Genomic DNA, 72,089 nt, shown 5'->3' with positions numbered 1-72,089 from the left:
GTCACCTGTAGGCAGTCAGGTCTGAGGGAGAGGCTGTCTCTTTTTTTTTTGGAGCTGAGGATCGAACCCAGGGCCTTGCGCTTGCTAGGCGAGCGCTCTACCAGTGAGCTAAGTCCCCAACCCGAGGCTGTCTTTTTATAAGTGACAGCTGCAGAGCCCTGTGTCATCTTGGTAGGCTAAGGACTGGGACCTTAACAGGTTCCATCCTGGGTACTGCAGAGCGCAGGGGTCGCCGTGCCTGCATCTTATATCCACACATAGGTGACTGCAGACACTCTGTTCATACATAGCTACCAGAAGGGTAAAGGATGGAGTTAGACGCAGTGGGAGGATGGGAATGACACATAGCTAATTAGTAACCAATTAGGTTCTCTAATTGATACCTTACTCCAGAATCCCCATGAAGATGCCAAGATACCTCAGGAATTGCTTCAGTGCCCTTGACATAGGCAAAGGCTCTAATTAAAGTCCAGGGCACAGCATGTGTCTCGGGGAAGAAGGGGTTGCCCATGACCTTTCATTCTGGGCGGAGTCCTGGGCTCATCTGATGTCTGCCTTTGTAGGAAAAGAAAAGGTGAAGCTGTTGTAGGGTTGCTTCCCACCCAAAGAACACCAATTGTAAAATGAGTTCAGTGCTTCATGCTTTCTTTCCCTTCCACAGCTCGCCCTTCTTGATCTTCTGTCCTTGAGACAACTGGCAAGAGGAAGACGAACTAGGTCCTCCGACAGCTAAGTGGCTGGTCCAGGTGAGTTATGCTCACACCTCAGATACCACACCCTTCCTCACACAGCCATTCTCTCTAAGAACACACACACCTATCTGGTGGGTCGTGAAACTGCTAGAATTTCCCCCCCTCTCCCTTAGCCTTACTCTCTCCTTTCCAGTCTCCTTTCTTCCCCCCCGACACTCAGGCACTCCTTCTGGCTTCCTGTTTGCCTTTTGCTGGGTGATTTAAGAAGCAGGCGAAATTCTATTTACCTGCCACCACCCTAGAGTATACTTTGTGCTATGTACGAGGAACCCCATCTCAACTAGGAAAGGAAGTATTTTCATGGCGTATCAATGGGGGAACTAAAAACGTGTAAAATGTGATTGTATAGTTTATGTCCTTGAAAGTACACATTTGTACAGAGAAACTAACTTATCAGGAAGAGGCCAGATGGGGTCTCCCTGAGATACTTAGGAACCTTACTGAGCTCTGAAGATTATAAATGGTATGTTTCGTGGGGGGAATAGACTGATCAGAGGGGTCAAAGATGTTCCTGAGGAACGCAGAGAGGAGCTGAAAACCCAGGATGCCTGGAGCAAGAGAAGAGATGATAACTCACCAAAAAGGTAAGAAAAGGTAAGGTGGAGGGCTTCGTTATGAAAGGCCTTAAAAATCGGTGGTGAGTATTTGGGCTTAACCAGAAATGCAATGGGAAGCACTGAGGTGTCTGAACCACAAGAGTGACATGGAGATCACATGGGACACTTGCAAGGATCATCTGGTGGCAGGTTGCAGAGGGCAGGGTAGCCGTCCTTGGCTGGGAGAACACCTTGAGTGGCTTAGAGCCCCAACACTGGAAGACGAGAAGGGGCATGCTGGAGTGGTGCCGAGAAGGGAGACCTTACAGAACTTGCTCCCTTTTTCACTAGTTTGCTGACTGATTCAGACCAGACATGATGAATCACATGATGAGGAGAAGTGAGCAGACTATCCAAAGGTTGTGCATTTGTTCAATCCATCCGCAAGTGTTGACACTCAGCCTATTTGGGACAGACTCATGCCAGACTCTGGCACTCCAGAAGTGAGTGGTATAACCCCTGCTGAACGAGAACACTCCTTTTACCTGGAAAGTAAGGAAATGTGCTTAGCAAAATAGCCGGCTATGCTTGCAGGGGAGCGCTGCCTGGGGAGGGGCTAACATGCAGAGCGGGCCCCTGGAGCTGGGGCGGTGTTTTCCTGGCCCACATGAAGGCCCCAAGGATCCAGGATGGGGTTCAAGCCTGCAAAGAGCTAGAGATCTTCCTTTACTGAAGGATTCATGTACGTAGACCCACATTTTCAAAGCTCAGGGACTTCGCTTAAAACTATAGTGACATGGGAACTGAAAAAAAAAAAAGTTCCTGTTCCCTCAAATCCAGTTCAGAAATTCATGGTGGGAGAGGAAATAGCAGGGACCCAACTATAGGAAAGTGTGTGATCAGCAAATTCTCTCCCTGTAGGCAAACCTACATGGGAAATGAAAGCATAATGAGGAGGTTGATGGGTGAGTATGAAATCAGAACAAAAGGGGTAAAAGAACCTTGATAGCACTGGCCTTTAAGACAGCCTAATGCGACCTCCTGGTCATTGTGATGCCGGTTGCTATGGCAATCAGAAGACTAGACTCCTTGCTTATTGCCCCTGTTCTCCACCATCTCCATTCAGGCTAGGTCTGATTAGAGAAGATCTCTTGCCTGTAGATGGTTGGATTAGCCATGCATTGTGACTTAAATCCCCACGCCCCTCTCCCCTAAAATAAATAAGATCAGCTGGCCATTCAGATAAAGTCGAACATGTCATGCTGGTCTAGAAGACATTTTGTGTCTTTGAAGTAGCCTTGTCTTAGTGCTGATCATGAAACTTGAACACTTAGCTATTATTTCCTCTCTTTCTGAACTTTGGGGAAACCCCTCAAGAATGGACAACAATAAGGAGATTTGGCTGGAGTGTGGTAAGTGCTAAGCTTATATCGGGTAGAAGAAGCCCAGGATGTTATAGAGATGACCTGAAAGAGCCACTAGACCCGAGGGTAGAGGTCATTCATCCTTGCTCACTTTTCCCATGTAAGATTACTGCTCCTTCCCCCCAAAAATCCCATTGTCCCATATATACTCCTCTCTTATTTTTGATTGGACCAGACTGGACACTTAAGCTTAGAGAGGTAGGACCAGAGTCTAGTTCCTAGAGACCCAGTTACAAAGCCTGTGCCCTAGGGAGTCATCCACTTCTTCAGTTGTCCCACAATGAAGATAGCTGCCTGTGTCCTAAGCATCCCAGCTGACCCTTCAGCCTGTGTGAGTGTAAGACCCACTGGAAGAACTCAGGCTGCAGCGCGCAGTTTCCCAAGTCAGACTTGGGGTGAAGGGACACAGGCCGATGACCCAGTCAGCGTTAGGGAGGGCACTTAACCTGAGAGGTAAGGTTAGGCCTGGGACTGGGACAGCACTGGACTCCACGAACACACTGAAGTAGAGAATGCCGGTCTGCAGACAGAGGCAGGAGACTGGAGCAAAGGAGAAGAGAGGAGGAGAGACGACACACCATGCTGTCCCTGAGAGATGACAAGAGTAACCTCCTCGGTTCCTGACTTTAAAGTTCTCAATTCCAGCCCCCTTTAAAGGAGGTAGGTAGAATGAGTCAGTGGGCTGAATGTAGGTGCGCCATGAGGAGGGCACAGAGTAAGTAAGTAGAAGTGGGGTAGGAGGAGATGGGGTGGAGCTTATCTGTCCTCTGATGGGGTGTGGGAACATGAGAGCAAAGACTGGAAAGTCCTATGATTTTTCTCATCACACACAGTCCCAGACACAGTTAGCCCCTAACATGTGTGTCCCTGTTCATCAGAATGCTCACCCATGGTCTCTTTGAGGGCAAAAAAAGCCACCCCACTCCCCATTTGGGATAAAATACCTAATAAATTCTATCTTTCTTATACATTATGCTAATTTACATGCCCACTCTTCTAATTTTGAAGTGAGATAGAAGTAAAGTCTTATAAAATATCCAAAGATTGACATCAGCATTACCATACATACCACAATGGCAATGCCATTGACCTGTGGTTGTACATATTCCAAGTCATAAGTTGAACTTATTCTCCAAACAAAAGATTATTTCATGCCTCTTCAAAAGTGGTATAATAGCCAGCATCCTTCTCTACCCAGCATGGGAAGGGCAGGTTCATTACTAGCCCACATCACTTGGCTTTTCTCTTAAGCTTCCCTTGGTACTAGCTCCGAGTCAGGCTAGTAGTATCTGTGGGCTACTCAGGTGCCTTTGGCCAGTATCTACTTATGCTAAGGTTCCCGCATGAAGAGAAAGCAGAGGGGTATGGGAGAATCAGAAATGAAAGAAAGAGGTTTTCCATGGGGCCAGGATTCAGTCTTGTCTATAAAGAGGATGAAATGGGAGTAGGGGAGGGAGGAATTCAGTGCCCTCCTTGAGCTTGAGTGCTCCCACTGGGGAAGGAAAGCAAATAGCAGCAGGGTGTCCCAGACAGGCTTTGGGATATGCAGGAGTCAGAGAGGAAGGAGGTCTTGTCATGGGGATCCCAGCAGAGCAGTGGGAAGGCTGGGAAGCCAGAATAAACTAGGTAAAAGAAAGAAAAAAAAAAAAAAGAAAAGAAACATCAGACTTATTTCTAATTTTCAAATAGTTTTTTATTTTAAACTTTATTATAAAAAAGTTGCAAATTAAAAAAAAAAAATCACACACATAGATAAACCACACCCAAAGACTGACTGTGAATTTAAAATAACACCCTAAATCGACATTGGGTTTTGGGGTTGGTTTTTGTTTTTTTGGTTTGGTTTGGTTTGGTTTGGTTTCTTTTTTTGTTGTTGTTGTTTATTTTTGGTTTCTCCATTTCATGAGTAGTAGACATGAATGTATTTGAACATTTTCTTCCAGCTTAGTTTATACATACTTCCATAGATTTAGATAAACACACAGCTGTAGTTTTCATGTGAGATCAGGTCATTCACCAGCCATTTCAAACTCAAGCTCCTCGTCTATGATTTTGTTTCCTTAGGCAGCACCAGCCTCGTTATTACACGCAAATCAGTGTTTTTCAGTAAGAGCAGCCCACGTACAGGCTGAAAAGGCTTTAGTCAGGGTTGCAGAGTGCCTCAGCAGCTATTGTACCGGCTGTGCAAGCTAGAGGCTGTGGGTTCAGATCTCCAGCGCCCATGTAAAAGCTGGGTGTGGCAGCCTATGCATGTAGTCACAGCAATGAGGTCCTGGGCAGGGTGAGTCTACAGGGCTCAGTGGCCAGAGAGTCTTGCCACAACAAAATGGCCAGATCCAACAAAAGACTGTCTCAAGCGATAAAGTGGAGAGTAACAGAAGAAGAAACACAAAGCCAACCTCTGGCCTCTGTATGCACATGCATGGACATACATGCACACACTCATACAGGTACACACACACACACGTACTAATAAAATTTTTAAACTAAACTAAAACTAAAATTAAAAGTGTTAGTAATAATACTGAATTTGATCAGTGGGTGTGGCTTACAGTTCCTACACTGATGATTTTAGAGTACATGAATGTATTGCTGTGTTTTACATTTATATATAGGAAATAAAACCATGGCATTCATTAAGAATGTGACTCGCTGATTAGGTTACAACACATTAAAAGGCTTTGTTCTCACTTTCAGTTATTAATAAACTCAGGAGCCATGTTCTCTTCTGGGTACATTGACTTATTTTAGTTAGATCACAATATGTTTGTCACCAGGCTTTAGTGGCCTTCCAGAGAGGTATAATTGAAATACATCATTTTTTAGGGAGATTTGATTCAGCACTGGGTCTTGCTAAGGTCAAAGACTATCTAATCTTGGAAATAAATGCTTGAGTAACAGATCCAACACTATAAAGTGATGGCTATTGTCTCTTTTGTTGAAATTGACCTTTCATTTACTCCTAAGAATAATTTGCATGTAAATAACCCAACTATTTTTTCCTGATTTAAAAATTCTTCAATATTAGTCAACTAAGCCCCCATATGTGTATATACTTCCACATAAGTGCATATCCGGACTTCCTTATATTCCTCGTGCTGGAAAGAACATGTTTTCATACATCAGGGTCATGTTACAGACAGTCTCCTACCTTTCCTACACCTGCTTTTTTAGGGTGCTCATCATCTCTATACATTGATACTCTAGAAGTTGTCTGTGACTTTGTCAAAGCTCCTCCCAAGAAAGGTGTGTGTGTGTGTGTGTGTGTGTGTGTGAGAGAGAGAGAGAGAGAGAGAGAGAGAGAGAGAGATTTACAGAGAAGAATGTGTGAGTGTGTGAAAGAGACAGAAAGACACACACGTAGAGACAGAGATAGATAGATAGATAGATAGATAGATAGATAGATAGATACATACATACATACATACATACATACATACATACATACATACATACAAGATACATACATAGATACATACATAGATACATAGATACATACATAGATGGATAGATGGATAGATACAGAGAATATGCGAGTGTGTGTGTATGTGAGAGAGACACACATACATACAGAGAGAATAAATATGTGTGAGAGTGTGTGTTTTATGAATGCCTTTATTTAGAATATAAGTTTTCTGTCTTTCTATACATTTTAAAAATTTACCCAGACATGTAGGTACTTTGTAAGCATATTTATGGTAATTTATTTATTTTGCTATTAATGGGATTTTCTATTACTATATTTACCATTTTTCAGTTCAAGGTAATACAGTGTAATATACAGCATAATACAAAATCATTACATTTTGTATATTCAATAATAATCACACTAACGCAATATTTCCACTCTCTCTTCCTTTAGTTGCATTAGCCAGGGCCTCCAGGATAAGGTGGGCTAGTATTTATGGTGGAGGGAATGCCCTCTTCCCACTCCTGGGGACACCTTCAGTGTCTACTACTCTGTTTCCTTGATTTATTTGAGGTAGATCTTTATTGTATGAAAGCTCCTCGAAACATGGAATGGTGCTTCTGGGCTCCCTCTCTCCCCTTTACTTCATTATCTGTAAAGTTCACCCCAGAAGAGCACCATCCTTGGATTGGTAGGACAGTCTTTTGTGGACATGGATAATTTATTTTTTAAATTTTGCTAGATTGTACTTATTAAATATTTTTGCATGTATGGGCAGGACAGATTTGCTAGAAAACACAGCATTGAAAAAAACAAATGAGTCCTTTCCTGGGGGACCTAAGGGAGGAGGGTATACATGTGGATACTTCAGTATTCTGGTGTGTCCATTCATCTTTAGGTGTATCTCTGATCCAGTACCTTTTAAAAGAAGAATACCTTTTATTTGTTCTTGGAAAATTTCATACATGCATATAATAAATCTTTATCTTATCATCCCACATCCAATTACTCATGGGACCACAAACTCAGACCTTTTTATTAGTGGGCTCTCTAAGCTATTCTGGGTAGCATTTCATTTGATGCTAATAAGCATTGTAATGTTTTGACACATCAGTATATTAGAGACCATTTTGCACCCATTTACTTAGACTTGCCTTATTCTTTGGAAGGCTACATAATAATTGACTGTTGACTAGGCTACATCTTGTCTGTTACCAACAACACTGAATGATGACATTCTTGGCCATATTTCTTGAATATCTCAGGTAATTCATAGAAGTGGAGCTGATAGGAGGGAATATACACACTTCTAATTTTGATGAAATCTGGAATTCTGCAAGTGGCATACAAGTGTCCTCTTCTTTCGCAAGCATACAAACAGGAATATTGTCCAACTCTTGTTTTTTTTTTTTTTTTTTTGTTTATAGCCCCTCCCTCCCCTTTTTAAAAATTCACAAATGAGTTTTTTTCTGTTATCATAGGAAAGGGTACTTCTGGTGTGGGTTTGATTGTTTTCTTCTCTCTCTCTCTCTCTCTCTCTCTCTCTCTCTCTCTCTCTATTTGTTTGGGGCTGGAGAGATGGCTCCATTAGGAAAATGCTTGCCTTGCAAGTGTGAGGACTGAGATGATCCCCCAGAACCCATATTAAAAATTAAATTCAGGGAGGGTGTAGTGGTGTATGCCTTAATCCCAGCACTCAGGAGGCAGAGGCAGGCAGATCTCTGAGTTCAATGTTAACTGATCCACCTACTGAGTTCCAGACCTTATCTCACACAGAAAAAAGAATCTGTGGTGTTGATATTTGTAATCCTAGTATTAGTAAGGTGAAGATAGGTGTATCAGTCTATGTGGTGAGTTCCAGGCCAGTGAAAGACTCTACTTCAAAAGAGAAGATAGTGGGCAACTGGGCAACAGCAAGACTAATTGTACATATTTGGACATGTCTTAGAAATGATGCTAACCTCACCCCAAAAGGACCAAGTTTGGGTACTGACACCCCTTAGAAAGGTTGTGTAACAGGGAAGGAAGAGGCTTGGCATCCCTTAGGTGAGCTGATAGAAATAATGGGTAGTTGGGAGCTACCAGCAACTCATACCTACTTGGCACCTGAAATGTACTGGTACAAATGGGAGACTGGGTTTCCTATCTTGGAGTGGAAACAGCACACACAGTCAATGGTGATGTGATAGTCTCCAAGGCCTGAAGATACTAACAAAGAGAAAAATGTAACCCTTTGTCACCACCGTGCTCATCCTTGAGCACCATTAACATATCTGTATGGTCGTCCATTTCTTTGCAGGTTGTATATTATGCTGCAGTAACTGCATCAAAGGCAGAAGTGGCAGGGTCAGGTCCATCTCTGGTGTTCTCCCCTTTAACACTCTGGCTAAAGAGGAACACTGACATCCACTCTTAGTCATGGCTGGGGGCCTTGAGAACATTCCCCATGCTGTGCCTTGGCAAGTTACACTTCTTAGGAATCTTAGCTTATTCAAGATAAGGTATAAAGGAATGTAGGTGCTGCTCCCATTTCACAGATGACAGAGTCCAAGGTACTAGATGAACTGCTCACTGTCACACAGGCTGAGAGCTCCTCAGATGTAGTTCTGGGCAATTCTTATTCCTATGCACTGGGCAGCACATGGTGGTGCCCAGCCTTTGACATAGCTCCTTCCAATGTCCAAGTCCATGCATGCTACCATAGGCTTTCTGTTGACTTGTGTGTTTGGTTCCTCCAAATAAGAGCTTTTTAATTTGAGAAATACTGACTCCAAATCACTTGCCTACCACCACATTCTGTGTGAGCTAGAGAGTAACATGACTAAAGAGTTAGATGCCATCTTAGGAGAAGCCCCAGCTGGTCTGAATTCTTTCAGCAGAGGTTTTGGAACTTACTGTATGTGGAATCTGTTGGGCCTCAGAAAACCCTACTTAGGCTCTGAAAATTCTGCCTCAATTGGTTACAGGCAGACCCTCACAGCAAGAGGAGATCAGCCGGCCATCCCTGAAAAGCTCAAGCCCTTGGGTGTGAGCCAAACAGACAACTGTGAAAAACTCACCACTCCACTGGAGAATTACAAGATGTACCACCAGGAAGGTGAGACAAGACACTGCAGAGGTCAAACTTAATTGGCTTAGACAGAATTCCCTAGGACTGGGTCTGGGTACTACCAATGGCTGTTCTGGTCAAGTCATTCTCTCTTGAGGGGCAAGGAAATAGGGCTACCCACTAGATTTGGCCTCTTAATGTCTCCATATGTGGCCAAATGATTCCTGGGAAACAAACTGTCCCCAGCTAAGAACTACCACTGAGCCAGCAGAAGAAAAGTAGACCATCCTAAGGCAAGAAGTCCATTAGGCAGAGAACCTTCCACTACTGTCATGGTGTACTACCTGAGGAAGTGGCCTGTTGGCTGCTTTTGTGTGGGAGTGAATTAGAGATGGTTGCAGCCATGTTCCCTACCCAGTATTTAGTAGCAGCAGTAGCTAGATGCCACTAATGGCAGATGTGGACGTGAAGATGAAAGATGTGACCACTGAAAGTGCTGGGGAAAGGGTGGCTGTATGCGCGAACACGGGCCAGCTATGCAAAAGCATTGAGTTGCTGTTGGTGTCTTCTCAGACGACACCAGCAGTGACATGACCAGTGACGACGACTTGAGCCACTGTGGGCGGGAAACCCCACCACCTCGATCACCCCCACCACCTCGATCATCCCATTCTTTGAGCAGTGAGTACCCCACCCCACCAGCTGCCAAGGCCCAGAGGTGTCTAGGCCTCTGTGAAGAGCCCAGATGATGCCAGAGTGTTGAGCATCACTCAGCGCTCAGGAGAGCAGTTTCATTGAGACATTTTTATGTGAAAACAGAATGACATGCAGGGGTTTTAAAACAATGAAATATTGATACTATTTAGCATCTACTTAAGGCTGTGCTAGCAGAACTGCTCCTAGGGTAGACGCGTGTTCCACTTTCTCGGCTTCTTTCCAGTAGAACGTTGTATAATTTAAAGTCAGCTAGCCTGAGCTAGACATAGAAGGTCTATGGTCCCTTTCCTGGATTTGGACTTGACCACTTAGAAGCTCAGAGAACAGTTGGGAGGTCTGAAGTGGAGCTAGCTTGCAGGCTTCAGTCCTTGCTGTGAAGCAGGCCCCACTTGGGAGAAGTGTGTAGGATAGCTACCGAGCCTATGAGTCTGGAACCTTCTATGTTGGATCCATCTCCTCAAAGGAGGCATGTGTGTACACATGAAGGAAACACAAATATTTCAAAGCACTTCTGACCACTCAAATACCTGACCTGCCTAGGTGACCGAGACCAGGAGCGCAGGGGCAGAAGCAGAGATGTGGAGCCTCGAGACCGCTGGCCGTACATCAGGAACCCCAGAAGCAGTAAGTTGTCTGCTGGCCAGAGGCTCAGGACCGAGGCCACGGGCACAAGAGCCTCAGAAGGCCCTAGTACTGGATTTGGGTTGTATGTCTGTTACTAAGATGTCCGGTCCCAAGCTCTAGCTCCTGCACTCCTCTCAACAGAGCCGTTTCATGCTGCATACCTGTGTCAGCCTGTGCTGTCGTTCACTCAACGTTTCTCTGAAGCAGACATAGTTTTTAAAAAACTAGATGTTTCTATATAAAATAAAAACCTGTATTGCTACAAAAATGAAAAATAAAGTACTACAGACAGATATGATCATGAAAAGTGAACACATTTTCAGTACAACAATGTTGTAATGAAACCATGCCTCTTATGGTTTCATGCAAGTGTGGGGAGATGCTGCATCAAGTGCCCCGCCAAATTAGAATGCAATGAATAAACACCATGTCAGTGTATTCTTGGTATTCATGCCACCAGAAACTATCTCTTGTCCCTCTTGGACTTGAAAGATGCTGCATTTACCAACAGTGCATCCTCAAATTGTAATCAGGAAGAGATTTGCAAGTCTACCACAAATACCAATAGTTTGGGGGTACCTTGGATGACCCTCTAGGCTTTATCTCTGGTCTCAGATGAGGGAACCCAAGAGAGTCAGTGACTGACAACAAGAATGCAGACACCGTGCCCGGACCTACATAACTGTGGCACGAGTCTGGCTCTAAGATTAGGAAGGAGGGATGAGGCAGGGATGCTGGGATGTTGCAAGGCCCTTCCACAGAAAGCAGAGAAAACATGCACATGTTTTTGCACACCCTCACATCCCAGGCAGGTTCTGTGGTTAGCAGGGATGCTACTGAACCCTGCCATGTTGGAACAGGTCTTGCACCCCTCTGATGCCTCTCTCTTCCTTCTAGGGCTGCCTCAACGGGATCTTTCCCTCCCTGTGATGTCACGACCACATTTTGGACTGGACAGAGATGATGACAGACGTTCCATGGATTACGAGTCTCGATCCCAGGTATGCTCAGGGTTCCTCTCTTTCCAGAAAAACCTATCTTCATTTCACACCAAAGATGCCCGTCTTTTCCCTGACGATGTCTTTCATCCACCCCTAGATGCCCACTCGTGGCTGACAGCCCTCAGTCACTCTAAAGAGGAGGCAGGGACCATCCCAACAGGTGACCAGTTGGCCAAGGTCACTGCTGCCTGTCTTTTAATTGATCTGCACAACCAGAGGAGCGGTTGCCTCCTGGGTGTGTGTGTGTGTCATGTGCTAGGTTAAGCAGCAGAAGGACTCCAAACATCTTCCTGGGCCCCAGGAAGTCAGGAGCATGAAAAGTTGCGAGTCTAGAAAGTGGACTGGGCAGGGAGAATGCAGGCTCTGGAGCTGACGAGAACGGCGCCCCAAACCTGGCTCTGCCACCTACTGCTGTGTGGGACTGGGCTACTCAACTAAGCTGGACCTCAGTTTCCTCATCAGTGAAAATGGATGTAGGAATTGTCTCCCAGCTCCACTGTGAGGAGGCAGGGAGAGTCACACACCCCTGTGTGCTGTGAGTTCCTATGATATTGTCTGGCCCATGGTAGATACATTGTGTTAGCAGTCACAGCAATAATTGGTTCAGGGGCAGTAAGTGGTAGGGTGGTTGGTAAAGGGGAGAGGACATGGGATTTGAGCTAGCTCTTGACACAGGAAGAGAAGGGGGAGACCCTTGACATCAATAGGCCTCAGAAGAGAGGGAGGAGCCAGAGCCTTCATTTCCTTTGCAATTAAGCATCTAAGCCCTGGGAAACATAGCCATGGCCAAGGCAGACAGGATCCCTTTTCCGAGATGCTATTGCCTGTGTCAATGTTCACCAAAATTACAGCATGAGTCTGGACTTGGATCAAAGGAAAATACCTTCAGGGCAGCAACATCTGACCTCTGAGGGGCTGGGAGGAGTGGACCAGGCTGGAGGCCAGGCTCTCCCAGCCTTTAGGAAGAGTACAAGCAAAGGCTTTGTGATCAGATATTCCTTTCCATGGCAGTGTGTGAAGAGTTGCTGACCAAGGGCCATGTCTGCAGAATGCTCAAGTCCAGATGCTGCAGGTTCCCACTCAGAGTAGAAACAGGGGCTAGATGGGACAAATCACATTTTGAGGATGTACAAAACAGAAAGTTCTCTTTCTATCTTTTTCATCCCCAGTGGATCCCTGAATAGTTCATATGTATAGCTCCTGTTGTGAAAACCCCACTGTGCCATGTTAGCCTTGGCTCTCAGGCTACCTCTTGCTCTCAGACTTGTTTGCAGCTCATGAACACTGAGGTACCAAACAAAAAGCCAGCAACTACCTTAAGGCTACTTAAATTAGCCTGTCTTCCTACAAAAGCACCATTTTGTTTTACTGAAGCAGAGTAGTTCAGACTTTGATTTGGGCAAATTAGACAGATAAGTAAATATTACAAATAATACATCTGCCATTGTCCTTGGGATGGTGACCCTTTTGTCTTCCACACTTGATTCTTTCCTTTGCCTCTGGCAGCCTCCATCTTGTGGGCTCTGGTTTCCTGTGTCATCACAGGTACATCTGTGTACCCACTTGCCCTGTCTTTCATTGTAAGTGAATTGAATTCCAATGCCCCCCACAAACCTGGGCAGCACAGAACACTTACCTCCAAGGAACTTACCATATGGAAAGAGGAGAGAGACCCCAAAAAGACTTTCTTTAGCTTTCTGGGGTGGTGGTTTTGTGAAGTTTGCAGTGCTTCCTGAAATTTTCTCTGTAGTATGGTTTTGGTCCGCATTTCCAGCCCTAACCTAGAAAGACTTCCATTTCTGAAGCTCTACTTCATGTCTTTTTCCTAATTTTTATTGTTCTCTGCTGATTAATGACTAGACATGGGCAGTTGCATAGATAAAGTTTCTTCAAATTGGATGCTTGTTTTGTTTTCTTTTTGCTGTATTTCCCATGTTTCTGTTAAAGTCTCAGCCTCTTTCTAGTAACAGAACAATAATAAATTTAACATCAAAATGCTTATTTTTTGCATAATTTCTCTTACTATTTAAACAATAACCACATTGTGGAATCATCACTCACAATGTTGCAATATTGCAAGTTCTCACCATTTTACTATGAAGAATCCGAGGCTCTGAAACTTTTCCATATCTAAGGTCACACAGCTCATAAATGGGGAAGTCAGCTTTTGACCCAACAGTTCTCTCCAGCTCCAAAGCCTCTAGACTCCCACAGCACCCTCTCCATACTCCAGTACCCCCTTCTGGCCTCAGTGCCGTCACCCTGGCATTGCAGCTCACCAAGGCAGTGAAACTCGTGTACTGCCTCCAGTAACAAGCCAAGGTCCTTTAGAATCTTGCAGAGAAGACTCCTCTGAGTAGTACAGGCAGTTTTGTGTTTCTTTTTGAGAGAAATATCTACTAAGATGAAAGGCAGCTCTAAGCCGAGCGCTTCAGATGCGTTGAGTTTCCGGATGCGTTGAGTTACTTGGAAACCGTACACACTCTGTAGCCATGCTATGCAACAGAGAGACAGGAAAGGCGCTTAAAACCGCACAGCCTGACCAGATGCCTTCTAGAGCACATTTTCTTTCTGTCCCATGAGTGCACCGTGCATGCTGATTATTTAGCCTGCACGGGCTTTCCCAACAGCCCCGTTTTACATATTGTGACTTCACCTACCACTTCAAGGCCCCACTGGAGGCCCTTTGCAAGACCTTTGCTCACTGTTCAGGCCCACCCTGAGCCGTCCCTCCAATAAACCCATGTGGCATTTATTATCTGTATCCCAATTTGCTGTTTATTGTTCTCTAATTGTTTCATGAGTCTTTTCTCTCCAACCAAATTATAAGCTGCATGAGGGCAAGGAATATGTGTCATGCGTCTTTGGGATCTGCCTCAGAGTGTAGCACAAGGTAGGTACGATGTAGGCCCCTAGTAACACTTGCCTGGGATCGCTCAGAACCCCAAATACCGTGAGCACTTCCTATATAACTTCATATACGTAGCTCCCATGTCGCCAACATTATTCTCTTTTTGAGCATCCATGGGGACAGATTCCATTGAGAGGCCTATGTTTGATGTTTTAGGATGCTGAATCATACCAGAATGTTGTGGAACTCAAAGAGGACAAGAAGCCTCAGAATCCAATTCAGGACAACCTGGAGAACTACAGAAAGCTGCTCTCACTGGGTAAGTTCCTCCTGCCACTTCTAATCCCTTTTGTTAACCTTTGTTTCAAGCTATGTGAGTTCATGCCTAGTATATTTGGACCTTGAGGATCACAAGAAGTCTTTGGTGACCTTGCCCATTTGTGGAGAAATGAGATTTGAGTATTACAGAAATCCATTTAGCTTTGGTTGAAGAACATATTGTATAGACTGTGGCTGAGCAGGGAGATGGCTCTTGTCACAGACTTTTCCTATACGATCCCAGGTCCCCATGTGGACTCCTTCAGGAGCCATGTAAGCTAATCTTGCAGTAGGCAGTTGCTGTGACAACCCACAAATCTGGGGGATTTATTGGAGTTAAGAGACATGGAGAAGTAGGGGGAGCAGCATAGTAGCACGCGCCTGAAATCACAGCGCTCTGTGGTGATGCTCTCTGTGCTGAAGCTGAGCATCACCCATTGAGGCCAGCCTTGGCTACCTACCTACTGAGACCCTGTAAGAATGGAGGCTCTCAAAACAGTGATCCGAAGGTCGCGACAGGACTACAGGAGGGTACCGAGCTCCTGCACATATGGAGTCTTTGTATAGTTTTCTAGGTATGCATGCACTTGAGGGAGTCAGAACGTGGACTGCACCAGATTAGAAAATGAATACAAAGGAAATGAAAGGCATTCAAAGATTTGACTATGAGTCTCCGTGTTTCCTGCGGGTGGTTGGGGGTTAAGATCCGTTTATGACGCCGAGTCTTCAACACAAATCTGAGCCGCCATTTTGTTCTTGTAACCAGGAGTACAGCTTGCCGAAGATGACCGACACTCTCACATGACACAAGGCCACTCCTCGAGGTCCAAGAGAAGTGCCTACCCAAGCACCAGCCGAGGTGAGTGACAAGCCAGCCCCGCCCGGAGAAACGTCCACATTTCACATTCTCAGACACCACGGAAGACACACACACACACACACACACACCCAGTCCTGAGCTTAGGGACAAGGGAAGAATTACATATGGGGGTTTCTTTGCAGGGCTGAAGCCCATGCCTGAAGCCAAAAAGCCGGCCCACCGACGGGGCATCTGCGAGGATGAGTCTTCTCATGGGGTGATAATGGAGAAATTCATCAAGGACGTGTCGCGCAAATCCGCAAGAGCCAGGGAGCTGAACGAGCGCCCTCCTCCCAGGTTCCCCAGGCCCAGCGACACCTGGAAGGACGGTGCGTCCAGCAGAAGGGAGTCGGTGATCCAGGAGAGGGGTGCGGAAGGGGCCGCCTACAGGGGTGGCTTCCGCTTCAACGCAGACCTGCTCTCCAGAAACCGCGCGCTGGAGAGGAAGCGGCGCTACCACTTCGACTCTGATGAGAAGGGTTCGGGTCACGAGCACAAGAGCTGTGTCAGGAAGAAGCCTTTCGAGTGTGGCAGTGAGATGAGGCAGGCCATGAGCATGGGGAACCTGAGCTGCCCGCCCGTGCCTGAGTCCCAGCCCCTCGACTTCCCGCCAGACCCCTACGTGTGCGACGAGTGCGGGAGGTCGTTCAGCGTCATCTCTGAGTTCGTCGAGCACCAGATCATGCACACGAGGGAGAACCTCTACGAGTACGGAGAGTCCTTCATCCACAGCGTGGCTGTCAACGAGGGGCAGAAAGGTCCGGGCGGCGGGAGGCGCTTTGAGTGTAAGGAATGCGGGGAGACCTTCAGCAGGAGCGCGGCCCTGGCCGAGCACCGCCAGATGCACGCCAGGGAGTACCTCGCCGGGTGTCACGACCAGGAGGACGAGGACACCACCATGCCCAGCCCGACCTTCAGCGAGCTGCAGAAGATATACGGCAAGGACAAGTTTTATGAGTGCAAGGTGTGCAAGGAGACCTTCCTGCACAGCTCTGCCCTGATCGAGCACCAGAAAACCCACGGCCGAGGCGGCTCCGACGACAGAGAGAGCGAGCGCGAGCGCGAGCGCCAGCGCATGCGTGCGCGCGCACGGGAGCAGCGCGAGCGCGAGCGCGAGCTTGGGGAGCCCTTCCTGACCTGTCCAAACTTCAACGAGTTTCGGAAGATGTACAGAAAAGACAAGATCTACGAATGCAAGGTGTGTGGGGAGAGCTTCCTTCACCTCTCGTCCCTGAGGGAGCATCAGAAAATCCACACTCGAGGAAACCCGTTCGAAAATAAGAGCAGGATGTGCGAGGAGACCTTCGTCCCAAGCCAGGCCCTCAGAAGGCGCCAGAAAACTTACCGAGAGAAGCTGTTCGACTTTAACAACGCCAGAGATGCACTGATGGAGGGCGCAGACCCCGGCGACCACCAGAAAAGTCGTTCTCGAAAGAATTTCTTCGAGGCCAGGGTCTACGAGAAGCCCTTTACCGAATCTCAGAAGAGTCATACCATAACAAGACCACCTGGAAACGAAGAGGACAAGCCGTTCACCATCAGCGTCAACCCCAATGACAAGCTGAAATTCCCTGCCATGGAAAACAGCTCCCAGGGGAAGTCCTACGAGAGGTCTGTCATTCACAGCTTGGGTCCTGCAGAAGCTCAGAAGAGTCGTGGCGCATTCGGGTTCCCTAAACCAAGACCAGTGGCAGAGTCTAGCACCCAGACCTCAGGAGGCATTCTCCCCAAAATCCTCTCTAGAGGGAGCATCTTTGAAGGAAAGGAATACAAGAGATCTGTCATCCACAGCTTGCCTGCTCCTCGACCTCTGAAACGTCATAGGGCAAATGACCTGGTTGGATGTGATGAGGGAGAGCCCTCCATTTACATCTCAGATCTTACCAATAAGCGTCGGAAGATTCCTACCGGACAAGACACTTACGAAGGAAGCAACAGCAACAACCACACGGATTCCGTCCCCCCGAGTGTACCCCGTGCCGAACCTCCAAGTCTTTCTGGAGAGTCTCGTGAATCTAATCAAGATGTCACGTTTTCAGTGCCCAGCTCAAGCGTTCGTGAACACCAGAAAGCTCGTGCCAAAAAGAAGTACATTGAGCCCAGGAGCAATGAGACCTCTGTAATCCACTCCCTACCTTTTGGTGACCTGCAGGCATTCCGCCGGAGAGCGAAGTTCTTTGAGTGTCAGGAATGTGGGGAGGCCTTTGCTCATGGGTCTGACCTCATTGAGCACCAGAAGATCCATGACAGAGAAAGACCCTCTGGAAGCCGACATTATGAGCGCTCTGTCATCCGCAGCCTGGCCCCTAGCGACCCTCAGACCAGTTATGCCCAAGAACGTTTCATCCAAGAGCAAGTGCGCAAATTCAGAGAATTTGGACAACGCTCTGCTACCAGCAACAACCGCAATGTACAGAAAACCTATGCCCAAGAAAAATATGCCGAGGAGCCCCATGATAAACAAACTCATGGTCAAAAAGTTCATGACAAAGAGCCCTATGGCCAGGAACCCCAGGGCCAGAAGCCCCACGGTGATGAGCCCCAGGACAAGGAACCCCTTGATCAGGAGATGCGCAGTGAAGAGCCCCACGGTGATAAGCCCAATGGCCAGGAGCCCCACGGTGAGGAGCCCCAGGACAATGGACTCCTTGACCAGGAGATGCGCGGTGAGGAGCCCCGCGGTGAGGAGCCCCAGGACAATGGACTCCTTGACCAGGAGATGCGCAGTGAGGAGCCCCGCAGTGAGGAGCCCCGCGGTGAGGAGCCCCAGGACAATGGACTCCTTGACCAGGAGATGCGCAGTGAGGAGCCCCAGGACAATGGACTCCTTGACCAGGAGATGCGCAGTGAGGAGCCCCGCGGTGAGGAGCCCCGCGGTGAGGAGCCCCACGGTGAAGAGCCCCATGGCCAGAACAAAGCTGAAGACGCTACCCTTCAGGCCTCAGGTGCTGAGGAGCACCAGAAAGATGATGCCAGCGACACGATCTATGAATGCCAGGACTGCGGACTGGGCTTTACTGACCTCACAGACCTCACAAGCCACCAGGATGTCCACAGCAGAAAGGCTCTGGTTGACAGTCGCGAGTATGCACACTCGGAAGTCCATGTCCACTCCGTCAGCGAATTTGAGAATAAATGCTCTGGAGAGAAGCTGTACGAATGTCCAAAATGCGGGGAGTCTTTCATTCACAGCTCCCTGCTTTTCGAGCATCAGAGAGTCCATGAACAAGACCAGCTGTATTCTGTGAAGGCCTGCGATGATGGTTTCATCGCTCTCCTGCCCGTGAGGCCGCGGAGGAACCGCGCTGCAGAGAGGAACCCCGCGGTCACGGGGTCAGCCATCCGATGCCGTCAGTGTGGGCAAGGCTTCATTCACAGTTCCGCCCTCAATGAGCACATGAGACAGCACCGGGATGATGAAATCCTGGAGCAGAATGAGTTGGCAGAGGAGATTTTCATCCAGGGCCTCGCCCTCACCGAGTACCAGGGAAGCGAGACGGAAGAGAAGCTCTTTGAGTGCACCATCTGTGGGGAGTGCTTCTTCACTGCCAAACAGCTCGGAGACCACCACACCAAAGTCCACAAGGATGAGCCCTACGAGTGCGGGCCCTCCTACACCCATGCCTCCTTCCTCACTGAGCCGCTCAGGAAGCACATCCCGCTGTACGAGTGCAAAGACTGTGGGCAGCCCTTCCTGGACGACACGGTCATCACCGAGCGCATGGTGTTCCACCCCGAGCGAGAGGGCGGATCAGACATCGTGGCCGCCACCGCCCAGGAGGTGGAAGCCAATGCCCTCGTCCCACAAGAGGTACTGAGGATCCAGGGCTCCAACGCCGAAGCGGCCGAGCCGGAGGTGGAGGCCGCCGAGCCCGAGGTGGAGGCCGCCGAGCCCGAGGTGGAGGCCGCCGAGCCCAATGGAGAGGCCGAAGGGCCAGATGGAGAAGCTGCTGAGCCCGACGGAGAGGCCGAGCAGCCCAACGGAGAGGCCGAGCAGCCCAACGGCGATGCCGACGAGCCAGATGGAGCCGGGATCGAAGACCCAGAAGAGAGAGCCGACGAGCCGGAGGAAGATGCTGAAGAGCCCGAGGGGGATGCCGACGAGCCTGACGGTGCCGACATGGAAGACCCGGAAGAGGAAGGAGAAGACCAAGAGATTGAGGTCGAAGAGCCGTACTACAATTGCCACGAGTGCACGGAAACCTTCGCTTCCAGCGCGGCCTTCGGCGAGCATCTGAAAAGCCACGCCAGTGTGATCATCTTCGAGCCCGCCAATGCCCCCGGAGAGGCCCCCGGCTACACTGAACGCGCCAGCACCAGCGCTGCTGGGGCCGAGCAGGCGGATGACAAGTACTTCAAGTGCGACGTGTGCGGGCAGCTCTTCCAGGACCGCCTCTCCCTTGCCAGACACCAGAATTCTCACACTGGCTGAGGAAAAAAAAGAAACAGAACAAAACCAAACCTTCCTCCCAGAACCAGACCCTTAATAACTCACAGCGAGAGCCTAAACCAACCCAAACTGTTAATAGAAATTCACCTTGCTATTCTCATACCGGTCTTCTCATCGGATCAACTCAGACTGACAAAGAGAGACTGAGAGCAGAGACTTCCTTTGGTCTTAGCTCTTCCCTAGGGAACATCGGTGTACATTCAGGAAAGATAGTGCACACACCTCACTTTTCATCTCAGTAACCAACTAGATTGAGGGAAAACCCAGTGACTGTTCAAGACCACAGAGGGTTGCCCCAATCGACTGTAAATGGCATCCCTTTCATACCCCATACATGATTCATGCCCTGTATATAAATGAGCAAATCACAGCAAATCATTGATACATATATTTGGATTTAGTGTGCTATAGAATTTACAGTTTACTATACAGAGCTACCTAGACTGGGGCTCTGGTTGTTTTTTTTTTTTCCTGAGGAGGAAGAGAGCAACAATTTAGCATATATTTGTAAGTGTTGTCCATCCTGCGGAAGCTTTACTGTGCATTGTTTGAACCCCATTAGTATCCTTCCCAGTAATGGACTATTTTGTCCCCTACCTCTTAGATAGTCCTGTGAAGGTGTGAGTGTGAAAGATCATGTGTCTTTGAATCCTGGCTGTGTGGAAAAAAGACATTTTAGCTTCCACAGCCATTTGGTGTGCACCCAACCCCCTTGAGACTGACTGTGTAACCCTTTACAATATGTGGATTTGTCTCTGTGACCCGACCCATCACCACATTTTATAGACCTTACAGTGGTTTTCATGCAAAAACAACAACAACAAAAACATGTTACGTTTGAGGTGTTCTTTAAGGTCCGGGTTTTTGTTTTCTAACCAGTTCATCATCGTGTGTTTGATCGTGAATTCATGAAACCTGAAGCTTTGCCCTGTAAATCTTAGTGTCTTTGCCTTTAAAGAGTGGGTGACAACCATCGCTAGATCACAGCAGTGCCTAATGAAGGTTGGGAACCACAGGAGAGGCTCTTACATTGTAAATAAGGAAGCGGACGGCAACCTTTCATTAACTCCGCTGTGTGCTTCCTGCCTTAAGTGACAAGTGGCCGCGTTGCTTGAGTCACCTGTGTGGTGGTGTCTGTGCTTGCCACAAGTCAGTGTGCTCCCTGGGCGCCCAGGAGCTAGTATCCTTAGATCTTTGTATCTCCAAACGTAGCAATCCCCCTGTTCTTTATGTGTCTGTCAATCCCAATTCAAACTCGCATTTTAAAAAGCAAAAACACACACACACACAAAAAGCTTTCTTTATAGTTAATCCTAGCTTAACATGGACTCAGGTTCCCCAGCAGCCTTAATTTCTTTTGTTCCCATTGTTCTTTCTCATTGAGCCCTTCTAAGTATTTCCGAGCTTTCCATAAAGTGTTACGTCTGTCTCGATGTCACTGGTTGTCCTCTTGATCACAAAATGACTTCCCAGCTTGAGATTTCCTGCGTCCTATACATGGACTGCCTGCGCTCCTTTACTTCCCCTCCCCTTGCATAATGGCTATATAAAAGACAATTTTTTGGCCTTCTGTTGGCTGGGGAAAAAAAAATTTAAAAATTTTAAAAAACTTAAAAAAAAAAAAAAAAGCGGATCTGTAGCTGAAAGATCGAAAGCCGCGTACAGATCTTCAGAGAAAGTGAAGTGAGAGAACCTGCTGAGGAAATGAGTTTGACTCTTAGGCTCCTAGATCTGTAGGACTGGGGCTCACGGGGAGTGTGTCAAAGACTCAAGGAACGCCAAAGTCTTCGGAGGTTGATGAGCAAAGAGCAAGAAAGTTGAGTGAGCCAAAGAAGGGAGTGCCAAGATACCAGCAGATCTAGGAAGGCAGTGAGAGAGGCTGAAGAAAACACCATCAGCAGGGGTTGGAAGGTCAGGGTGGTAAGAACAAGTGGAATGAAGTGTCCTGGGTAGTTGGAAGAAAGGCTTTTTTGATGGCATGGCACAGGTGAAAGCCAGCTGCATAGAGAGACCCCAGGTTGGAACTGACATCCAGGGAAATGAAGGGGTAATGATGCATTGGGGGAAGCACCCTGGAAATAGAAGTCAGTGTTGATGTCATCTGGGTAAATTTGGGGGTTCGTTATCATTGACAGTGTTACCCCCCACTAGACCCCTTTTAGAAAGCAACTTGCCAAGAAGTCTTGAGTATCCATTCTAACCGTAACTGAGTGAGTAGAAGATTAGGAATAATTGAAATGCCAGACTATAGAAGAATAAGTCAAAGTGCCCTGGATTCTTATGCAGTTGTTTAGAGGCAATCATCACGAAGAGTTGTGTAGTAGACATTCACAGAATATGGAGTGGAGAAAGCAGGACACAAAATTATATTTATACTACAATTCTAACTGTTTAAAAATGTACGCTTATAGTCAAAAGCTATTGTGTTGTAGGCTTATAGTCGAGCATTATTTTCTTAAATTTCTAGAATGTTCTTTATGGTAGTGTTACTCAAAAGTTAAGGATCACATTTCCATCGTGAACATAATTGGAACTCATTATGAAACAGTTGGAAAATAACAGAAAAGTGGAGGAAAGATAATCCATGTCCCCACCATCCAAAGATAGATATACTCTTTAATATCTTGTTTTCTTGTTGCTGTGCACAGGTTTATATATTATAACTGTGTCAAAATGTGTATTCAAGATAGTTGTTCTAGTAATCCTGTGTAATTACAGTAAAATACTTTGAAGTTGTCCCTGTGCTCCTTGTAATAGTCTCCTGATAGTAAGGCTTAGTATGCAATGTCACCATTATAAGCATACTATGTACCCAGTGAAAAATTGGAAAAAAACAGTTGAAAATTGAAAAGAAAAATCTGCCCATATTCCCCACATCCAACAACTGTTAAGATCTTCATCTGTGTTCTCCATCTTGTGTCATGGCACAAACTTGTGATTAAAACAGTGTTAAATAGATTTGCATAATGTCTAAAATAAAAACATGGGAAACAATTAAAAATAGTGTTGGGGAGGGGGGGGTCATGGTTAAATATTTTGTTCCAAATTTCTTGAATAATCTTTGGTGTTTGGGTAAAAAACTTTATGTATGTATTCTGTATCACAAATATAAGACATACTCAAAGAAAACTGGGAAACTGTAGTGAAGTAGAAAAAGCAATTATATTTCCAACAAGTTCCTAGTAACATCTGGATCTGCGCACCACGTATGTAATTATTAGGGCATCCTCGATAAGTATGTAGCGTCATCAGATGGAAGAAATGTGGAGAAGTGTGGAATAGCGGGGTAAGCTGTGCAGGATTACAGTGAAGTGCGTTTTCTCAGTTTCTTGGAGGAGTCTTTATCATAGTGTTCTAGTAGGCTGCCCTTATTGCTTATATTTCCATTATATATGCAGTATGTGTCCATTCTAGTAGCCTCAAAGATGTGGAAATGTAGAAGAGAAACTCACCCAGATTCTCATTACCCAAAGACTGTGTTAACATCTCAATATATTTTCTTTTCTTGTTTCTGTGCACAGGCTTTTGGTTTGTTAATATGGTTGTAGTTGTTCTATCTTGTAATAGTGTCAACAATAAAAATAAAGTTAAAAATAAGATAATTCTCAGTCTCTTCTTTTTCCAGTTTATGTGTTTGGGGGGTTGGTAACTTTGTGGGGGCTTGTTACTGTTGATAAAGTTATAAATTCAAAATGTGAGTGGCCCCGTAACCTTACGAAGTTTGACTTACAAATCTGGCTCTTCAACAACAGCTGTGTGAATGGATATTTGTGAGATAGGGTAGGCACATACACTCATGCCCCAGTGTGGATGTGAAAGCCACATGACAGCCGCTGGTGTCAATCCCCACCTTCCCATTCTTTGAGAAAAGATTTCGTTTTGTCTCTCACTATTTACCCCAGAGCAGATGGCTTGCGAGCTTCTGGAGATACTGTCCCAGCCTCCAAGATTGCTGTAAAAGTGCTGAGATCACAGATGCAGGCTCTATGTGGGTTCTGGAAACATAAACTCAGGTTTTAATGCTTTTGTTACAAGTGCTTTGTCTTATTTTTTTTTTAAGGATCATATATTTCAATAATGACTTCGCAGGGAATCTGTGGATTCTACTTGGGTCCAGGTGTTTAACTGCACCTCAAAGACTAAATCATATTTAGATCACACTAAATCATAACCACCCAGTAGTGGTTTTAGATTTTATTATAATTATAAATACATTTTGATTAGTTGATGGAGCATTTTTTAAGTTGGAAATATGAGGTTCTAAAAACAAGGGTTCATGAATCCTTGACTTAAGAATAGTAATATTAGGGTTTAGTGCCGCAATAAGGTATTTATTCCTAACTTGCAGAAGATTAAAAAGTGTTTATTTCAGTTCATTATACTTTAGCCCAGATTTATAACAGGAACATAACAGTTTAGCTGGTTATCCTAGCTATCATTGGAGAGGGTGTGTGTGTGTGTGTGTGTGTGTGTGTGTGTGTGTGTGTGTATGTATGGCACATGAAAGCCAGAGCTTAACCTTGGGTGTGCCATTCTTTGGGTACCCATCTTATGAGGCTCCCTAATAAAGCCAAGCTGGCCAGCCAGTGGTCTTTAGGGTTCCTCCCCCACCCCACTGACCAACAATAACAAAGTTCTGAGATTACAAGTGTGTGTCACCACACATGGTTTTTTATGTTAGTTCTGGGGATTAAACCTAGGTCCTCATATTTGAATGGAATGTACTATTCCAACTAAATTATCCCCCAACTCCTCTGAGGGTTCATCATTAAGCATGCTTGCAGCTTCATAATGACCAGAGATTTAAAGTCCATTAGCTAACTGGAGCCCTATAGGTGACCATGATGGGAAGACCATACACAATCCATGGCTGCTGCATCTCTGATTCCATAACTTAAAGGTGATGGCCAATGCACTCCACTTCCTCTGGATTAAAAGTGTGTATCATCCAGCCTAAAGGTCTGAATCAAGGACAAGTTGTCTTCTTGCCTCAAGGTCCAGATCACAAGTTTACCCTCCATTTCGGGATTATAGCTCATTTCAGATATAATCAAGTTGACGCTCAAGGGTGGCCATCACAGTCCACCCCTTGTCAGCATGACACACAACCATATCTCCTTATGCCACGATTAATTTCCAAATGTAAAACAATAGCCAGGTCGTACTTATGCTTAAACATTATAACTATTCCACATACAATCGCAAATGCATTATATATCTAACTAGGTCATAACTATACCTAATATGATGCAACTATCCCTCATACAACTGCAAATGCATCATAAATTTAGAATAGTGGCAATGATTCATCCAGTCACTGATGGAAGCAGATGCACAGATCCATAGCCAAGCGCTGGGCCGAGCCCCAGGAGTCCTGTTGAAGAGAAAGAGGGGTGGGGGAAGACTGTACCACCTGAGGGGTCATGATGGGGAACCCACAGAGATAGCTGATCTGAGCTCATGGGAGCTCACCAACTCTGGACTAGGGAGCCTGCACGGGACTGACCTAGGTCCTCTGCATATGGGTGACAGTTGTGTAGCTTGGTCTGTTTGTGGGGCTCCTAGCAGTGGGATCAGGACCTGTCCCTGGCACTTGGGCTGGCTTTTGGGAACCCATTCCCCATGCTGGGTTGCCTCACCCAACCTTGATGCAGGAAGAGGAGCTTGGTCCAGCCTCAACTTGTTGTGCCATGCTTTGTTGACTCCTATGGGAGGTCTGCCCCTTTCTGAATGGAGGTGGAGGAGGAGTGGATGGGGGGTGAGGTAGAAAGGAGGAGGGGGCAGGAAATGGAGGAGAGGAGGGAGGGGAAACTGAGGTCAGAATGTAAAACAAACAAAAAAAGTTTAATTAAAAAGTAATGTCACTGTCCCTTGGGAGACATCCTTCTAGTATCTTACACTTACATACAATAACCATTGATATTCCCTTAATTGATGTTACAACATATGATAAAGAAATTGAAAGAGAACACAAATATCGATACAAATACATTCTTAACAAAATACAGAAGTACTCATGTCAGTTATAATCCTCATTTCTGCAACTGGTCCTGTGGCCTTAGATGGTGTATATCTAGAACTACCTTACTCTACTACCCATTATGTATTTCCTTCACACCCTCGAGCACTTCAGCACGTCTTGGCTCATTTCCAGGAGGATTCTATTGCTGTGTAGAGACACCATGACCACAGCAACTCTTATAAAGGAAAAGCATTTAATTGGGGTGGCTCACAGTTTCAGAGGTTCAGTCCATTATTATCATGGTGGGGAGCATGGCAGTATTCAGGCAGACATGGTGCTGGAGAAGTAGCTGAGAGTCCTACATCTTGCAGGCAACAGGAAGTCAACTAAGGCACTCGGCAGTATCCTGAGCATAGGAAACCTCAAAGCCCATCCCCACGGTGACACACTTCCTCAAGCAAAGCCATACCTCCTAATAGTGCCACTTCCTATGAGCTTATGGGGCCAATTACATTCAAACTACCACAGAGCCATTCTTGAATAGTCTTTTTTTTTTTTTTGGTTTTGGTTTTTCAAGACAGGGTTTCTCTCTGTAGTTTTGGTGCCTGTCCTGGATCTCGCTCTATACCTAGGCCAGGCTGGCCTCGAACTCACAGAGATCCACCTGACTCTGACTCTGAGTGCTGGGATTAAAGGCGTGTGCCACCACCACCCGGCTCGAATAGTCATCTTAACAAGAGACTTCAGCATAGGTCAAGGCAAGAGATTCATTCTTTTTCAAGATTTTTCTGAAGAGTACCCTAAAGATAGAAAAAAGAAAAGAAATAAAATACATGTCCATTGAGACTGCATGACCAACCCTTATGCTCCTAAGGAATTCTTTCTCCCCACCCACACACATCTCATTTGAAAGCACAATTAACTCCCTACCACCACATTTAGTGCATGAGATTGGACATCTCTCTAGCATCAGCTAATGTGTGCTCACGGGTTCCCAGTGTCCAGTCATAATCAAAAGTAACTAGTAGCTAACTAGGTAATTCATCACATAGATCAGAGTTGGATACATCAAAGAGATATGTGGCCAGGGTAAGCTTGGTTCCTAGTGCCCCATTCTCTTTTAGAATCTGACTGAAAGGCTTACCCTTCTCACTGTTATAATGAACTACCCGAGACAATTAACTTGTGAACAAATAAGGTTTATTTTTGGCTTAAGATTGCTGCCCAAGATCATATGGTTCCATTACTTTGAGATACTGGCAAGGGTGGCTAAGGGTGGGAGTGTGCTTGTGGGATAAACTACTCTGCTCACAAACCAGGAAGCAAAAAGTGTAACTAACTCAGGAACCAGAATCCCACAGGTCCCTTCAAGGGCATACCCTCATGACCTAAGAATTGTCCATTAGGCCCTACTTCTCAAAGATTTATCACTTCCCAAAAGAGCGAGGTGGGGGACCCACACCCTTAACAGACAAGCCCTATAAGAATCTCATCCCGCACCACAGCACACAAATAATCCATTCATCGTCCAAAAGAAACAAGCTTTCCAAGAATGGCTGAATGTTGAATGAAAAATAGTATTAATTCAAGGAGGGAAGTTGTAAAGTGGGAAACAATTACAATGTTATATCAGCAATGGCAAGTAAACCAGTTCCCTCTCCACAAAGGCAAGAAAGAAAGAAGCCACTCTACCTGCCTCCAGTCAGACATCTGATAGCACAATGGCTAGCCACATTAAAGTTACTTTTCCTACAGAGAGGGCAATACTGCATCCTCTATCAAGCAGAGACTTCTACATCTGGAGTGATCCTCCTCCACCCTGGCACAGGCCAGCTTCATATTAATATTCATGAACTTATTGCATACCTCATAAACCACTCACATCTCCTGTAGCAATTAACTATGGTCATGATAATAAGGCATAGGATGACTCACAATCACCTAACTCCAGTTCTAGGGGATTCAACTCCCTCTTCTGGTCTCCACAGGCACCTATACACATGGTGCATATGCATACACTCAGACACACACAGGCACATTAAAAACAAAAGAACCTTAAACCGTAGATCTTCCTAGCTAGGTGTGGTAGCACACACCTTCAATTTCAGCATTCAAGAGGCAGGTAGATCTCTGGATTTTTGAGGCCAGTCTGGGCTACATAGAGAAAACTTGTCTCAAAACAACAAAACTTTCAGTGGTACACAAGTGCTTCTTGTTCGCACCTCTGCGATAAGCCCAAGATAGGCTAGGTGACACCCCTTATCTTCATCGGGACTGCTTTTATGTCTGGTGCTGGGTGTGAGCTAACCTAAGCCCGAGGTATAGCATTTCCATCTTTTTTCCTTTTCCTGTTGCTGTGATAAAATACTCTGACCAAAGCAACTTAAGGGAGAAAGGGCTTATTTTTATTTCATAGTTCAAATATAGTCCACCATGGGACATGGAGGTGGAGAGTAAAGAACGCCTCAAAGCCCACCCCCAGTGATGCACTTCCTCCAACAAGGCCATACCTCCCAATAGCACCTCTCCTGACGATGCTTTGAGGGCCATTTTCATTCAAATCGCCACATCTCGGGTCATCAGATTTGGTGATTATCACTTTTTACCCACTGAGCTCATGATCATTACCCATGATCATTCATTCATTCATTCCAGCAGAAGTGCTACAGCCCGTTAACACATGGTGTCGGCTGCAGCCAGCTTCCTGGGATAAGGGAATGTATACTCCGCCTTCAAGAGAGAAATAACATACCCTGCGACACTGAGTTTGAATATGAAGAGACATTTATGCCATAGCTGCAGCAATAACTCATACATTTTCCTCTGCCTGACATACATCCTCCATGCGCTATAAATCTATCCAACAGTGGGGGGCTCAGTCGTGATCGGCCATGAGGAGAAACCACTTGTAGAAGCTGAGGAGTTTTTCTACCAGCTGGGAACTATGCCCCAAACCTATTCTGTGGCTGTGATGGTAACGTAGGTTCAGAAGCAAAGAAGTGAAAACCGAATAGATTGGTGACTCGCTTCAGTAACCCCAGCACTTGGGAAGCTAAGGCAAGAGGATCATGAAGTTGAGGTCAGTCTGGTCTACATAGTGAAACTCTGTCCCAAACAAAACCAAACCACTTTCCCCCCAGTGTATCATTACGTAGTCTGAAAAAAATCTTTTCTTTTCCTACCATGGGCCTCTATCAGTTTAGAAATTTTGCAACCGAAGGCAAGTTTTCCACCAGGAGACGCAAGAGTTCAACAGCACCAGAAGTGGAGACACAGAGGGGCAGCGCCCATAGAGCGCTTACAGCGCCCGTATCTTGCTGAGGACTACATTTCCCACAGGGTCCAGAGCGCTGTGTTTGGGCTCTGGGCGCTTCGTCGAGAAGAAACCGCGGGCTGGGCGGCGCGCGAGCTTCTGGGACATGTAGTCCGGTGGGTGGTGCCCTCGAGCAAGGGGACTTGGGTTTGAAAGTCTTCCCGCGGCATTCCACTCCGGGTGACCGCGGGCTGCGGTGCCTGGAGGAGAGTGCGGCTGGAGAACCGAGCGCGAGGATGAGAGGCAAGGACACGGGAGAGGACTGAGAGGCCAGGGTGTCTGCAGGAGGCCTGGGACCCCACCTTGTCCCTGCTCCGTCGAGGACAGTGGTCTGGGTAGGGGGTGTGCGAGGGAAAAGTGTGGCATCGCTCTCAGAAACTTTTGTTACTTTATGGAATTTCGTGTAACTCCAATTTGGAGAGTCTGGACCCTACAATGTGTCTGTTTTCCCCTCCAACAACCTTAAGTTCATGGGCGGTTTAGTTTGTCTCGCCTGTGCGGTTGTAGCTGGTGCTAACTGGGTTATTTGAACACTGCAGACTCACATTCTCTCTTTGTGAGGGTGTGTGTGAGCTTGTGTTAGACTTTGTAACCGTGTTTGCTTTTGTGTACGTGTGAGCTGCCGGTTGTGAGTTTTGCCCAACCGCGCAACTGTGCCAGTGTGGCTGAGTGTTGACTGTACAAGCTTGTATTTGTACATTGGGTGACGTGTCTGTAGTTGAGCCTGACTCCATGTCTCATTCTGTGGGTCTACTACTGTGTTGCATTGTGAGTGAGAAATTTTTGTTACATTTATTTATTTGTGTGTTTGCATGTGTGAGTGTGTGTGTGTGTGTGTGTGTGTGTGTGTGTGTGTGTATAGGTATTTTGGACAACTTACAGGAGTCCAATTATCTCCTACCCTGTGAGTCCCCAGGACGGAACTCAGGTTGTAAGGCTTGGCAGCAATCACCTTTATAGCTGAGCCACCTAGCTGGTTCCAGAGTGTGAGTTCATACTGTGCCTCTCAGAGGGTGTTTGTGTGGATTTTAGGTCTCTTTGTATCTGGTATGGCGGGAATGTGTTGGTGTGGTTGAAGGAGTTGGGGCTCAACTCAGCGGTGGGAATTTACGTGGCCTGGGTTTGTGTATAGTTAGTGAGTTGCATTTCACTAATTTGTATGCAACGGATTCTGTACTCTTGGGTATGTTTCTGTGTATTGGAGTGTGTTTGCTTATATGTAGGTAAGGGTGATAATTTGTACATATAGGAGCAGGTCTGTGTGATCAAGAAGTTTGATCACCAGCACATTGATACGCTATCTGGATATCTATTAGCTAAACCTGTGGGTACCCAAGGGAAAGTTGCACCAGACAAATCATTTTACCCCTACCCAGTGGCCTGTGGCATGAAATCCTGGATAATTTCAACCCAAACCCAGAAGACGGCTCTGCAGTCCCAGTTCAGGCAAAATACTAGGACTGAGGCGCTGATGGAGATAAAGGACTTCAGAGTGGCTACTGGGCAGTGGATGGGACCAGGCAGAGGTGTCTTTCCTACTTCCTAGAATGTGACTGCTGGTGTCGTGCTGGGGCAGACTACAGGGTCTGGTGAAGGGATCCAGATTGGGAATTGAGGAGTTTCTGAACCACAGAGACACCAAGTGCCTGGATGTCTCTAGACACCAGGACAAGAGGAGAGAAGACAGGAAATGGAGGAAACTAGAGTTGGCTCAGAGGAGGGGATTTGGTGGGCTCTTGGGGACACACTGCCAGGCATTGCAAAGAGGGATCTGGGAGCCCCTGAGGCATATTATTCTAATGAGCCAGGAGGAAATGGGAGGAGTCTTCCCAGACTTTAAACCGAGCGGTTGGGAACCAGAAGAACCAGTTAGTCGCTTGCTCTGATGGGTCTTAGAGGGGTGTCTTAGAGAGAGACCCTTAAGGGAGTTCGGCTATGTCTGGACCCGTGGGGAGTTCAGGGAGTATTTGGGGCTCCACACAGGACACGTATGAAGATTCCTGGATGAGAAGGGTGCTTAGGAGAAAGTTTTGAGCATCCGCAGCAAGTAAGTATGCATTAGTGCTAGTTGTGGGTGAGGGCAGGATGCGTCACTGGATGGGAGTTGGTACCACTGGACCCCAAATGAGGCTGAAGTCGGCCTTAGAGTCAAACAGAGAGGGGTCTTCTGTCAGGAGGGTGACTGGGAGTTCTAGAATGTACTGTCCATGGCATGTCCACACCTGAGTTCGCTTGGAGAGGATCTCAGCGTTTATAGATAGAGGGCAGGCTGAGTGGACAGATTCCTCAATTTTCTTGGCATATAACTGTGCGGATGGATGTGTGTCTGTGTGCTAGGGTGTCCTCGGTTTTTTCTCTGAAAGATGTGCTCCTGGCACCTCAGGTGTGGTTGGATTTTTCCCAAGTCTGAAGGTATATCATCGTGTATGTGTGAGAATCTACCACGGGTCTCAGTGTCTTAAAAAAAAAAAAAGAAAGAAAGAAAGAAAGAAAGAAAGAAAGAAAGAAAGAAAGAAAGAAAGAAAGAAGCCTGCAAAGCAGAGGGTGTGTTCAACAGTTCCATTATTATTGTTGTTATTGCTCTTATTTTTGTTGGTGGTTGTATTTTTCTTTGATAATTTCACATGCATATATAGTGCATTTGCTTACCCTTACTCCCTGCCTAAGTCTTAACATTCTCTCCCACCTCCCCCCACTCTCCTCCACCCCATAACAGGTTCCTTTTTCACATTTATGCCTTTTTGTTTTGTGACCCACTGACTTTAACCAGGGCCGGCTGTGTGGCTGCAGGTTTGGAACAATCAGCTGGAGCCTGGTGGGCTCACCATTTGGTATACAACTGAAGGCAGTGACTGTTTCTTCCCCAGAATCCATTAGTTGCTGATCCATAGTTCAGTGGGGAACCTCTCTCTAATCCACGATGGCTGCTGGTAACTCCAGTCTTGTGTGGTGGCTACGAATTCTTGAAAGTACAACATTGTAAAAATAACGAAGTATGCCTTTGTGAGTAGCAAAGTTTGTGCCAGTCTATATAGGGGGTCACCACATGTTGGAAGGCATTTTATGTCTGCTGAACCTGCCAAGATCCAGTCTCTGCTGTCTAACCACCATTCCTGCATACTGAGCCCTGATGCTTCTTCTGGGCAGAAGCATGAAACTCGGTGATCCTTAGATTTTTTTTTTTTTCCAACAGCAGTTTGCTTCTTCCTGGAGGTCGCACTCACAGGGAAAAAGTGGAGGGGGGAGGGGGAGAGCATGGCCACGTGTGGCCCAGCTGAAGACCTCAACCATAGGGACACGGTGCAGGGGTGGGGGGGGTGGAGTGGGGTGGGGGGGGTGGAGTGGGGTGGGGGGAGTGGGGGGGGGAGTGGGGTGGGGCGGGTAGGGTGTGGGGAAGTAGAGGAGGTTAGGGGGGTGGGGAGGAGGGGGGTGGGAAGCTGAGGTCAGAAATTCAAACCAGTGCACAAAAAGCATACCTCCATCTTTGGCATTGTTCAGTTACTTGAAACATTAGACTTTCATATGTTTAAAAACTTTTTTTTTTTTTTAACTTTTAAAGTAGGTATATGTGTGTGTGTGACGGGGAGCTCTGTCTGTGCATGTGTGAGCACAAGTGCTCACGGATGTCAGATCCTCCCTAAAACTGGTTGTGGTGGGCATTTGCGAGCCACCCGATGTGCATGCTGGGAGCCAAACTCCAGGACCTCTGCAAGAGCGATAGGTGCCCTTAACCACGGAGCCGTCTTCCCAGTCTTTGAATCCCCATGTTTAATAATTTAAGAAATATTTATTTATTTATGTGTTTGATGGTGTGCGTGTGTGAGCACATTCTGTAGCACTCAAATGTCCTCCTCACTTTTCATCTTGTTTCTGAGATGTCTCTAGCTCGCCGCTGTGCTGTGTGTATCCTAGGCTGGCGGGCCTGTGAGCTTCTTGGGCGTTGCCTGACTGTGTCTTTCATTTCACTGTCGGAATGCTGGGGAAACAGACTAGAGCCGCCATGCCAGCCCCTTTACCTCCCTTGTGGGAATCTGAACTCAAGTTATCAGGCTTGCATACGTGGCAAGCGTTTTGACTCACCTCGCTATCTCCCTGACCCTCTCCACCCATTTTTGTTCTTGTTTTGATTGTTCATTTTTTTTTGTCTTCTGGTGGAAAATATAAAAAGGTCAAACAACCAGCCTAGTGTTCAAATTAAATACAGGGCAGTTAAAATACAGGACACCATTTAAATTTGATTGCACATAATTTTAAAAATAATTTTCAAGTATTATATGGGACGTACATATAATTTTTAAGCTAGTTATTAAATACATTTAAAAAAAATAGTTCCTTGGGGCTGGGACATGACACCGTCAATAAAATCCCTGATGTGCAAGTCTGAGGAACCCAGGTTGTACCCCCACAAAACACCAGGCATGTGACCCCAGCATTGGAAAAGAGGAGCTAGGAGGGACCCAGGGACTCCTTAGCCAGCACATCTAGCTCAATAAGCAAATTCTAGATTGCAGTGAGAGACCGTTGTTCGACAAACAATGGATGGCTCCTGAGGAATAACATTTGATGTAGACCTCTGGCTTCTACATGTACACGAATACACATTCACAAGCTACACATGCACCCCCCCACATATGAACACACACACACACACACACACACACACACACACACACACTACACATACATACAACACACACATATTCTTTTGCATAGGCATGCTCCAAGTAGTATTTGGGATGTTTCTATAATTGAAAATTATTCTTTGCTTATCTGAAAGTTAATTTTATTGTATTCCATGTTTTTATGTACCAAATCTGCCAACCTGGTTCCCTAAGGTCTCACAGCTAAGAATGGTCAACTGGGAGTCACCCTCCCTTCATCCCCAGCAAACTGACTCCATTACATAACCTCTCCGCTGTGTCCTCGGGCTTGTAGTAATACCTAGAGAGACTGGGAACTTGAGCACAGCGGAGTTTGATTGGCATCCTTACTACAGAGCTGGCTTCTCCTGGTGCCTTGTGTTGAGGGGTCCTGGGAACCAGCCATCTCCACAGGTATCCTGTAAAGGAGTTGTATAACAACCTCATTTCAGAGTCTGTGGAACCTGAGGAGAAGAGTCATTTGCTCAAGGTCCAGGTGAGGAGTATATTTTTTTTTCTTTACTATTATCCCATACAAAGCTGGAATGTAAGTCAGTTGGGAGAGCGCTTTAGCCTAGCATGCAGGGAGCCCTGGGTTTTATCCTTAGTAATGAAGAAATTAGGCATGGTGGAGCATGCCTGGGTTCCCAGCTCGAGGGAGGTGAAGGCAAGGGAATCAGAAATCCAAGGTCATTCTTGGGTATGTATCTAGTTCAAAGCCAAGCTAGGATACCCGAGACTTTTGTCTTAAAGAAAAAGAAAAGTTAGTGTGTGTGGAGGTGGGGTGGGGTGGGGTAGGGGGAGCTACCAGAGAGTTAGTTACTGGGGAAATGGCCAAGCAGGTAAATCACATAAAAGCCAGGTAGGGTGGGGCGGCCTACGTGTAATCCCAGTGCTTGGGAAGAAGAGATAACCCCCTAGAGAAAGCTGGCTAGCCTGACTAGCTAAAAATGGGGAGGGTTTAGTGAAAGTCCCTGCCTCAGCATATAAGATGGAGAAGAATCAAGGATGATGCTGATGTCTTGTGGAACCTTGGGGCTCCACGGCACATAGGCACAGTGTGCATACACACTCCCTCCACATGCACCATTCTCCACCACACATGAGAGCATTCATCACACACACACACACACACACACACACACACACACACACACACACACACACACATGCAGGTGGTCAGGCACTCAGCAAAACAAAACAAAACAAAACAAAAAAAGTTAGAGAGGATTGTATCATGGGGCTCCACTAATCATTCCCTGTGGAGGCCTCACCTCTAAACACTGGTCAGATTAAGTTTCTACTCTCTGGATACCGTTAACCCAACACGTTGGGCTTAAAAGTCCCTGCGTGAGTCCAGGGAGGGCTGGGGGCAGAGCTGGGATTTGGACCTGCGCATTTAAATTTATCCCTTTAGAACAAGATTAAAACAACGTGGGGATCTGGATGCTTACGAAGAGCTGTCTTTACTGAGCGCTGGCTGTATTCCTGGCACTAGAAGTAGATATGATTTACAGTTGAGAGTTTCCCTCATCGCTTTTACGTCCATAGTGATCAATCTCAGAAGCAATCCAAGAGAGAATCCCCAAGGAGTTATGGTATTTCTTCGAGAATGCAATGTGCCGAGGTAAATTATGAGCATATTCAAGGCTGAGGCAAAGGGAGAAGATTTATTAGCAGAAAATGGAGAGATTGGGGGCTGAGAGATGGCTCAGCAGTTAAGGGTGCGCTTTCTTCTCTTGCAGGGGATCTTTCCCTGTACCCACAAATAGGAGCATCACAAATGCCTGTAACTCCAGCACCCTCGGTGGGCACTGCGTGCACATGAATGCACACACACACACACACACACACACACACACACACACACACACATACACAAATAAACAGTAAGTAAGTAAATAAATAGGAAGGAAGAAAAGGGAGAAATTGATGAACGCTGCTTAGGTACAAAGCTCATTGGTTTTGAGACCTGAAGGATCAATTGGCACCAGCTCATTGGTGGAGAAGCCATTGTAGAAAAGTGTCCTGTCAGAGCACGTCAATATGCTGAAGGTAGAATTTGTTACACTTGTGCAATGTAGGTCCTGGCTGTGTGTAAGAAGGAATTTCTCATGAAGCTTCAGAAAAATCATCTAGGAAGTGCTTGTCTCAGCCGGCAGCCGTGAATTCTTGCTTTCATTTTTTTTTCATTTGTTTACTTTTTGTGTCTATGTACGTGTTCCTTCTGCATGTGCGAATGTGTGACACACCCATGCAGTGCCTGTGGAGACCAGAAGAGGGCATCAGATCTCTGGAGCTGGAGTTACTGGCAGTTGTGAGCCCTTCTGTGGGTTGTGGGAACTGAATCCAGTTCTTCTGGATGAGTAGTAACTACATTTAACTGCTAAGCCATCTCTCCAGCCTTGAGTTCTCTCTTTTATATAACTTCCTGGCTCTCATGTTGACTAGGTGGGATGAAAGATTTCGTGTAGGAAATTTCAGTTTTTCTGCCCTTTCTTTTCTGTAGGCTAGGCAGGCTTTGAACTTGGGATCTTCTCCAGCCTCCTGACCAGCTAAGATGACAGGCTTGAGCCGAGCTGAGCTGCCAGGCTTCTACCTTTCTCCAGCTCTTTTTCTTTTTCATCTTTATTTGCTTATTTGTGTGCGTGCGTGCGTGCGTGCGTGCGTGCGTGTGTGAGACCAGGACAGCGTGCACCTTTCAGGAGTCAATTCTCTTCCAGCATGTGGGCTCCTGGTATCAAGTTGATGTCCTCAGGCTTGATGGCAGGAATTTTCAGCAGCTGAGCCATCATCTCATCCATCCACTTCCACCTTCTCTTAAAAAGGACCCTCATAGGCCATTAGGATGGCTTGGTGGGTAGAGCATTTGCTATCTAGCCTGGTGACCCCAGGACCTTCACATGGTGGGAAGGAAACACTGACTCCACACAAGTGCTCTGGCACTCCTCAAAAAAAAAAAAAAAAAAAAAGAGTTAAAAAATACTTTAAGAAGAAGTAGGGCCCCTGGATCTACCCTTGCCAAGCATGGCATATACCAGGCACTCCCCGCCCCATCATCTCATTGACCTTCTAGGGAGGGGAGAGGCCTTGTTGACATTGCTTTTCTATTAGGGACATGGAGCCCGAAGACATCCCGTCCCCCACCTGAGGCCGCTGAGCTAAGGATTTAAACCCAGACCGCCTGGCTTCCCTACCCTCACCTAGTAATCCTACCAGTTTTCATACCATGCGGTACTTCAGTCTCTCGCCATGAAGAGGAAGAAGGACTCAGAGGTGAAGAGTAAAACCCCAGTTAATAAAGGTAAGAGACCAGTGAATGCTCTCAGAAAATGTGGGTTCACATAGGATGGACCTCCTAGGTCTGACCACTGATGATAAGAGTTCAGACACTCCCTTGGCCCCAAGTATCTGCTCTCAGAATTCTCTCCGGGTAGTCTATCAGTTATTTGTCTATTGCTGTGATAAAACACCATAACCAAGGCAACTTAGAGATGGAGGTGAATGAGTGCTCCCTGGGTAATTTTTCAGCGTTATCTCTGTGTTAGTAGAACACTTTCAGAGTCAAATGTTGGGATCAAGCAGTAGAAACTTTCTTAAAATTTTGAATTACAACTTTTTAATTTATCCACCCACACCCCACCATGTGAATATATGATGGTTGTCAGAGGATGACTTTCTGAATTAGTTCAGTCCTTTTACCATGGGGGTCCCAGGGATCAAACTCGGGTCCTTGGGCTTAGAAGCAGATGCCTTCTATCCACTAAGCCATCTTGTTGGCCTGGCGCAATGATGTCTCATGTACAGAAGACTTCACAACTAAAAGTAATATTACTTCTCCTTCCTCAGCAACCTAGATCTTTCCCTGGAGGGAGTGCTTTCTGGTTTCTTATGCTATCTGGAAAGTGCTACGTTCATAACCAACTCTTTGTGTATCCATTACAGGTGTGAACTCTCCATTTGTGTATCCATTCCATGTGTGAACTAACCATTTGTGTATCCATTCCATGTGTGAACTCTCCATTTGTGTATCCGTTCCATGTGTATCCACATGTGTGGAAAAGTATGCATAGATGCTTTTAGTATGTATGGCATCTATAGTATCTATGCATAGTTTTTCACACATGTGGTAACCTACTACGGGTACCACGCAGGGGTTTGGTTCACTTGCTAGAACTGCTCTGAAGAATCACATACCTGCCCAGAATGTAGGGCAGTGCACAGTACACATCAGCGTTTGTCAATTGCACCCCCATTAAGGGTTTATTGTGAATGGGTTTTCCTACTCTTAGAAACCAGAGTGGCCTCATGAATCCTTCCTCCTCCACCAGCCACACCTTCACCGAATCCTGATCAGACACCAAACCAGCTCTCTGAAAAGAAGCGAAGAGTTCCAACCACATTGCTGCCAACCTGGTACAAGGTAAGCTGTGGGTTTCTCCCTTTGACCAGAAGTTAGCTTGGTCTGGGAAAGGCAAGGACATTCCCACCTTTCTGCCCAGCTCAGGGGTCTGCCCTGGTGGTCCATACATCATACCTTCAAAGGAGGAAGATTTTTCTAAAAGGTGCTTCCCTGTTTCCTAATTTCCGCTCCTGACAGAATGACACCAACGTCATCTTCTCCTTCCTTCTCTTTCCTTACGATTTATTTTATTTTTAATCGCGTATGTGTGTATATATGTGCATATGAGTGCAGTGCCCTGGAAGCCAGAAGAAGGAATCAGACTCCCTAGAGCTTGAGTTACAGGTGGTTGTGAGCTGCCAGACGTGAGTGTTGGGAACTGAACTCTGGTCCTCAGCAAGAGCAGATGAGCACTCTTAACCACCTACTTATCTGTCCAGCCCTTGCTTCGTTTCCTCTATAGCAGGTACTGCCACTTAGCAGTACATTCTATTTTTAACTTGTTCATCACCCAACCTGCTCTTCCCCATCTGTGAGAGCAGGGGCCTTGTCTTCTGTTGACGGACTGACATATTCCCCTATTCCCAGGAACAGATGTGATGATAAGTGGATAAGTGAGTGGTGGAGACAGAAAGGTCTTGATGGTGGGGGGGGGAGGTACGTTTTCAAGGGCAATACTAATGCAGATTGCCCTTTGGGGGTAAGAAGTTTATTAATTCTGTGGATAGACAGATAGCAGCATGGCAGGCCCCCTGAGAAGAGTTCAGACCCAAGAGTAAGGAAAGAGAGGCCACTTCTTAGATGGCTCAGAGGAGAAAGGAAGTTTCACAGCTTGAGCCGGCATCCAGGTAGCAGCCGGGGAGAGGAGGGGATTCTGCAACAGGAATGTGGGGCTGCTAGAATGTCAGCGAAGAGGGACACACCTCCTTGTCTTGTTCCCAGCATACTCTGATGTCTCTTAGTCTAGCAGCCTGAGGTTTGTGAACTACCCTGGGGAAGTAAGAATGGTGCCCACCATTCTCCTGGAATCTCGGTACCTTGGGAGTTGGTTAGAGGCTGGCAGACAGGCTCTCCCTCAGGAGGGGGCTTGCTCTTTCCTTTACAGAAGAAAGAGGCCTCTGCAAGCGGACCTGGCCTGAGCAGCCCTCTGGTCTGGATTTTTAACAAGCGCTTTATACGTCTGGGTAGAGTGGGTGATGGGCAATGCATGAGTGCACAAATGAAGGATGAATTAATGAACGGTTCTTCTGAGGCAGTCAGCCTTGGTATAGTCTACCTGGAATCCACATCTCCTTATTCTGGTGCTTCTGATTTTTCTTTGGGGATGCCTTGTCTTCCAGCCACTACGGATGAAGTTGATATTTTTCTTTAAATTCTTTTAAGTTGATGACTTTCATTATGTTATCCAAGCATTTAATTTAGCATCATTTTCTTTGACAGTCTCACACATGTATACTCTAGCATGACTATATCCATCCACACACACACCCACTGTCATCTCGTCCCCTCTCTCCCATCCTTACTATGTCCCAACTGGCACCCCCTCCTGTTTTCCTATCTTTTTTTTTCTGCCCATGAATGGAATTAAGGTTGGTTGCATTAGCACGGGTGTGGGGTTATCTCCTGGAGCATGGGAAATTAGCAGGGGTTATACCACTGAAGAAAATGACACTACCCCCTGGCAAACATTGACCACAGATAGTTCCCGAGGGACAGGTGGGGTCTCGTGATCCCCTCCCCCTGTAATTATGGGATGTTGATGGGCCTACTCTTGTGCAGGTATCCACAGCTGCTGTGCGTTCATGAGTGCAACGGCCTTGCCATAACCAGAAGACAGCATTTCCCAGCATTCCTCTTCATCTTCCAGTTCTTACCTTCTTTCACCTCTTCTTCTACAGTGTTCCCGGGGCCTTGGATGGGGTGACGTAGGGAGAGGTTGATCTGAACCTCACCCCACTTCCAGGCTTGCTCGGGCGATAGTGATTGCTTCACGGCGGGGCGTGTGACTCCGTCCTGACCAGTGAGAACTGGTCTGGAGACTTGCTTTGACCTCAGGGTTGCTTAAACTCCTGGGACAGAATCCTGGAGGGGCACTGTGGCAAATGAGAGTTCCAGAGGAGAGATGGGGAGAGATGGGCAGCCGTCAGCAAGTCTGAAGTACTCGGAGGCTCACATGGGCTTCTGCTCAGCACCTGGAGGACTGGACCGTCTTTCCTATTAGCAGCAACAACACACGCACACATATACATACACAATGCATATACAGAGATACACACACACATACACACATACATATATACATACATACATATACACACCGTACATATACACATACATACTACATACATACACATACACAGAGACATACCCACTGTACACATACATATACACATACACCACATACACAGAGACATACCCACTGTACACATACATATACACATACACCACATACACAGAGACATACCCACTGTACACATACATGTACACATACACCACATACACAGAGACATACCCACTGTACACATACATATACACATACACCACATACACAGAGACATACCCACTGTACACATACATATACACATACACCACATACACAGAGACATACCCACTGTACACATACATATACACGTACACCACATACATAGAGACATACATACTGTGCACATACATAACCACGTACACCACGTACACAGAGATTACATACATATACACATACACCACATACACAGAGATTACATACATATACACATACACATATACATACACACTATACACATACACATATACACTATACACATACCCAAATACACATATACCCACATACTACACATACGTACACGAATATACATACTACACATACACGCATACATACACATATACATATACAGACTGCACTCATACATACACACACACATTGGACACATACATCAACACATACACATACATAACCACTGTGTATACATACACATATACTACACACGTACACATACCTACATATATATACACCACATATATGAACCCGCTGTACATATACACCACACAGACATACTACACGGATACATATATGCACACATACACCACACAGACATACTACACAGATACGCACACATACACCACATACACGTACACAGAAATCATAATGTAAAAGTCACGAGGAGCGTGTAAGGACAGCACAAAGGTCACCCAATGTCTGGAACTTGCTGACATTTCTCCTATTGCCCTGCCATCTGTGTACTTGCCTTCAAAGCCACTGAGCCTAGAGTACGCTCACTGTAGCGCTCACCTCTCAACACTTCCGTCCGTGTTTCCTAAGAATGACAATTGTTTTCAGTGCCGGAGATTGGCCGGTGCTGCCAGTGACTCTTCCCGGGAAGCCACTCACCCAAGGACCCCCAGCTCTTTTATGGTCCTGTCCCTGACTCCACACGCCCCACGCCTGTAACCTTAGAATGCTCACTCTAACACAGCGCTAACCTTTCCTTCCTTCTGTGTTCTTTCCTCTCGAAGCTCTTTCCCTTCGGTGTTCACCTTCGGAGTGACCTCCGCTCTGCTCCACTCCACTCCACTCTGCCTCCTGCCTGCTGGAGTTTCAGCTGCCATCTGCTCTTTCAAGCATGTGGAGAGGACTCCTGGGCATGTTCTTCTAGCACCCACCATGCCACACTGGGATGCCCTGAGGCCGTGTCCAGGCCCCTTCTCCCTGCCCTGCCCTGCCCTGCCCTGTGTGCTCTAGAAGGACGTACATTTAGCTGTGGCCGTGTGAGGTGTTTCCCGCTGTCCTTATGGGACAATCTGTGTGTGAGCATTTGGGGCTGGCCAAACCAGGGGCCTTTGATCCTCTTCCTCTTCCTTAGGAAGTTGAGGAGGGTTCACCCCAGTTCACCCTACAATCTGAACCAAAATAGGTGGGGTGTAGGAGAGGACGTTCCTTTTCTTTGGTCCTTCTAAGAGCAAATACGGGGCCAGCGAGATGGCTCAGCGGGGAAGGGTGCTTATAGCACCCAGTCTCTCTCAACGAGCCATCTCTCTAGCCCCCGATTATTAAACATTTTAAACGCTTCTGCTTATGTCACAGGTTTCCAATATCCCATTGCCAAACCTGGGTTCAGAATGGGAAGACCGTGCCTGGTCACATACCCTAGTTCCATTTCTGTTGCTGTGAGAAAAATACCAGCACAAAAAGCAGATGAAGGGGAGGGTTTATTTGGCCTGTAGTTCCAGGTCACCATCCATTGTTGTGGGGAAGTCAAGTCTGCAGTCAAGAGCAGAGAAAGGAATGCACCTCTGCTGCCTGCTTGCTTAGCACCCAGATGGATTCCTCTGCTCTTATACTCCACGAAATGGTGCGCCCACATTCAGGGTGGGTCTTCCCACCTTAATGAACTCAATGAAGACAACCCCGCCCCCTGCCCCAGACCAACTCGGTCTAAACAGTTCCTCACTGACACTCTCTCCCCGGGTGATTCTATGTTGTGTCAAGTTAATAATTAAAACCAGTGAGCACGTTGAGGCCCAAAGAGATGGTCAGCAGTTAAGACCATTTGCTGCTCTTGCAAAAGATCTAAATTTGGTTCCCAGCACCTACTTTAGACAGCTCACAATGACCTGTGACTCCAGTTCTGGGGGATTGGACATCCTCTTCTGGCCTTCATAAGCACCTGCACACATGTGACATAAACCATGTAGACACACACACACACACACACACACACACACACACACACACACGTACACATTAACACACACACACACACACACACACACACACACACACACAAATGGTATGGACTTAGTGCGAAGTGAGGAGGTACCAGGCCCATCTTCGCAGTCTGCAACGGTGTAGAATTTTGAATACAGCTCAAACGCCCACCTCTTTGCATCTCCTCTCCTGGGCCAAGGGAAAGACGTGGCCTCGTATGAGCGGTAGTGGGACTTTGGTGTTATAGGAACCAGTGATCTTCAAAGATGTAGCTGTGTACTTCAGCCAGAAAGAGTGGCAGCTACTGGAGCCTGCTCAGAAGGACCTGTACAAGGATGTGATGCTGGAGAACTACGGGAACCTGATCTCTGTGGGTAAGGATCATCTTGCGGTTTGTTCTGGGTTCAGGAGAGCCTGCGGGTCTCAATTCCGAGAGGCTGTGGTTCATAGGGGTGAACTCCGCCATCAGACTAAATTCAGATATTGCAAATTGGATGCTGTTGGCACCATCTGAAGACTGGTGCTTTTCAACAATCCTCCACTTCAGAGGTTCAGTTTTTAACTCATCTGCAGAGAGAGAGGAAAGCAAAAGGTGGAATGTGTTGGGAATAGATGGCCCTCCTCTCACCCCCGATTCTTCACCATCGCTGACTGGTCTGGCTTAAGTCACAGGAGCACAGTTAAGCCAATCCTGATGGGTCCAAGCATGGGCTGATTGGCTAAGATGGTAGTGTGCTCAGTTTCCTGGATTAACAGACATTGGAGCTGCTATGATGGGGAGGTGGGGCAGGACAAGTCTAAGGAGGTGATTGCCTCCATGTCCCCGCTGGCTGTTCTTTATTTAAAAAGTCTCTTTGCTCTCCCCTTTCTGTGCAAACATTTGTCTAGAAAGGAATTCCTGAGAGGCATGCAACAGTTTTTTTTTGTTTGTTTTGTTTTGTTTTTGTTTTGTTTTGTTTTCTTCTCCTGTGGAACAGAGTATTACATTTTCAAACCACGGTTGATCACCAGGTTGGAGCAAGGTGTTGACCTTTTTGCCAAAGAGAACGATGTTCCCAGAGAACGCCAGCAAGGTGAGGCAGGAGTCAGCAGGAGTGGCAGCTCTGCAGGTGAGTCGGGGGCATTCTATCATGGGTGAGACATCATTCCTGTCCGTGTCGTGCTGGGGAGCTGACAGGGCGGCTGCAGAACTGTGAGGCAAACCGTGCCTTTCTCCCAACCCCAAAGATGTTGGCAATCTCCAGCTTGGTACCACACTTCTTCCCTCTCTTTGTCCTTGGGGGTTTCAGGTGACAGTGACAGCCTGACTCTATAGACATTTATACTGGATCTCTTTTCCCTGAATGATGATGATTCTGCACTGTTTTTCAGTTAATGCTCCCACCAGAACATTTATTTTTATTTTCAAGTGTGTGTGAGTGTGAGTGCATGTGAGTGTATGTGTGAGTGAGTATATGGGAGTGTGTGAGTGTGTAAGTGTATGTGTGTGAGAATGAGAGCGTGTGAGTATATGTGTGAGAGTGTATATGACTGAGTGTATGTGAGTGTGTGACTGTGAGAGAGTGTATGTGTGAGTGTGAATGAGTGTGTGAGTGTATGGGAGTTATGTGAGTGTGTGAGAGTGTATATATGAGTGTGTAAGAGAATGTATATGTGTGAGTGTGTGTGAGCAAGAGTGTATGTATGTATGTGAGTGAGTGTATGTGTGAGAGAATGAGTGTGTGCATGTGTGTGTGTGTAAGAGAGAGAGAGTGTGTGTGTGTTGTGTCCTCATGAGGGTGTGGGCACACTTGGAGGCCTGAACAAGATATCAGGTGCCTCCCTCTGTCTCTCTCCATCTTATTTTTTAAAGAAGGGTCTCTTGCTGGACCAGAGGCTCACCTTTCTGGCTGGGCTGGCCAGCTAGTGAGTCCTCAGCATCCTCCTGTCTCTGGCCTAGGAGAGGAGGTACAAAGAGCTGGGAGCTTGGGCTGTATTCAGAATTCTATGTCATAGACTGTGGAGATGGCCCTGGTGCCTCCTCACTTTGTGCTAGGTCCATACCATTGGGGGCGGGGCGTATGTGTTTTAATGTGTGTGTGTGTCTATGTGGTTTATGTCACATGTGTGCAGATGCATGAAGCTGTGCTTGGCTTCTTATGTGGGTGCCGGGGATTTGAACCCAGTTCCTCATGTTTGCAGATCAAGTGCTTTACTCACTGAGCCATCTCCCCAGACCCTAATTTTCCTCTGTGTGTCTATAGTTCAGTGTCTTCATTGTTTAAAAGATGTCGACAGCCTTTTTTCTCCCTTTGAGCAGATTGGTCTCTACCTGACCTTAGTCTTTTAAAATATCATTGCTAATTCACAACCCTCTGTTGACTCACAAAAATAACAGTGCATTTCTGAATCATGTAATTGTTACCCACCACGTTCTGAGCTTCACAAACACAAATAGATGGTTTTCAATAAGACAATATCTTCATATACACAACTGGGGGGAGGGTGAGACACTATCTTGCTATGTAGCCTAGCCTGGACTTGTTCTTGAAATCCCCCTGCCTCAGCTCGTAAGTGCTGGCATTATAGATACACTGTGTCACACTCTACTATTATATGCAGTTAAGAAGAATTCCAAGGTATAGTAAGTAGTGTTCATTGAAAATAATGATCTTGGGATGGTGAGATGGCTTGGTGGGTAGGGTAAAGATGCTTGCCTCCAAGGCTGATATGGCCTGAGCGCAATCCCTGAGCTCCACGTTGTGCAAGGAAAGACCAATCAACAAGTTGTCCTTTGACCTCCACAGGCATGTGGTGGCACCTCCACGCCCACATCCACACTCAAATGGTAAATGTTATTTAAAAGACGACAATCCTGGTGCACGCCTTTAATCCCAGCACCTGAGACGCAGAGGCAGGCAGATGACCTCTATGAGTTGGGGGCCAGCCGGGTCTACATTGTGAGTTTGAGGATAGCCAGGGCTACATAGTGAGATCCTGTCTCAAAACAAAACAAACCGCCAATACTCTTTCATAGTCTAGCTTCTTTTCCCTTATTCTGGTCTTTTCACTTGTCTTTGAATTTGCATATGCAGTTACAGGCTTCAGGATAACATTTTCTCACATACTTCTTCTTGTTAATTGTCCTACCCTATGCCTCTTTCCCCACGCTCCCCCAGGAGCTCCCTTTCTGCATTTATTACAGTCATGTTTTCTCTCACCCTCCTTTTCCTTCTCCCATCCTCTTATAGCTTTTCCCTCTCTTGTGGTCCCCTTTCTAGTTTCATGACCTACGCTCACCCACTCCTAAATATGTGTACACACGTACAGGAAGCTTGAAATACAGGCTCTCCATATGGAAGAAAATCTGCAAGTGTTGTCTTCCTGACTCTGCCTCGTTTCTCTTAACATAATACTTTCCAGTCTTTTTAAATTCATTATCCAATCTGCTTTATGTATCATGTTCAAGAAAAATTGTGACTTTCAGTGACTTTAGCACCTGCCCACTAAAGTAACTAAAATGTGAGGTAGGTGCACTGTGGGGATGTTGTCTTAGGCTTCGTTGGATCCTAGGACAAAGAAGGTCCTGGTGGTTTATAAAGAGCAGAAGCTTACCTTTGTAGTTCTGAAGTCAGGAAGTCCAGGTCTGGGGTACAAGCACTATGGAACCCCAGAGAGAGCCTTCTTCTGTATTGTAGACTTCAGACTTTTCTTCGTGTGCTGACATGGTGTAAAGAAATTGAGAAAGATCTCTGGCCTCTTATTAAAACATAGGTCACATTTATGAGGGGTTCATCCTTATGACATAGATGACTTCTCAGGGACCTTCAAGTGCCATCATATTAGGGATTAAGCAGGAAGGATGCCAGCACTAAGTCATTTATAGAGATAGAACATCAAGAACTCCCGTAGACTGCTGAGGGGTCTGCTGAGGTAGAGATGTTTAGGAGAAAATAACCATCAGACAGTATACACTAGAACTGTACATATATATTATGGCTATCCCAACAGCTGTAGTCCCTGATACAGACATGATAGAAATGTGCAACTCTATTCAGAATGCTTCAAACTGAGGTCTACCCAGATGCCAATAAGTAAGAAAATAGTGAAATGTGTATTTGGGATAAAGCAATAGTATAAACAATGCAAATGAGAGAGAACCATGACACAAAATAATGTGGGTGAATCTCACACACATAGCATGAAGTGCGAAAGGTCAGGTACTAAACAGTGCAATTGTAGCTGCACTCGGGTTGTCCATGAGCAGACAAAGCTAATTCGTAATGTTAGAAGCCAGGGTTGGGGCAATGAGACGGCTCCGCAGGTAAGAGCACTTGCCACAAAGCCTGGCAACCTGTGGTGGATAGATCCTAGAACCCATGTAGGGAAAGGGAAGAACCACTTACTACAAGGTGGCCTCTGAATTCCATATGCAAACTGTGGCACACCCCGTACCTCCACCGTCACATAAATTCCAAGAATGTGAAGATAAAGACTAGAAAGAAAACAAGAAAGGATGTGGTGGAAGTTTACCTACTTCTGATCATAATCTTGGTGCTATACGCATGAATATATCCAGTCTGTGAACACCAAACAAACAAATATTTTATATTTTATACTTTCATACATGTTATATTCTAATTATTAGTAAACATTCTTCATTTTAAAAAAAAGCAGACATGAAACAGATGTTTCTGTTCTAAATCTCCTTCATGGAGCTGGAGAGATGGCTCAGTGATTAAGAGTGGTTACTGTTCTCCCAAGGACCGGGATTCAGTTCCCAGCACCAGTGTCAAGCAGCTCACAACTGCCTGTAACTCTAGGTCCAGGGCATTTGATGCCCTCTTGTGGCCTACACAGGCACCTGTACTCACATGTATATACTCACATATAGTCTCTCTCTCTCTCTCTCTCTCTCTCTCTCTCTCTCTCTCTCTCTCTCTCTCTCTCTGTTTTTATTTAAACTTTTAAATCACCTTCAGGGAAGAAGACAGTGAATAATTCAAAGACAGAAATCCCAAAGCCACACACTTCTAAGACAAAGTCACGGGAGAAGCTGAAGAAAGCAGATCGAGGGGGTGGTTCCAACAGTTTGAGGGCAAAAAAGCCTTCCAAACGTGATGACAGGCCATCTCAGAACAAGGAGAAGCCATTTCAGAACAAGGAGAAGCCATCTCAGAATAAGGAGAAGCCATCTCAGAACAAGGAGAAGCTATCTCAGAACAAGGAGAAGCTATCTCAGAACAAGGAGAAGCCATGTCAGAACAGGGAGAAGCCATGTCAGAACAGGGAGAAGCCATGTCAGAACAGGGAGAAGCCATCTCAGAACAAGGAGAAGCCATCTCAGAACAAGGAGAAATGTGGTTCATCTTTGACAAGAGAAGCAGGCAAAACAGTCACTCCTGGCAATAGAGAGCGTGAATCTGTGACCCCCGGAACATCTTCAGGCCAAACATCAGCAACTACAACACTAAGGAGCACCCTTCAAGAAAAGTCGGCTTTGGGGAAAGACTCTCATGGAAAAACACAGAATGCCAGCAGCTCCACACAGTCCAAGCGTAAGCCTGCCCGACAAGGTAAGAACCACTTTAAATGTAAGGAATGTGGGAAGACCTTCAACCAGACCCTCCACCTTGTGGAGCACGAGAGAATTCACACAGGAGAGAAACCCCACAAGTGTGACACCTGCGGTAAGTCCTTCAGGCACCTCTCATACTTCCTTACACACTACCGAATTCACACGGGGGTGAGACCTTATAAGTGTAAGGAGTGTGGCAAAGCTTTCAACAGCAGCTCCACTCTCAACAATCACCGCAGGATCCACTCGGGAGAGAAACCCTTCAAATGTGACGAGTGCGGGAAAACCTTCAAGCAGAACACGAAGCTCACTCGTCACCAACGGACCCACACGGGGGAGAGACCCTACAAGTGTGGTGAGTGTGACAAGTGCTTTGGCCGCAGCTCATCCCTGAGGGAGCACAAGAGGATCCACACGGGAGAGAAGCCATACCGCTGTCAGGTGTGCGGGAAAAGTTTCAGGGTCAACTCACACCTTTCGGAGCATCAGCGTCTCCATCTGAAGGTGAAGCCCTTCAGGTGTGATAAGTGTGGCAGGCACTTCCGAAACAGCACTTACTTATCGGAACACAAGCAGACCCATGTGCCCGGGGCCCGAGTGGACTGCCTGGAATGTGGGAAAGTCTTCGCTTGCAAGGTAGCCCTTCTCAAGCACCAGAAAAGACATGAAGCGAACTCCAGATATCGGTGCAAGGGATGTGGAAAGACTTTTAGGTGTAAGTCGAGCATCCACCGCCATGAGAGGCTTCATGCTGGTGAGAAGCCTTTTGTGTGCATCAAGTGTGACAAAGGTTTCACTGATAAAACCACATTGAATAATCACTTGAAAATCCACTCTGGAGATAGGCCAGATCCATGTGCCCAGTGTGGGAGAGCCTTTAAAAAACTGGCTACCCTGCTGCTTCACCAGAAAAAGCATGTTAAAAATAAACCCACCGACAATGTATAAAAGACCTTTGCCAGAGCTCCCCTCTCTGGGTCTTTGGAACAGAGTCGAAATGAGAGAAACTATGTACAGGAACAGTTTCTTCATTTCTTAGTAGTTGTTTTCTTGTAAGCCAGTAGCTGTCCACAAAAGACTGATTTTAAGCCGGGCGGCGGTGGCGCACGCCTGTAATCCCAGCACTCGGGAGGCAGAGGCAGGCGGATCTCTGTGAGTTCGAGGCCAGCCTGGTCTACAGAGTGAGATCCAGGAAAGGCGCAAAGCTACACAGAGAAACCCTGTCTCGAAAAACCAAAAAAAAAAAAAAAGACTGATTTTTAACCCTTCCCCTACTTGGAGCATTTGTGCAATATAAAGAGACTTTGTTGTTGTTATTATTATTCCAACAGACAGGAGCCACTATTAACTGGCACCTATGGATACAGGCAAAGGACGATATCAAATATCCTACAATGTACCACACAGACTGCCTTGCCTTCCAATAACTGAGAAAGATTTGGCCTCTCTCAAGCAACAGCCATATGGGCCTTTGAATCTGAGGAGGAATTCAGGTAGAGTGTTTTCTGCCAGCCACTACAGTAACCACTAACTAGGTATGGCTGTTTAAATGTCAAGCAATCAACATGAAATTAACATTTAAATGCAATCTCTTGGTTGCAGCATCAACATTTCAAATCCCCAGTGAGTGGGCTGGTAGCTTCTCTGGCCACTGATATCATGGTCAGCTAACATTTTCAACACCATAGAAGATTCTGTTCAGAAATGGTTTAGATCCTAGTGATCAATAATTATCTCATGGGATGACTCTGAGAAACTAGCTTTATGATATTGAATTTTTGCCTTTTACAGCGGAATGTAGCATTTTGTATGTTTTGTGAATGTGTTGGAGCCTTTGACGTTGGAGCACTTTCAGATCTCCAGTGGGTCAGTGCCCCACCCACAGGACTCCTACCTCTGTGTGTTCAGTGGGTTACTGAGAACATCACTGATAACTGTGAGCATTCTTGATCACTATCTACCTATCAAGTGTGGTGCTGAACTCTATGTGAATTCTCATCAGAGTCTATGAGATAAGAACTGTGTGTACCTAATTTTCTGTTGAGAAAACCAAGGCTTTTCCTTAAGAGTGTCTCTCTCTCCTCTCTTCTCCTCCCCACCCCCCTTCTCTTTTAAAGTTACAGGACTCCTACCTCCATTGTGCCTCAGGCAGAAGGATCAGTAGGTTGCTAACAGTATTACTGATACATTTGAGTGTTTATTAATGTCTTTCTACCTATCAAGTATGGTGCTAAAATCTTTACATGAACTATATCAGTTAATCAACCCTACCAGTCATATGAGATAAGAAGTATTATGTATATTATGTACTGTATTTTCTTTTTATTCCCCTTTGTTTTTTGAGGCAGAGTCTCACTGTGTAGCCTAGACTAGTCTCAAACTTGTAAGAGTTGTCCTGCCTCAGTCTTGCGAGGGCTGGGATGGCAGGTGTGAGCCACCATACCTGGCTGAGCTGCTTTGTAAAGATGTGTTATTTCCAATTTTGCACTTAAAGCAAGACTGTGTTGCTAATTTTAAATTGCACTCTTTCAAATAGCTAAGATTTATTATAGATATGCATAATATGTGCCTTTAAAATGTGTGTGTGCATGCGAGTGTGCATGTGTGCATCTGTGTGTGTGTGTGTGTGTGTGTGTGTGTGTGTGTGTGTGTATGCTTACATTGCTGTGTAAACAGCTCCTGACAGCAGAAAGCAGGAGCTGGGACAGAGGTCAGTAAACATGAAGTGTACAGATGTAGGTGGATTTAGCCACAGTCACTTGGAAGGTTTGGTACATGCCACACGGACTCATTTATAAATTTTCTGTCCAATGGTTGTTTGGAGGCATATAAAGATGACAAGTATTGGAACAGAGACCCAACATTTAATGAAGCTGAAGATATTTTCTCTGTGATCTTTGATGGAGAAAGCATTGGCTAGCCACCTCTGAATGGCAGATGAGCTGGAATGGATTAAGACTCCTACCTCCAATGTGCCTAGGGCAGAATGCTTAATAACATCACTGATAACTGTGAGCATCTGTTGATCATATTCTACTTGTCAAGTGTGGTGCTGAACTCTGTGTGAATTAGCAGACCTAATTCTCATCAGAGTCTTATAAGATAAGAACTGTGTGTACCTAATTTTCTGTTGAGAAAACCAAGGCTTTTCCTTAAGAGTGTCTCTCTCTCCTCTCTTCTCCTCCCCACCCCCCTTCTCTTTTAAAGTTACAGGACTCCTACCTCCATTGTGCCTCAGGCAGAAGGATCAGTAGGTTGCTAACAGTATTACTGATACATTTGAGTGTTTATTAATGTCTTTCTACCTATCAAGTATGGTGCTGAAATCTTTACATGAACTATATCAGTTAATCAACCCTACCAGTCATATGAGATAAGAAGTATTATGTATATTATGTACTGTATTTTCTTTTTATTCCCCTTTGTTTTTTGAGGCAGAGTCTCACTGTGTAGCCTAGACTAGTCTCAAACTTGTAAGAGTTGTCCTGCCTCAGTCTTGCGAGGGCTGGGATGGCAGGTGTGAGCCACCATACCTGGCTGAGCTGCTTTGTAAAGATGTGTTATTTCCAATTTTGCACTTAAAGCGAGACTGTGTTGCTAATTTTATATTGCACTCTTTCAGATAGGTAAGATTTATTATAGATTTGCATAAAATGTGCCTTAAACTTTTGTATATTATATGTTTGTGTGTGTGTGTGTGTGTGTGTGTGTGTGTGTGTGTGTGTGCATGCGTGCATGAGGGCACACACTTGCATTTCTGTATAGATAGTTCCTGAGGGCAGAAAGCAGGAGCTGAGACATAAATACAGGAGTGTACAGAACTTTGTGGATCCAGCCCCAGCCAGCTGGAAAAGGAGTTTTAGTATACACCACGTAAGACTTGTTTATGGATTGTCTACCCAATGGTTGCTTTGAGGCTTACAAAGACAGCATCAAGTTATTAGACCAGAGACCCAGCATCTCAGGAGGCTGAAAAGACTATGGCCAATGGAAAGTTGGCTAGCCACCACTGAATGGCTGGTGAACTGGAGGGAATTAGTGAGGAAGTGATTCAAAAACAGCAAAGGCCGACTCTGTGGCAGCCTCGCTGGGGCTCTTGTGCCACGTCCTTCAGTGTTGAAGATACACAGCACTGTAATCCAATACGGACCACCTGTGTGTGTTTGTGTGTGTGGCCATGCGTCCCTGCATATTAGAAGACATGTTGTAGGAGCCGTGGGGAGTGGTTCACTGGTGAAAGCCCTTGCCACGACGATGTGAAGACCCAAGTTCAGATCCTCAGAATCCACATAAATGCCAGAATGGGAGTGACAGTCCTCCTGTAATTCCAGGCTCAGAAGGTGGAGACAGAATCTCCAGAGCAAGCTAGCTAGAGAGACCAGCCACATGGGAGAGCTCTGGGTTTGATTGTGAGAGTCTGCTTCAACAGACAAGGTGGAAGAGTGATAGAGGACAGTTCCTGACATCAGTTTTGGACCTCCACGCATGGGCATGAAATTGGAAAAAGCAAAAATTAAGTTGAGATGACAAGTTCCACGAATAGGAGTTACCAGCATTAAATGTAGGTCCTAACCTGCTGTCACTTAAAAGTGCCAGTGACAACACTCTCAACTGATTTTGTTCAGGTCAAAGAACCTTGTCGCCCATAGTTTGCAAAGCTCTGGCAGGTAACAGGGCAGCAAGTGACGTGACCATCCTCTTCTGCCTCCTTTACCAGACCCTCAGCAATGCTCAAATACAGATAGATGGTGGCTGGCCCCACGATACCAACCGAGCCTGTGATCTTCCATGTGCTCCAGATACCACTGATGGAGTGGGGAGTATGGGTCTAGTGATCCCAAGCTCTGTGGGTTGTCTTTAGACCTTATTCGGAACACTTTCTTTCCACACTTTACTCTAAGAGGGTTAAGAGTGGCCACAGGTATCTTATGGTCAGAGTACGAGAGCCACAGATGAAGATGTGTTTTGTGGGGGAGGTGACTACATGTGGCCAATTATTTGTACAGAGATTGTTTTATGACTGTGAGACATTTGCATGTGTATAGGATCTGTGATGTGAGGTAGCTTCCCCTAGTAAGAGAAAAGGGGACTTTATATTGACTGTGATCCTTGTGTTTGCAAACAAGAAGCCAACTGGCACAGAAAACCAAAGGAGGCAACTATGGACATGTATGCCTGGGATGGCTCCTTGCATGAAGGGTTTGTGACACTGTGAACCTTGATTGGAATCAAGAACTTGATACAGCCGAGACATCTCTTATCTCTGGGTATTTCTTTGCATGGCACATCTCTCAATAGACTGAAGCCTTCTCCATGTTAGGGAGTAATGACTTTCCAGTGTGGGATGCTTTTCAAGCTTAAAGCAAAGAGAGTTTCTCTCACCCAGAGGAAGATCCCAGCGAAGCTGCAGCAATTTTAGGAAGCGGTCTGAGGACTGATTGGTCCTTTCTTATCCTTGGGCAAATGCAATAAGAACTTAGCACTTTTGTAAATATTTTTGAAGATGGTCTCTACAGGGGGATGCCAGAGAAACAGGACCCATTTCTCTGCAGTAGCATGGACAGTGACAGAGCAGTCGGAGGGCAGCCTGATTGAAGCATGGTCAGCAACAACAATGACTCAAACATGCTCTATCTCGCTCTGTCTCAAAGCATGTTGATTTTTGGTTTGTTTTGTTTTTCATGATAAAAGTAGTATATTCATAGGCATAGGCTGGCAAGAAGACCAAGCCAGTAAAGGTGCTGATTACTAAGCCTGACAATGAGTTCAATCCCAGGGTCCCACACGATGGACTGAGAGGACAGACTCTGGTAGGCTGTCCTCCCAACTCCACCAGGGTATCCTGGGGTCGAACCCAAGCACATGCATATACACACAATAAATAAATGTAATAAAAATGTATTCTTTGGTTTGTAATGCATCTATGGATATTGTTTAAAGTATAGTCAGAAGGTATATATAAAGGTTTATTCTGACATTTATATCAACAAAAATGTATACACAGCAAATATTCAATAATGAAATGTATGTTGTACATAGTTTTCTTTCTTTCTTTCTTTCTCTCTCTTTCTTCCTTTCTTTTATGAGACAGGGTGTCTCTGTAGTCCTGGCTGTCCTGGAATTTAAACCAGGTTGGCCTTGAACTCACAGAGATCAAGCAATCTCTGTCTCCTAAGTGGCCGGGATTAGTGCATATCTTCCATATATACCCATTTATATATATATATGTATTATAATGCATGTACAAGAAAAATAAAAATAGACTATTAGTCATTTTTGTGTTTGTTTTCTCAGACTATAAGCAATCTTTTAAAGAATAGTTTTCATTTATGCCTTGAAAATTTCATACATGTGTACTATGTATTTTGATCATATCTACTCTATCTTCCAAATCCTCTGGACCTCCCCGACACCATGCACACACAATACATCACTCTCCCAACTAAATATCCTTTTTTTTTTTTTTTTTTTTTTTTAACGCCAATGAGTCCAATTAGTGTTGCCCATATGCTCCTGGTGTGGAGCCATTCACTGGGGCACAATCTTCTAGTGGCCATAAGTGTCTCTATACCTACTCCAGTAGCCACCAACTGCCAATAGCTCCCATGCCTAATAATTGAATTGGTTTTCCCTTCTGCGGGTCATGTATACATGACCACAGCTGCTGAGGGTTCTAACAGGCATACCATGTCCACAGGATAGCATTTCTCAGCACCCCTCCTCATGTTCTGGTGCCTACATTCTTTCCACTCCCCTCCCACGATCTTCCCTTAGCCTACAGGGGTCAGGTTGACACAGATGACCCATCTATGGCTGAGCACCCACAGTGAGCAGTTACGAATCAGCCACCACCCACCACAAAAAGGAGCGTCTGACCTCGTGGAGAGCTGTACAGGATCTGATGGAGGAGACCACGTGGGCCAGCAGCCTGGCATAAGCTTCTCAGGCTCAAGCATGTTTTACTCCCTTAAGCTGTGGAAGTAGGATGGGAAGGCCATTCCTTGGGCTTCTCTGAGGCCCTTTCACCCACTGACCCTTTTCCATCGTGACATTGAAGTGTATACTGAGCCTGGCCCAGCTACCAGCAGCCAAGAGTCACTTAGAGCAAGTCACTTGCCTCGCCAAGGACTGGTTTAGGGATGTTTAGCTGGAATCTCCAGCTCACCCCTGATCGATCCAGCCACCCCGCCCTGTCAGAAAACCCACCAAAAGTCCACTCCTCTCCCAAAGACCGTAGCTGCTCAAGACCCCACCTGAAAGCGTACCATACTTGGGTACAAACCCAGCCTGTGGCAGCACGTCACCATCCCTCGACTACAGACAGGGTCTGTCCTTTAGACCGACCATGTGATTTGTCTCCCAAGCCCTTCCCCCACCTCGATCTCTGTGGGCCAGAGGGTCACCGGGAGTGCTTTCCCCAAATAAATCTGGCCTTTCACTTTTTAATTCGGCTTGCTCTGGCTTACTTTGTCAGCAGAGAAAGCTATTATCGGGCTACAGAAAACCATCAAGCGGCACAGTCCAAAGCTTTGGCCTGTGTTCAGGGATAGGGCAGTAATGGAGGCGGGTAACAGAGGAGCCATGCTGTGGAGCCGTCAGAGCTAGTTTAAACCAGCAATGCCTGGTAGATGCCAGTAAAGCTGAACTGAAGCCCAGGAAGTCCAACTCAGACAACAGTATCCACAGGCCGCAGTGCAGCCGAATCAGAAGTCCTAGGGGTGTCTCTGGGTTGTGTGGAGGGAGGGGGGTTTGTGTCATGTGGACATTTTTAACAAAACAGATCATTAAGAACCCTGGAAGCTGGGACTTCACACTGTGTGGGAGAGGCTTTCTCCCAGGAGGGCCAATGTTACATTTCCTGTTACTGTGATACAATACTTCCGGTAAAAGCATCTTTTGGGAGGGAGGGTTCATTTGGCTCACAACTGTAGGCTGAAGTGAAGAGTGCTTGGTGCTCTTGCAGAAGATGAAAATTAGGTCCCCAACACCCAACACCACATCAGACAGCTCACAACATCCTGCAACTCCAGCTCCAGAAGATTCAGGCTGTACAGGCCTCTTCTAGGCTGTACAGGCATGAACACACACACACACACACACACACACACACACACACACACACACACAAAACCCTCACAGGCTTGACCACAGGCTGACCTAGTCTAGAGAATTCCTCATTCAGACTCCCTATCCAGCAGAGTTTGGGAAATCCTGCAGAAGAGGGGGTAGAAGGATTGTAGGACCAGAGGGGTCAAGAACAGCACAAGAAAACTCACAGAATCAACTAACCTGGGTGTTAGTATTGATAGACAATCACATGTTTACACGGTTGGGCTTGCCCGGGGGACCGCCTAACAATTTCGGGTGTAGAATAGCCATCTCCGGGTCAGACATCTCGCGGGACCGGGACTCTGGCCTTACGTGGTTGCGTAAAGCGCGCGCGCAGCCATGTAATCTACGCGCATGCGTAGAGTACACACAGGAGTCCCTGTACGCATGCGCGGCCCAACCTTTAAAAGGCCAGCGCCATTTTACATGAGCCCCTTCTCTCCTCACCCACGTGTGTTTCATCCAGGCCTGTCACCTCTATCCTCTTTAATAAAACTCTTTCGTGGTCTTGTTGTGTTCGGGACATGTTTCTAGCGCCAAATAACTAACAAGTATCCTGTACATGTGCAGCATCTTACATCATCAGCCGGACTGGCGACCATATACCCACTTCATGGTCCCGCAATCCCCGCCTTAAAAAGCCACACGCAGACCCCACCCTCTCTCTGTTCCTCTGTGCTCTCTTCTGCTCCCACCCCATCTTTCTCTTTCATCAGGCCTGTTCCCCTTCCCCACACCCATTTTCCCCTCCTAATAAAGCTCTAAAAACTAACACTGGGCTCTGCGTCACCAACCAACGCCATTTTACTATCACTGGGCTCAGTGGGGCTCACAGAGACTGAACTGACAACCAGGGAGGTTGCATGGGACTGACTGCATATGTGTGACAGTTGTGTGGCTTGGCCCTTTTGTGGGACTCCTAGCAGTGGAAACAGGGGCCGTCTCTGACTCTTTCACTGGCTTTGGGGACCCTACTCCCCATACTGGGTCACCTTGCCCAGCCTTAATGCATGGGGAGATGCTTAGTCTTACTGGAACTTGGTATGCCATGTGTTGTTGATGCTTATGGGAGAGCTGCCCTTTCCTAAACGGAAACAGAGGAGGAGTGGATTAGGAGGTGGGAACTGAGGTGGAGCGGGGATGGGACAAGGAGGAGAGGGAGGGAGCGAGGGGAGATTGCGGAAGGGATGTAAAACAAACAAATTAATTAATTATTTTTTAGAAAGACTCCCTTCCAGGGGAAAAATTTCACAGGGTTCCACCTCCTAGACAAAAAACTACAGGCAAGGGCTGGAGAGATGGCTCAATGGTTTAGACCATGTACTGTTCTTCCACAGGGCCCCAAATCAGTTCCCAGCACTCACCTCAGGCATTATCACCTATCGCTCCAATTCCAGAGGATTATCACCCCACCTCTGGCCCCTGAGGGAACATACATAACTTGCCTCCTCCACAGACGCATACATAATGTACAATTAAAAGAAGAAGAAGAAAACACACACACACACACACACACACACACACACACACACACACACACACAGAGGCAACTGATGGACTGTGGGAGAGGGATAATTACCTTCTCCCAGGCATGAACCCCTGACTGACTATGCAATACAAAGTGGTCATCTCTGAAACCATACACACACACACACACACACACACACACACACACACACATAGACTCAGCAGGCTGTATTTGTGCACACTTATACGCACTCACACATACACATGATTATGTATATATGCACCGATAATAATCAAAGAAAAAAGGCTATTGATTTGAGAGGAATGGAGGGGCTGGAGGGAGGCAAGGGAAGGGGAAAGTGAAGTGATTCTATTTTAAATAAAAAATGTATAACATTAAAAAAATATTTTTAATCTCTCACCAATGCGACAGAGATCTTTTATCCCTGTCTCACCTCAAAGAAATAGACTGATGGCTGACAAACTTTAAAATGGAAGATTCATTTCCATATGATTCAATAATATGTCAACAATCAAAACTCACCATCACAGCCAGAGACAAATCCCGGTGGATATAAGAGGCCCCAGGAACCATGGTGGGAAATGTGACATGAAGTCTCCTGTAAGACTCAAAAGTCCGGGAAGCATACTAATAGGTCTAAAGGATGTGTGAGTGACAATGTGGTGGTTGGGAAGATTGGCTCCCATAGGCTCATAGATTTGAATGCTTGGTCATTAGCTGCTTGATGAGGATTTGGAGGTGTGGCCTTGTTGGTGGAAAACGTCACTAGGGGTGGGCTTTGGGGTTTCAAATGCTCAAGTCAGGTCCAGTGTTTCTCTCTTCGTGCTGCCTTCAGGTCCTGATGTAGAACTCTCAAAAAAAGCAAACTGAGCTACTTCTCTATCACAATGTCTGCCTGCACACCACCATGCTCCCCATCATGATAACAATTGACTAAACCTCTGAACTATAAGCCACCCCAATTAAATGCTTTCCTTTATAAGAGTTGCGGTGATCATGGTTTCTCTTTACAGCTATAGAACATCTACTAAGACACCATGTGACCTCATTTGTGAGTGTCTCCTATTGGGGACTAGGGGGATCCAGCCCCTCGATAATCCCCTCCCAGGGTCTGGGAAGAATCTATGACCAGCTAATAATTTAATCTTTGATGATTTGAAATGAATCTACATACACGAAACTCCTTAGTCCATACCCTTTATTCTTCTGGGTCAGTTTTTTTCTCTATGCAGCTTCTATTCTGCTCTCAAGCCTAGCTCCTTTCTTGCCTGATTTCTCTCTATATTTACCTGCTGTTCTCTAAGTTCTATGTTAATTCTCTCATCTTAGTTCTGCCCCATCTAGGTTTTCATCCGTCTAGTTCTTTCCCATCTTAGCTCCTCTTCCATCTCCTTCTTTCTTATCTTGTTCTTCCCCACTTGGCTCTTCCTCATCTTTCATCTCGTTCCTCTAGTACTCTCTTGTTCCTCTAGTACTCTCTTCTAGCCCTTCAATCTAGTTCTTCCCCATCTCAGTTCATTCCTCTCCAGTTCTTAACCGTCTTGTTCTTCCATTCTCTTTTCTCTTCTCTGAAATTAAAACTGCCCTTTTATCCCTTTGACCCTTATCTTTCCAAGCTATCTCTGCTCCTGCCATTTGAAGTGTGCTCAGTTGCTAGGCAACTTGGCTAGGCAACTTCCATCACAGATAGATGTGCCTATAAGATGGAACCCTTTAGCTCTGAGTTAATTGTTAAGGGATGATCTACAACTAGAGATAAGGCTTTGGAAAGGAGAAAGTTAAGCTTAATTAGCACATCCACCAGGCATTCTCAAACAGATAGTCTGGATGCTTAAGTCTTTTCTTAGAGAATACAGAGGTAACTCTGATAAGATACTTTTGTCCCTCTGGGGATGGTCCTGGACAGATGCTGCTAATGACAATAATTACAGAAAGGACTAAAATTAGGGATCCTGGCTGCATTGCTGATCAGAAGGTCATCTTCAATATTCCTTAATAGAGGGGAAATTGTGCCCAAAGAATGATGGAAAAATCTACAACAGCACACGAGAAATTCATAGTAGGAAACAGCTGATAATCAAAAGCCAATGACCAAGGCTCCTTGAGCTTTAGCCTAACCTCTGGAAGGCCCTCGGCTTCTTCCAGGTACAGCTTGTCATAATCAGCTTGCAGCAGTCTCCTACCCTTTGAAGAACAAGAACTGCAAAGAGAGAATCCTGAGGCTGAAAATATCATTTAATGCATAAGGCCCTAAATTAGCTGGGCATGGTGGTGCACACCTTTAATCCCAACACTCAAAAGGCAGAGGCAGGCGGATCTCTATGAGTTTGAGGTTTGCCTGGTCTACACAGTGAGCTCCAGGATAGCCAGGACTCCATAGAGAGATCCTATCCCAACAAACAAACAAATAAATGAATAAGGCCCTAAATTCAGTCCCTAGACCACAAAAATAAATAATAAATAAATAAATAAATGAGTTTTGCAAAATCTTGACATGTACCTATTTGCATTGAAATTATATGTTAAATAAGGATTTCCTTCATTTTAATGAAACCCTAAAGTTTAAATAACATAATTGTTGTCTGCTGATTAAAAGATGCTGAGTTGGGGCTGCAGAGATGGCTCAGAGGTTAAGAGCACTGACAACTCTTCCAGAGGTCCTGAGTTCAATTCCCAGCACCTACATGGTGGCTCATAACCATCTGTAATGAGATCTGGGGCCCTCTTCTGTATACATAATAAATAAATAAATCTTTAAAAAAAAGATGCTGAATAAATGCTTTGTGGGGTCACACAGCAGATTTGACTCTTCAAGGGTGTGTTGGTGTCTCTGTGTATGCGTATCTATGTGAATGTATACCTCTCTGTATGTATGTATATTCATGTGTCTCTGTGTATCTCTCTCTCTATGTGTGTGGTGATTTGAAAGAAAATGGCCCCTACAGGCCCATAGGGAGTGGTACTATCAGGAAGTGTGGCTTTGTGGAGGAAGTGTGTCACTAGGGGGTGGGCTTTGAGGTCTCAGAAGCTCAAGCCAATTCTCTTCCTGTTACCTGCTGTCTTAGTCAAGCTTTCTATTGCTGTGAAGGGACACCATGACCACGGCAACTCTTATAAGGACAACATTTAATTGGGGCCTCTCACTGCCACGCCCATGACGGTGTCGCCTGCGTGACAAATGCCTTGGATAAGGTAGTTACGTGGGAAAGGGGGGCTCGCGGCCCTCGGGTCTATGCCCCCGGCGACCCCTCATCAATTTGCCCGAATCAAGGTGCCAGGCTACACGGAACCACGCAGATCTGCTTGCAGAGGCTGGCTGGCACTCTGCCTTCTTCTCTTTGCAACTGTAATTATTGTTGTTTCCTTGTGTATTAATTCCAAGAAGTTAACTCTTAATGTTCCTGATGTGCCCCATAAAGAGAGTAATGATTCCTCAAAAGTGGCTTCAATACCCCCACCTATGATTCAAGCTTTTAGGCCAACAGTTCAAGAGGGTCTCTAAAGTTTGGAGGAATTCATGAATGATTTAGAGCAGAAAGAACTTATGATTCAGAAGGACAAAGACTCTAGCGAAGAGAGAATGAAAGTAAAGTTCAGGCACTCATAGGCAATCCACACGCACAGCCGACAGCAGCTGCGAGGAACCAGTTACAGGAATTAGCCATTCCTACAAGAATTATTCAGGGACAAATAGAGTTTCTCATCAAGGGTCGATGATGGCAACCCCCTAACTTTAATCTTAGATACAATAATTATTTAGAGCCATTACCTTTTGTGGGAGCTTATGACGTACATGGGAACTGATGTGTGAATCATAATGGTATGAAAACAGAATGGCATAAGTTACAGTTCATGGAAAGATTAGCTAGGTACCGACCCCCCTGGTGCCTTCTCACCCACAGGTAAAGGTTAAAATATTTTCACACAAATGAAACCATGGTTAGAACAATGATGAAAAGGGTTTAATTTTGATGCAGAACAAAGGTGTAGAAGGAGAACTACAGCTAGGGCCGTAATGTTCTCTGTCCGGATGAGGAACCACAAAAGAAAAAGTAAAGGCTATACTCATGAGATCTGTTAATCATTCTGAGAAAAGTGTGTAACTACATTGTTGATTCTATGTTTGTCACCCTACTGGCCGATTGCCGTGTTTCCCCAAGTAACTGTATAAAATTCACTGCTTGGTCTGAGTAAAATTGCAGCAGCTTCACAACATACTCTCGTGTCTGTGGCTGTCTGTCATTCGCCGAATCCCACTTATCCTGAGTACCTTCACCCCGTTCTCCCTCGGTCTGGTGGTCTAGCTGAGATCCAGTCCGCGGCAGGTGGCGCCCGAACAGGGGACTTGAAGGACAGGTAATTTCTCTCCCCCTTTCTCTCTTTTATTCATAAGTAGGGATCGGCTCCTGTCAGGGTTCTGCAGACCCGCCGGTAAAGGCTCACCGGTTAAGCACAGGTAATCCAGAAGGTAAGCATGGGGCAGCACCTCTCTAAGGAGGACAAATTATTTGCATCTGTGATAAGGCATATGTTGGCAGAAAAGGGCTTGAAGGTAACACAGGAGGCTTTGGCAGAATTCCTTAAACTCGTGAAGGAATTGTGTCCCTGGCTCACAGAGGATGGCAGCCTGACACTGACGGAATGGAGGAAGATAGGGAAGGCTATGCATAGATATGCAAAAGAAAAGGGAGAAGAAAAATTGCCTGCATGTGCTTACTCCCTTTGGTTACAAATCAGAGAGATCTTATCAAGAGCTTCTGACTTAGAGGGACTGGAGGAAGAAACAGCCTCCCTCAAGGGCGATAAGCCGCCTAAGCAGTATGGCACCACTAATAGCAAGAGAACTGTCATTGGGGCTGGAATAGAGGATGATGAGGATGGAGATGATTGGGACTTAGCCGAGGAAATGGCTAAGCAAGATCTGGAGGATGACTTTAGGGATCATCAGCAATACCCTCCTATGACAGCTTTTCCTGTTAAAACAGGGCCTAGGCCTGTACCTGCGCCTAGGAAAAGACCACCCATGCCTCCCTTTGGTTTTCGGGGAGCGATGGATGAGGCACGCAGGACGGGGGATACTACCTTCGCCCTGCCAGTTGCAGAGACTTTTGATGGGGAAGAGCCACAGTGGGAACCGCTACCACTGAAAACGCTAAAAGAATTACAGGCCGCGGTTAAGTCCGTGGGCCCTTCAGCTCCATATACCATACAAGTGGTGGATATGGTTGCTAGCTTGTGGCTAACACCATATGATTGGCATCAAACTGCTAGGGCTGTATTGTCTCCTGGGGATTATATTCTCTGGAGGACTGATTATGAGGACAGATCAAAAGAAACAATAATAACTATGACTAAGAAGAAAGGCACCAAACCTACCATGGATATGTTACTAGGGACAGGTAAATATGCAACGCCTCAGTCTCAGTCTGCCTTGCCTCGTGATGTCTTGGAGGCTATTACTAGCAATGCAGTCACTGCTTGGCGTCGCATTCCGTCTCCCGGGACAAAGAGCACGGTGTTATCAGGGATAATTCAAGGGAATGAAGAAACGTATCAAGCCTTTATATCTAGACTTGAGGAAGCAATACATAGAATGCTTCCCCCTTCAGAGGGGACGGACATGCTTCTGAAACAGTTAGCCTGGGAAAATGCCAATACCTTTTGTAAAGACTTAATTAGGCCCGTCAGGAAGACAGGCTCATTGCAGGATTATATAAAAGCATGCATGGATGCCTCACCAGCCGTAGTGCAAGGAATGGCCTACGCTGCAGCAATGAAAGGACAACGGTTTAGCGCCTATGTTAAGAAAATAAGTAGCGGAGGGGCTGATAGCTCCCCGACCTGTTATAAGTGTGGAAAATCAGGGCATATGCAAAAGGAATGCCCGAATGCTGAGAATAGAAGAGGAAGAGCTCCTCCTGGCATTTGCTCACGATGTAGAAAAGGGAAGCACTGGAGAAATGAATGTAAGTCAAAATTTACTAAAGGGGGAGTCCCCCTTAAGCCTGACAGTCAGACAAAAAACTAGCTTCGGGGCTTCCCCTTAGCCCCGAGAAAGAAAAGGGGAATGTCCAAAAGGAAGTACAGTTAACACCAGGGTTAAACCCTGCTGCACCAGAATTCACTGTTCATAACCTGCCTAGAGCTACTCCAGAGAGTGCTGGATTAGATATATCATGTCCTCAGGACTTGCTCCTGTCCCTATGGGATGGGGTAACAGTCATAGATACAAAAATTACAGGGACCCTGCCACCACAAACAGTAGGACTGATTTTGGGGAGAAGCTCTAATACTGTTACCAACTTTGAAGTCCTCCCTGGAGTGCTAGATGCAGATACCTTAGGCACCATAAAAGTGATGGTCAGGCCCTTAAAAGAAACCATTCAATTACACAAGGGACAGAGAATCACACAGGTTGTTCTACTCCCCTACATAAAAATGCCTAACCCTATTATGAAAAGCCATAGGGGGTCAGGACAGTTTGGCTCCTCAGACTCCATAGAAGGAGTCAATTGGATGCAAGATTTAGGGCAACGACCCTTTAAGACAATCACCCTGGATGGCAAGAGTTTCCAAGGACTCTTGGACACAGGTGCTGACAGAACCTGCATAGCAGGAAAGGACTGGCCTTCCTCTTGGCCAACACACAGAACAGGATCCTCCCTCATGGGATTAGGAATGGCTTCTGGAGTAATGCAGAGTTCAAAGCTCTTAAAATGGCAAACAGACAGTAAAGAAGGGTTTATACAACCTTATGTGCTACCCTCTCTACCATTTACCCTATGGGGAAGAGACTTAATGGAGTCACTTGATGTGCATTTAGTGACAGGAAGTTCTGAGCTGGAACAGCATTTTACATAGGGGCCACTGCAAAGGATCTCTATGCAGACTCTATACAGTGGAAGTCTGATCAGCCTGTATGGGTTAGTCAGTGGCCCCTGACACAAGAAAAAATACAGGCATTAGAACAGCTGGTATCAGAACAATTGGAAAAAGGGCATATAGAAGAATCTAATAGCCCATGGAATACTCCTGTATTTGTCATAAAAAAGAAATCCGGAAAATGGAGACTACTACAAGATTTAAGAGCAGTAAATGCTACAATGGAGGATATGGGGGCCCTACAACCAGGACTCCCATCCCCTGTGGCCATACCGAAGGACTGGCACATTATAGTCATTGATTTACAAGACTGCTTTTTTACAATAAGATTACAGCCTCAGGATTGCCCTAGATTTGCCTTTAGCATACCCTCAGTTAATTTTAAGAGACCCTATAGACGATTTCATTGGAAAGTATTACCCCAGGGAATGAAGAACAGTCCTTCATTATGTCAAAAATTTGTGGATATGGCCCTTTTACCAATAAGAAAAACTTTTCCCTCTGCATATATCATTCATTATATGGATGATATATTATTGGCTCATGAAAATAAAGATACAACAGAAAAAATTCTCAAAGAGACAATTAGTAGTTTAACAGCTTATGGCCTTGTCGTAGCTCCAGAAAAAATTCAGAAAAATAGGCCACTTAGTTATCTGGGACAATGGATAGGGGATAATTATATAACAACCCAGAAGGCATCTATCAGAGTAGATAAATTGAAGACCCTCAATGATTTTCAAAAATTGTTAGGAAATATAAATTGGGTAAGAAAATATTTAGACATCACAACAGGACAATTAAGCCCCCTGTATCAAATATTACATGGAGAAGCTCACCCAAGGTCAATAAGACACTTAACTCCTGAAGCCTTACAGGCTTTAAAACATATAGAACAGGCTTTAGAAAGAGCTAAAGTACATCAAATAGACTATTTGGCTCCATGGTATTTAATTATTTTTGCCACAGATTATACTCCAACAGCTTGCCTATGGCAGGAAGGTGTATTGGAATGGCTACACCTACCACACACACATAAGAAGGTACTTACATCTTATCCCTCCCTTTGTGCACAACTTATATAAAAGGGCAGAATTAGATCTAGAGAATTGTTTGGCAAGGAACCGACCTTTGTAATTATACCATATACTAAAGAACAATTGGAACTCTTATTACAAGAATCAGAAGATTGGTGTCTCTCCTTAATGGGATACCTAGGACAAATCACCTTTCATTACCCCAAAGACCCTCTTATTGAATTCATAAAAGAAGTTCCTCTTATATTTCCAAAGATATGTGTTTCTCAACCCCTAGCAGAGGGTATTGTGGTTTTTGCAGATGGGTCAGCAAATGGGAGGTCTGCGGTATACTCGGAAGGGAAAGAACCTTTAATAGAAATTTTACCACAGACAACAGCTCAACAAGCGGAAATACGTGCAGTTCTGCTTGCACTTAGACATTTTCCCCAGACCCTTAACCTTTATACAGACTCAAAATATGTGGTTAATTTATTTCCCACCATAGAAACAGTGAGTTTAACAGGTTCTTCTACTATTAAGCCTCTGCTTAAGGAACTGCAAGCTCTGTTATGGCAAAGGACAGAGAAACTTTTCATAGGACATATTAGGGGCCATACAGGGTTACCAGGACCCCTGAGCCATGGTAATCGCATGGCTGACTTATTAACTAGAATTAATCTCCTTACAGTACAGGAGGCACAAGAAAGTCATGCTCTGCATCATCAGAATGCTAATGCATTAAAGCAAGCTTTTCAGATAACTAGAGAGCAAGCTAGACATATAGTTAAGGAGTGCGCTCATTGCCCTCCACAAAATCAGAGTCTAAAAATGGGGGTTAATCCTAGGGGATTGAAGCCTCTTGCATTATGGCAGATGGACGTAACCCATATTCCTTCCTTTGGGAAGATGAAGTATGTTCATGTAACAGTGGATACATTTTCTCATTTTGTCCACGCGTCTGCCAGATCAGGAGAAGCAGTAAAAGATGTGATTCAGCATCTGGTACAATGTTTCATGATCATGGGGAAACCCATGCATATCAAAACTGACAATGGACCTGCCTACACCTCAAAACCTTTTGAGGTATTTTTAGCGCAATGGGGAATCAGTCATACGACAGGGATTCCCTATAACCCACAGGGGCAGGCCATCATAGAAAAAACTCATCAGACGTTAAAACTACAAGTAAAAAGATTACAGAATGCTAACTCATATATGTCCCCCCATCATGTTTTAAGTCATTCTCTATTTGTATTAAATCATTTGAACATGGACTCAAATAATAATTCCTCTGCTCTTAAGCATTGGGCAGTAAAAGAGATGGCATCACCATTGCCACGAGTTCTGTGGAGAGACTTGCTTTCGGGATCCTGGAAAGGACCCGACCCTCTGATAACGTCGGGACGAGGGTATGCTTGTATCTTTCCACAGGATGCGGAATCACCCATGTGGATTCCAGACAGGCTCATCAGGCCGTCGCCGCAGAAAACTACAAAAGCGAAAGGAGAAGTTAGTGACGGCCCAGCTGACTCAGAAAATGAAGAAGCTGACCCTGAAGCCACAGAAGCTTCCAACATGGACCCAGCTAAAACATCTGGCAGATGAAGCAAAAGCACTTGCCTCACAACAATGTTTTAACCCTCCTTTAAAAATGCTATTTGTAGCCATGTTGTCTTTGATTGCTATCGGGCCTACTACGGCCTCTACCAGCCCTTCTACTTATTGGGCTTATGTTCCTCGTCCTCCCCTTCTACATGTAGCGGGATGGTTGGATGATGAGACTTATAAGGTATTGGGCAATCAGACAAAAATCATCGGGGGGTTCCAAGATTCAGATGAAAGGGCAAGCGCTTCCTCATTTATAAACTTTACAGGAAGCTCAGATTCATTACCAATTTGCTTCGCCCTGCAAGGAGTAGCTCCTCCTGGGTGTCTCTCCACCAGCTACAGAACCTTTTTAACTGATGCCCCCAGCTCTACCAGTAAGAAAGGAGATCCTAGATGGATCTGGGAGACTCAATTGCTTACTCTGGGACATCTTGCTATGAATGAAACTTTTAAGTCTGTCAATTTTATGCCTCTTGATTCCTGTATCACTAAATATCGGGATAAGAATCAATTTTGGGATGATGGTATTACTGCTTTTCCTACTTGGTTGCGTTGTGGGTTTCCTCACGCAGCCTCCTCCTATAATCCTTTACTGTCTAAATTGCTTATTTGGGATTTTTCCGCCTCTTCTGGAGAGAAGAAGTATGAAGATTATCTCTCAAAGCATAAGGATAAGTTTAATAATTACACATTTGTGGGCCATGGTGAAAAAATCACTAGGTGGTTTTCACCAGGGTATGTTGAGCCGGTGTGGGTGGCTAGAACCCCCTCCGGAAACATGAAAAAACATCCAGACTTGTTTCGGCTTGTTGCTGCTTCAGGCCCAGTGTCTCAGAAAAGACCCAAAGAAACTACCTCATCTCCCATTGCGGTTAGAGCGTGTATTTCCTATCCTTTTGCTCTGCTGCTAGGCTCTGCTGCACATGTAAATATCTCTGCTCTTGGGTCTAACTCATATCATGTAACTTGCTTTGGATGCATTATCACTAATTGTATTTCACCAAGGGAAAGACAAAGAATGCAGATTATGATGATTGTGAAAAGACCACCTTTTATAATGATGCCCGTGCAATTACATAACATGACTTGGTATGATAATTCAGCTTTACAGGTACTCAGACAGCTTCATGAATTAATAAGGCCGAGAAGATTTGTTGCAGCATTGATATTAGGGATAGCAGCATTAATATCTATTATTACTACTTTTGCCATTGCTACCACCGCCCTGGTTCAAGAGATTCATACAGCTCAATTTGTGAATGATTTGAATAAGAATATTTCCTTTGCATTATCTGAACAAGCAATTATAGACAAGAAATTAGAGGCAAAGATTAATATATTAGAGGAAGTAGTGTTAGCCTTAGGACAAGATGTTGCCAATATTAAGAAACTTATGGAAACTAGATGTCATCAAGAATACAAGGCTATTTGTGTGACTCCACTTCCTTACAATTCCTCTGAGAATTGGGATAAAGTTAAGCATCATTTGTTGGGGGTATGGAAGGATTCTTCCATTACTCATGATTTAGAAGCCATTCAAAAGGACATATCGGCCATGAGCCAAGCTCGTATACAAGCTGGCTCATTGAATGTCTTAGCACAAGGATTGCAAGAAGACCTTAAGGCCATGAATCCCTTAGATTGGATTCAATATTTTATTTTCATAGGCATTCTTGCCTTAATTGTAGTTTGTGTTATCGTGATTTTCCCTTGTCTCTTCAGGACAATAACCAGATCTCTAGGCAGTGTGCATGAGGACCTGTATGCCTTCCGCCTTAAAAACAAAAAAGGGGGAACTGCCACGCCCATGACGGTGTCGCCTGCGTGACAAATGCCTTGGATAAGGTAGTTACGTGGGAAAGGGGGGCTCGCGGCCCTCGGGTCTATGCCCCCGGCGACCCCTCATCAATTTGCCCGAATCAAGGTGCCAGGCTACACGGAACCACGCAGATCTGCTTGCAGAGGCTGGCTGGCACTCTGCCTTCTTCTCTTTGCAACTGTAATTATTGTTGTTTCCTTGTGTATTAATTCCAAGAAGTTAACTCTTAATGTTCCTGATGTGCCCCATAAAGAGAGTAATGATTCCTCAAAAATGGCTTCAATACCCCCACCTATGATTCAAGCTTTTAGGCCAACAGTTCAAGAGGGTCTCTAAAGTTTGGAGGAATTCATGAATGATTTAGAACAGAAAGAACTTATGATTCAGAAGGACAAAGACTCTAGCGAAGAGAGAATGAAAGTAAAGGTACAGGCACTCATAGGCAATTCACACGCGCAGCCGACAGCAGCTGCGAGGAAGCAGTTACAGGAATTAGCCATTCCTATAAGAATTATTCAGGGACAAATAGAGTTTCTCATCAAGGGTCGATGGTGGCAACCCCCTAACTTTAATCTTAGATACAATAATTATTTAGAGCCATTACCTTTTACGGGAGCTTATGACGTACATGGGAACCGATGTGTGAATCATAATGGTATGAAAACAGAATGGCATAAATTACAGTTCATGGAAAGATTAGCTAGGTACCGACCCCCCTGGTGCCTTCTCACCCACAGGTAAAGGTTAAGATATTTTCACACAAATGAAACCATGGTTAGAACAATGATGGAAAGGGTTTAATTTTGATACAGAACAAAGGTGTAGAAGGAAAACTACAGCTAGGGCCGTAATGTTCTCTGTCCGGATGAGGAACCACAAAAGAAAAAATAAAGGCTATACTCATGAGATCTGTTAATCATTCTGAGAAAAATGTGTAACTACATTGTTGATTCTATGTTTGTCACCCTACTGGCTGATTGCCGTGTTTCCCCAAGTAACTGTATAAAATTCACTGCTTGGTCTGAGTAAAATTGCAGCAGCTTCACAACATACTCTCGTGTCTGTGGCTGTCTGTCATTCGCCGAATCCCACTTATCCTGAGTACCTTCACCCCGTTCTCCCTCGGTCTGGTGGTCTAGCTGAGATCCAGTCCGCGGCATCTCACATCCAGTTTCAGAAGTCTAGTACATTATCATCATGACAGGGAGCATGAGAGCATGCAGGCAGACATGGTGCTGAAGCTGTCTATGCCTTTGGGCCTTCTCTTAGCCTGAGTTTCATTATCCAGAAATCAGGATACTTGTGAGCAAATAATTCGCCTCACAAACTTGTGTTAGCATGGCAACTGACAGCAAGCGACACCCAACAAGCCACACTAACCATGATGCCATCACTGCCAACATCAGCATTGTGCATAAAATAATTACTGTATAGTTTTGGTATGCGCTGCACATGGATCTTGACCCCTTGGTAAATTGCTTTAGTTAAAACAAATGGGAGTGGGAAGGATGGCTCGGGGTTGGACAGTGCTAACTGTTCTTGCAGAGGACCCAGGTTTGATTCCCAGTACCTCCATGGTGGCTCTCAGTGATCTGTAACTCCAGGTCTAGGGGATCCAATGTCCTCTTTTCACCTCCTTAGGCACTGTGTGCATGTGGCACACAGACATACAGGCAGACAAAATGCCCATACACATAAAATAAGAATAAATAAATCTGAAAGTGAGGAGAAAAGAAGCTGGGCACTGTGGTGCACGCCTTTAATCCCAGCACTCGGGAACAGAGGCAGGCGAATCTCTGTGAGTCTGAGGACAGCCTGGTCAACAGAGTGAGATCCAGGAAAGCCAGAGCTACATAGTGAGGCCCTATCTCAAACTTAAACACACATACACACACACACACACACACACACACACACACACACACACACACATACATATATATATATATACATACACACATATATATACACATACATATATATATACACATACACACACACACACACACACACACACACACACACACACATATATATATATATAAAATGAAACAAGTGAAGCCAGGAAGATGCCCCAAGGACCTCAATTCTGATCCCTAGAACCTTTATAAACTGAGGGGTGGACACAGGAGGATTCTGGGGACTCACATGCCAGCCAGTCTAACCAAGACAGTGAGCTTCAGAGTCACTGATAGACTCTCCCTCAAAAAAGTAAGTCAGAGAAGCCATTGAGGGAGACACCCAATGTACAGTTCTGGCCTCCATACACACCCATACCAGCAAGCACACACACACACACACACACACACACACACACACACACACATGCACACGCACACGCACATGCACACACACACATACATACCTACCCATACATACACACCCATACATACACACCCATACATACACACCCATACACACCCATACCAGCAAGCACACACACAGACATACGCACACACATACATACACACATATACATACACACAATACAAGCAAGCACACACACAAACACACATACACATATATACACATATATATACCAGCAAGCACACACACAGAGACACACATACATATATACACACATACACACACAGACA

General features: G+C 45.6%; 2 protein-coding genes across 6 annotated transcripts in view; both read left to right on the top strand.

Moving 5' to 3' along the window:
• The window catches only part of Peg3 (paternally expressed 3), a 26,808-nt gene extending 3,216 nt beyond the window's left edge, over window positions 1–23,592 (top strand). Inside the window, exons 2-13 of one of the 5 annotated variants that reach the window (XM_036182161.1) lie at window positions 662–746; window positions 1,640–1,791; window positions 2,210–2,253; window positions 2,666–2,700; window positions 3,239–3,372; window positions 9,088–9,218; window positions 9,744–9,851; window positions 10,428–10,511; window positions 11,409–11,512; window positions 14,580–14,682; window positions 15,448–15,540; window positions 15,684–23,592. In XM_036182161.1, coding sequence (XP_036038054.1) covers window positions 9,203–9,218; window positions 9,744–9,851; window positions 10,428–10,511; window positions 11,409–11,512; window positions 14,580–14,682; window positions 15,448–15,540; window positions 15,684–19,972 — 4,797 coding nt within the window. In that variant the 5' untranslated portion in view covers window positions 662–746; window positions 1,640–1,791; window positions 2,210–2,253; ... (1 more) ...; window positions 3,239–3,372; window positions 9,088–9,202 and the 3' untranslated portion in view covers window positions 19,973–23,592. The remainder of the gene's footprint in view (window positions 1–661; window positions 747–1,639; window positions 1,792–2,209; window positions 2,254–2,665; window positions 2,701–3,238; window positions 3,373–9,087; window positions 9,219–9,743; window positions 9,852–10,427; window positions 10,512–11,408; window positions 11,513–14,579; window positions 14,683–15,447; window positions 15,541–15,683) is intronic. The other 4 variants (XM_036182187.1, XM_036182169.1, XM_036182177.1 and 1 more) reach the window with 4 other exon arrangements.
• Window positions 23,593–34,318: 10,726 nt separating this feature from the next.
• LOC118580627 (zinc finger protein 675-like) lies at window positions 34,319–49,699 on the top strand. The gene is made up of 6 exons (XM_036182482.1): window positions 34,319–34,401; window positions 37,020–37,209; window positions 38,237–38,328; window positions 43,257–43,383; window positions 43,987–44,118; window positions 47,971–49,699. Exons 2-6 carry the CDS (start codon window positions 37,158–37,160, stop codon window positions 49,512–49,514), a joined length of 1,947 nt encoding a protein of 648 aa, XP_036038375.1. The 5' UTR covers window positions 34,319–34,401; window positions 37,020–37,157; the 3' UTR covers window positions 49,515–49,699.
• Window positions 49,700–72,089: the final 22,390 nt, after the last annotated feature.

The sequence above is a fragment of the Onychomys torridus genome, chromosome 1, assembly GCF_903995425.1.
Source record: "Onychomys torridus chromosome 1, mOncTor1.1, whole genome shotgun sequence".
In the NCBI taxonomy this organism is placed as follows: Eukaryota; Metazoa; Chordata; class Mammalia; order Rodentia; family Cricetidae; genus Onychomys; species Onychomys torridus.
The sequence above is the reverse complement of the archived record's forward strand: the minus strand, read 5'-3'. Positions and strand labels throughout refer to the sequence as shown.

Bases quoted from the DNA above. Each gene is read 5' to 3' on its own strand.
- LOC118580627 (XM_036182482.1), top strand. From the start codon at position 37,158: ATGAAGAGGAAGAAGGACTCAGAGGTGAAGAGTAAAACCCCAGTTAAT. The intron at 38,329-43,256 runs GTAAGCTGTGGG...TTGGTGTTATAG, and splicing joins TGCTGCCAACCTGGTACAAG to GAACCAGTGATCTTCAAAGA. The intron at 43,384-43,986 runs GTAAGGATCATC...CCTGTGGAACAG, and splicing joins CGGGAACCTGATCTCTGTGG to AGTATTACATTTTCAAACCA.